The following is a 72,089-nucleotide window of genomic DNA, read 5'->3' as shown; positions in this document are numbered from 1 at the left end:
GGTATATCACTGGTATTGAGTTTTAAAATGCAACATAGCTTCTAGTGTTTCACATACTAGGCAATAAAAAAAGAGGGCTTCTCTTCCTAGTTCTCCAAGTGATGATTACCTCTTAATTGCCCCCTCTTTGTAGTGTGTTGTTCAATGCTGGGAGAAATTTGGGATCAAATGGACATAGCACAGGAAGTCATATTGGTTAGGTACCCAAAATGGTCCTTTCCTTGGTATCCAGCTGTCTCTCCTGTTGCATCCCAGCTGCATCCCTGCCTCTATGCCCAGTTTCCCTTCCAGCAACAGGACAGAAACAAGACTGGTAGTGAGCCCTTTTCTTCTCCCTTCATACAGATACAGCACTATCAAGGTTAAAGGTTTATTAGCAAATATCTGCCTAGGCCGCTTTTAAGTATTTTGCATGTTTTGTATCTTATTCTACCCCAAGCCCATTCAGTGATCCCAAGGTCTCTGCATGCACCAGAGCACTGCACTACCTGCAGACAGTGCTACCAGACTGAAAATGTCTTCCAGAACTGACCTCCAATCTGTAGGTTCTAAGTATTGAAGAAGCATAAAAGCTCTCCCCCATGTTTCCTTAATTAAGGAGATTGCTAAGGAAGGCTGTTTCTTTGTGCAATGGGGCAGTTCAGATGAGAACAAAACACTGACTTGTCAACCTTGTGGTTAAATATAGATTATTTAGAAGATTTTTTAAAGATACATTGGATAAAATCTGTCATCAAGCATTCATAACATAATTTCAAAAGCTAAAGGATGTGAGAATAGGATTGATCTAAGTAATATTTTTATAAAATTAGTCCAGAAATTAAAATATCCCCATACACAGAGTTAAAGATTCTGCAATCAAACACCAGAGGACATAACTTCTATTTAGTTTTATGTAGCATAATTACTATGGTATGCCCATGATGTGCAGGGTGAAGCAAGGATATTAAAGATAGATTCATAATTAGATCTGAGGTACTTTGGTAATTAACAAAATGGATAGACAAAATCTGTATTTCATTAGGGTGAGCACAGTTTCCTCCTGTGCTTCTACATGTTTGATATATTATACTGCAGTGAGCTATTTCCAGTGGATCGTGTTGGGATGTTGTGATAAGTCACATGCCAAGCAACATTATAAAATAATTTATGATCAACCAGACTGGAAATATCAGTTGGGGGATTCTTTGTATTTAATGCTTTGCCACATGACTTCATCACACTGCTCTCAGCCTTTGAAGCTGATGTTTTTTCTGATATTATTTGGACGGTCTTCCTTCTCTCTCTCTCTCAGAAAATGAAAGAACAAAAGTTCCTAAGTGCATGTATGCACCTGGTAGAGTCCTATCCTCTCACACTGAATGTCTTCTATATTTTAGGTCTTATAAAGCTCATTAGGACTTATATTTTAGGACTTATTAAGCTTCTTCAACTAAGAGCTTGGTGCATATACCTGCCAATGAAAAGTGATCAGGTGTATACAGGTAAATAGAGAGCTAATTCTCACTCCCTGTTTATACTGTAAAATGTAAAGACAAAAAATGCACCTGGAGAATCACAAAAGCATGAATCAATTTTAAAAAGCAATATGAATTTTTCCCATCATTTTCTTACTGTTCTCTAAAAATATTTTTAAAAACAAACCCAGTGCTTTCCTATAGCCAACCCTGCACACAGAAGAAAACTTTCCCTGTTACTAAGCCCAGGGTTATATCTACCAAATGATTTTCAATGTGTGCGTATACACCTCTGTATATTTAATATTTATTTTTATATATATGTATGATGCTGTGTTTCCCTTTGCACATGTTCTCTCTGCTTCTTTCTATAAGGTAATTCTGCTTGTATTCTGCTTCCAGTAATAACACCACTGGATCTTTATGTCTAACCTGTATACTCCATCTATTTTCTATACAGGTCTTACCTGAAACTTGCTATCAGTAATGTTTTTGAAAAAGAAAACAAATCTGTTTAACTACAGTAAAAGACAAACTAACATCTTAAACAACCATGTGAAATACCTTTTTCTTGTCCCTCTTCCTCACACCAACTCAAGAGAACTCTAACACTGACAGCATCAATATTATTATTATTATTATTATTATCATCATCATCATCATCACAAGCTAGAGTGATGTTGAATGCTTGCTTTCTTCACAGGTAGTTTATATGTTTGTTGTATTGACACACTAAAGAATATCCAGAATTCCTCACATGTGGGTGTATTTTTTTTATTTAGTCTTTCAAAGGAATAAATGGATCTCTGTGTGTTTTCAGAAGTCCCTGTTCCATCTGTCCTAAATGATACAAATAATAATGTTCCTAGGAGTAAGGATAACATAAACCATGACCTACATGTGAAGTGAAGACTGAAATAACTGAAGCAGTTAAACTGCTTGATAAAACCTTTGCTGTTTGGGTATGGCAGTAAAACAAAATGAGGTAGTAAAATCACTTACCTCCATCTATACAAAGCTTACCTGATAAATTCAATAGAAACATAAAGAGAGTTGTTTTTCTTAACAGTGAATAGTTATGATTTAGCGTATTGTTTAGATCTCTGAGATCTAGTCCAACCTATGACTGAACACCACCATGTCAACCAGACCATGGCACTAAGTACCTTAAACATCTCCAGGGACAGTGCCTCCATGGCCTCCCTGGTCAACATATGACAATATATAATCACCCTTTCTGTGAAGAATTTTTTTCTAATGTCTAACCTAAACCTCTTCTCATGCAGTTTAGAACTATGTCCTTTCACCCTGTGCATGGTTGTGTGGCAGGAGGGGCCAATCCCCACCTGGCTACAACCTCCTTTCAGGGAGCTGTAGAGAGTGATAAGGTCACCCTTGAGCCTCCTCTTCTCCAGGGTAAACACCCCCAGCTCCCTCAGTTGCTCCTCACAGGTCCTTGTGCTTCAGATCCTTCACCAGCTTTGTGGTTCTTTGAACAAGTTATACTATCCTTCAGCAGTCCAAAAGCACACAGTGTTATCAAGGTTACAGCTGTTTCCAGTCATTAAATACTTCATTTAAAATGAATTTTTCATTATTCATACCATTGTATCTTGTAAGTATTGAATCTTGTCTTAGTAGTCTGCTGCCTCCTCCAAGATTTCAACCTTTGAAATACTATAGATTTGTTCATAGACAATCTATGCCTCACATTTTCTTCATCACAGGTTTTACAGACTTATGTTTGAATGGCAGCTTCGCAGCTTTGGAAAAAAAATGTGATTTCCAGCTCCGGTGCATCTGATGTTTGGCAACTTTTAGTAATATGGCATACTGACATGATAATTTTGGCTAAATCACTAAAAAATGAGACTAGGGTTCAGCTATTTAAAAGCAGTTAGAAGTCTAACTTCCCTTGAAACCAATTTTTTTTCTCCAATGCAATGCTTTTGTTATTAAAACCTTTTCTAAGGACATTACAATTGCCCAAATAATACAATCAATGAATATTGGACTGTTTTGGATGGTGTTGTGAACTCACGTTAAAGTAATTGATAACAACTGCTCTTGTCTGCCCAACAGACAGAAGTATTGCCACCCTCCAACGAGTTAGAAGAATGACATTCTGATTTGTAGGACGTGCTTCATTATTATTTTTAATCTTTCACACAAGTACTTAAGCTCAGATAGTATCTGAAATGCTTGAAAATCTTCAGCTGAAGAATTACAGTATTAGCTTGTAGGAGGTACATGTAACACTGATGTTAGTAATTAAAATGACATCTGCAGAGAAAATATGCAAAAGCAGCTGTCATTTGATTTGGGCCATTCTAGATTACTAAAATCCATCAGACTGCTTGAAAAACTAATAAAAACCAACTTATTCACTTACCATATTAGTTGCTAAAATGCATCTGGGGATTTGGATTTGCAGCCTACATATCCCTTCCAGACTGCATAGAAGGGATGCCATGGAGGCCAATTAACCTAGGAATAGCTGTTAATCCCTTTTAGGTCATCTAGAGGAACAAGTACAGATAAATACATGGGACAAAAGCACTCTTGATTTTACTAGGCTGCTCTTTAAAACAGTTCTTAGGCAGTCAAACTAGTAACACTGTAGCACTTCACGTCTCCCCTGTTCTATACAAACAGCTAATTAGGTCTCAGAGTCAGTCATTGTTCTCCAGATCTTACAGGCAGGAAAACTGAGGCACAGAGCTGGGAGGTATCCAAGACCAAACACAGTGCCAGTAACCAAGTCAGGATTACAGTTCTGGAACAGCTACAATCAAGACTCTGACTTGATTCACCCCATGCAAAACAACATTTCCATTCAAAAGAAGTGCTATGTTTAGAGAACAAATTTTCAAGATCATGCACTTTTGAAAGCTGGTTATAGACCCTGACAGGCTCACCCTAGGTGATAAACATCCAGGCTCTGATCTAAGGCATTACTTAACCACCTATACTAAAGAAACAAATGAACGAACAAACAATATTTTTAAAGTGTTTTAAATCGGCCTCAAACAAATACACCTGAGAATTCTTTTTATTGTAGTTTGTCATCCCAGCAGGATTAGTAGCCTTGGCTGACATCTTTTACCATGAGTAGCTCTTTGCAATTATTATGGTCACTTATGTCTACTGCCTAACATAAAGACAGTGAATAAAGCCAAGCAACTGCCTTTTACCCCACTCTGGTTTTTTGGGTTTTTTTTTCACAGGCTAGATAATCTCATGCTGCCTTGCAGACAGGCAGGTCATGATAAAAACCATTTTACACCATCAGAGTCTCTCTGAAAAAAAAGTCAGAACTGAGAACTTAGGCATAGCAGGTAAAACATAAAGTTGAATATTCTTGGTTGCTTCTGTTTAGATTCAAATAGCTACGATGTATGCTTACTCTACAGTATATAAAAAAAACCAAAAACAAAACCCCCAAACCCCCATATACTGTGACATTCAATATTTCCTCCCATACCTGGATTCAAATTTATGTCCAAAAGATTATTTTTCCATACAGAGAAGTGACAGAATATTGTATTTGTGTTTACTTTATTTGGTGTGCTTGCTTAAAAAAGCAGCTGGCCCAGAAGTTGTGATGATCAAGGATCAGCAACTCCATAGGCAGGGTCTGTCTTTTACAATTATAGAACTCATGTAAGTCTCTTGCAACAGAGCTTTCTAAATGGTAACAGGGTTTTTTTTCATTTTCACACACAAAAAATTATTGTTAAAATTTCTTTTCCTCCTCTATAGCAGTCTAATGGAGAAGGAATACTAAATCTCATTTGAAAACACTGAGCCCTGGATAATAATTGCATTAAATCTGCAGTCAGCAATGAGAATAAGAGATCCAAAGTACATATCTCTGACTTGTGTACATCAAGCAGCCCACAATAAACCAATGACTCTTTTTAATCCCAATGTATATGATATATTCAATTTTAGATATTGGGATTCTATTTATGGGAGCCTGTTGATAACATATATTATAATGACCAGTATTTCTTTGCTAGTTCACTCCCCCTCCCCCAGTTCAAGCTCCAATTTCATATTTTTAAATTGGTTCCTCTTATTTTCAAAAAGCCAGGGATCAGTTTATACAAGTTCAAATTTTACTAGAAGTTTTTTTGAAAATCAAATATCCTGGGTTTTTCCTTCTCCATAACACTATTTCAAATAGATATGCTAATTCCTTCAATCCATTCAGTATTCCCAGTGTTGAATTTAAGTTTATTGAAAATCTAGTGTCGAAGAAAATGCACTATATTAAATCAACTTTCATAACAAAGAGAGAAAAATTATTTTGATATGATAAGTTTAGCCAAGGAAAATATATGCACAGAATTTTTAAACACTATTGAATAATGAGCTGCAGTAGAACGATTTCATCATTGTCCTAACAAATAGAAATACTGAGCTAATATCTAATTTCTTCCCTCAATTGTAACCACTGTAACCTCACTGACTTCAATTTATAATTGCTGTAAAATTTACATTTGGATAAAGATGTATTCACAAAGACCAGTTTTGCTGTTCTTACATGTAAACCTCTCTCCTTCTTCAGACCAAAAAAGCCACTTAGGGAATCAGAGATCTCACCTCCTCCCATGTTGTGCGTGCAAGCTCTCCATGATTCCAGACACACTTGTTTGTCCCTAGAAGAGTTGGTGTTTTTTCAGGGGATTGTTTTGGTTTGCAGCAAGCTGTCTCTGCAGCTGAAAAGACAAATTCACATCTGGAATTTTTTATTGTCTTTTTGACTCTGTTTCTCTGAGAAATACCTGTCTTTATTCACGCTCAAATATATTTATAAGATTACCATCTTTTGTTCCTCCTATTGAAAACCCAAATTAATTTGTATTTACACATCCTTACATCCTAAGTGATTGAGGGAGTGAAGGAAAAAGTAAGATGCCTATCTATAACTACAAATATCTGTTCTCAGGAACCTTCTCTACATCTTTGTCACTTCTATAGAGAGCAAACTGTTTCTGTTCTCTTACACATTGCAGCAGGATAATGATCAAAGAGAGTAAGATAAAATTAGGAGTGAGCACCCATTGGAAAGACTGTTTATTCTAAGTTTATGGACTGCTAACCTCATGTTTGAGTGCATATCTATGGCCACAAATTTTTCTATGTCTTGTCAGAAGATGCAAATAATTTTTTTTATGGGAATCGGTTCTGTCAAGTGGATCTTTCTCTCCTTTGCTTCTCAGCCACTAAGATTTCAGTATTTCTGACATCAGGTCTTATTTAGAAACTTTGCCTCTTCTTTTCTGAGCCATTAATTTATTTTGTACTTTCATAAACAATCTACAAGTTGTAGTTGAGGTTTGCTTCTTATTAAGTTACTGTGTGGAGGGTTTATTACTTTTTTTGTCTCAGGATGTGAAGTTACTATGGATTTGTCTAGAAATCTTTCTTCTAGAGAATTTTGGGGTATTTTTCAAAAAAGAAAGATTGACAGAGAAGCCCTACTGACTAAAGTTTCTGACTTTTAAATTTTCCTCTCCTTTGAATGAGGAGGCAATATCTGCAGAGATCCTAAACAGAAATTTCCTTGCTACTCTGAAGTTTTTTTTAGATTATTCTAAAATACTTAAGAGAAGGAAAGGGAGAAGGAATGAAGGAAACATCCTTTATATGAAATGTCTCACACAGTTCAAGGTAGTGTTTCCTACATAAATTTTGACAAATTGTCCTTTTATTTACTTCAAAGTCTGATCTAACACATCTTATCTAGCATGTTTTCAGACAACTAATGTATGTTTTCAGGTAGATCACAGAAATCATCAAGCTGGTTGCCAATTCTAGAGTAGTCTTTCAGTTGGAAATTGCCTGGGGGGGATTTGACTAAATATTCTCACCAGGAAAAAAATACACTGAACTGAAAAACTCACTATTCCTATTCTCATAGCAGTCTGACAGGACACTTCCCTTCCTAACCTCAAATCTTGCAGCTCTGCCAGGCTCTGAGCTGTGAGTAACAGCTACCAAAGCACTTAGAAGATGTTTTCCATCATGTCCCAGATCTGCCCCAGTCATTGTCTCATCTTTATTATTTCAGAAGAAAGAACTTGCAGGGGTCCAGGAAGGAGTAGATAATCAAAACAGAATTGGAACATATTCATCTAGTTGTGCTTTAGGGAAAGTATTGCTGAATTTGGGTGGCTGAAATGCTGGGGCATGACATCTGATTGATGTTGTTATCCCAGTGTAGATCTGCACATCCTGTGAAACGCTGTTAGTGCTGGCATGAAGAGAGGAGATGAACACAGGGGAGAAAAAAATCGCACAAGCAAGAAGTAAACCATAATGTTTAAATTATCTCTTATAGAGGCTATTTAGCAGCTCCAGAAGAATCAGACTGAAAACTTCTTTAAAGGAAATCTTGCATCTTAAAAAAGTCATTCCAAATTATGCTGACTTCAGCGTTACTCCATGTAAGTTGCTTTAATATCCCTCTTTCAAATTCATGGACAAAGATCTCACCTCAAGCTGCTGAAATACAGCCGGCTATTAAACATGTGAATGAAAAGCAGATAACTTAGAGAATAATTAACCAGTAATTAAAGACTAATTAAACTCTGGAAAAAAAATGAAAACAGTTAACTCATGAGACAAAATGCTATCTTTCTGTTTCAAACAGTATCAAGAAAAAAAGTTTTATGTAAAATTTCAATATCTGTAAAGTATACAGTTACATAAGAATCAATCATTACTGCATAATCTTTAATTAGTTATTACTGCAATTTGCAGCATTCAGGGAGTGGTTAAAAAGAAAATTTAGAGAGGTCAGAAGTACAGATAGGCTATGAAGGCCATGTATTTAAGAAAACCTGGAAGCTGATCTTAAAGTGCTGCAAATTAGTTGTCCTCCAGGGCCAGGAACAAGAGAAGAGTATTTGTTGCTTCTTAGAAATATTTCTGAGGGCTAGTAACTTCTTTACAGGGAGCAAAATAAAACATTAGAGCTCAATCCCTAAGTGTGAGTCTTGTATTGCATTAACTTAAAAGGAGAGCAAACACGTAAATAGTTCAGAGGGAAGAATGGATCATTGCTGTACAGAATCAGACTGGCTGAGGTGGGAAGGGACCTCTGCGTGTCAACTCCCCTGACCTCCATGCTCAGCATGTTGCTCAGGGCCATGCCTAGATGGCTTTTGAGTATCACCAAAATGGAAGATTAATCTGCTTTTCTGGGCAACTTCTGCCAGTACTTGGTCACCGTAAGGAAGTCCTTCCTGAAGGTCATGAGGAATCTTCTCTATTGCAGTTTGGGGTCTCACCAGTGCTGAGTGGAGGGAAAGGGTCACCTCTATCTTTCATCCCATAAGTTGTGACACAACTTAATTGATCATTTTGAACATATTAAGTAATTTTTAAACATCTTTAGCTGAAAATAGGTTCTTATTTTCCTGAATCTCTAGTATGAAATGTTTGCTAAATGCTGATCAATGAATCAGCGATTTTTGTACAACTGTTTTTTAAAACCCATATTTGGTTTCAACTGAGCTTATAGACAATAGTTTTTCTACTTGTTTGGGTTTTTTAATAATTGCTTGTTTCTTTTAGGGGAGCTGCTTTGTTTTGTGTTGTTTTGCTTTGTTTTAATTAATAAATACACCTGGAAAAAAGGCAGAGTACTGTTGCTGAATGCTTTGAAAAAGGTGACTCTTTCTCAGCTGGTTACATGCAAGCCCATCTCTTTCAAGAAAATGTCCCTGGTCCCACACATACCTGAAGTTCCCAAAGCAAACTGATTGGCAGGCTTAGGCAGCTAAATGCAATAATTCATGGCAGCGAATCCCCAGATTTCCCACTTAAAATCCCAGTTAGTGGCTGCAATTCTTTACGTGAAAAAAAAAAAAAAGAAAACCCCAAACTAAGCAAACCAAAACCAATCAACCAAAACCAACCACGGTTTAAGTACCCTGGCTTAGATTTTTTTATAACTCATTGGCATAGAAACTTCTAAAAAATCAGTACCAAGCTGTTTGTGATTCCTGCCTGGTTGCCTCTGTTTTTGTTTTTTTTTTTTTGGTTTGGGTTGGGTTTTTGTTTGTTTGGGCTTGGTTTGGGGTTTTTGTTTATCTGATGGTTGTTGTCATTGTGGTTTTTCCCCTCAATTGATTTATTTCAGCCAAATTTAGGAGAAGTAGGTCTGATTCTTCTATTTCATGTAGACTGTATATACGTTCTTATGATACCAGAACCTTGGTGGGGAGAAGAAGCCAAATTAAGGGCTCTCATCAAAGTAAAACCATAGTTTAAAGACAGTAGCTATTTGATCTTCTTGACCTGGTGAGTATTCCATCAGAATATGTGTGCAAGTTACCCAATCATCTTTGATTTAACTATGGTAAGGGTTACGTATTGCATTGTCAGTTCCTGGAAAAAACGGAAGGGACCTAACTGAACTTTGCAGATGTAAAAACTAGAAAAGTAAGGATATTCTGGCAGAATAATCTCATGAGAAAGGAATAGGCATTTAGAATCCGATCCATGGAAACTTAAGTACAACTACTGTTTCATCTTACTTTCTTTTAAATTTTATGTATTTAAATTCCAAGTACTGAAAAATTTATGTGTGGTAACACTCTTTCCTATCCAATTGGCATAAGAGATACTACAATAAATCTCTAATTTTGTTTATATTCAGAAAGTAGCCAATATTTTCTGTGGAAAAATACACATGATCTAGTTTGCCATGCAAAATACGTTAAGATTGTGAACTATGAAACTACTAACTATCATTCAATAATTACCAGTAAGATTTAATGGGAATCAATACTACTTAGAGGCTATGAAAAAAAATTTACCAGGTTCCAGTTCTGCACTTCGTTATGAGCTACTGGCATCAAATTTTAAAGGCAAAATTTTTAAACAAAGTCTATCTTTAATGTATACAAAAGGGAACTATTTAATGTCAATCATTTCCGCCACTTATTAGCCCCGTGTTTCTCCTATCTGTAAGAAGCTCTCTCTGGTATTCCATTAGTGCTTTTTCTGAATATAGTTGAAGGCATGGATATTTACATAGAAGTATTGAAAGAACGCTCCATCACCAGCACAGGATTTTTCTTGTAACATTTCTGCATCACTCTCATTAAGAGTAGTTGCAGTTACAAGAGAGGATAAGTCCCAGTGTTATCCAAATGCAGTCCAGCTGACATTAGAAAATTCCATTCAATTGCTAAGTTTTTACTGTACCTCTTGAGTGTTTTAAATAGTGACATTTTAAACTTGAGGAAAAAAAAAAAAACAGAGAAAAAACCAGACAGCCAAGGAAGACATTAAATTCCTTTTACACTTTGGCTATTATTAATTCTTTGCACCTAAAACACAGGTAATCAGTTTCAGCATGGGTATTCAGTGGTCTGCTCTCTAAGCTCACTAAGGCTTGTCTTACATATGTCTTAACTTCAACAAAAACTGAGGATTTTGCAGAATATGGTTGTCTATCACAGTGGGTTCCCACAATGTAATGTTACTAAAAATATTTATTTCACAGGCATAAGCCAAGTGGGTAGAAGGATACAAATATCTTGCCATCTTCCCATGTTAATGCTAGATGAAATGATGTATTTTTAACATGGAGGGATTTGTCAGTGTTTTTGAGATTCCATACGAACAGAATAATTTTGTAAAGCTAAAACAACGAACTATATATGCTTTTCCTATGTTTTGTGTCATGTATGTGGCTGTGCTTTACAGTATTCCCACTACAAATTCTATGCCAAGCCCTGAGCTTATTAAGAGTAGATAATATAGTCCTGAACTGACAGGATGATTGCTGCCTCATTAGTCTGCAGTCCCACATGAACTCACACACATGTAGACCCTAAGACTCAGCAGGCAACTCCAGAAAAACCACTGAAGTTGTTCTCAGAGCATAAAGATAAACAGATGGGTGAATATTTGTAAAACAGGGTCCTTAGAAGTCATTCCATTTCTGGATGACATGACAAGGTGATATCCTTTTTGTGCAGTCCCATGGAGAAAGTGTCAGAGACTGTGGGCTTTCTGTAACATTAACTGATTCTGATGTTATAATATGTTTGATACTCTTTAAGAACATAAGGGTACTGCAGAGATGAATAAAAGCTGAGTTTGTACATTAAAAAGAAAAGGTTCCACTCTCATTATCAGCAAGAGTACTGTCTCTGTTACCTGTCAGTTCACATTTCCCTCCAGGGAGTTACCAATATGTACTTAATACTTTAGGAAGCAGAAGGTATGTTTTTTTGAGTTGATAACAGAGGAGATAACTGTAGATGAGACTGAATTACTGGTAGGCCTATTTAGGAACAAAAAGAACTAAAAAGTTTTTCCTACCAGAGTTTCCAGGTAACAGCAGAAAGTGGAAGGAATTGATCCCTATCAGATGGCATGCTGGAAGAATTATCCAGAGAATTTGTCAGGACAGAACAGGTTGGCAAATGAAAAAAAATAAAACTATATACTACATGTGTAAGTGTCCTTGTGCAATCCCCGACAAGCTTCTAAATAACACAAGGGAATAGATGTCCTTATTCTTCAGAACTCAAACCAGTCATTGAATTGTTTGTTGTTAAGCTTTTTTCTGGACCAAGGCAAAAACTTCACATGGGCTTCTAGAAAGAGGAAAGACAGATTAATGTCATCTTCATTATCTAATATAGTGATACTACTGACAAAATTAGTGTATGACAATATCTTGTGCCAGGAAATTAACAGCATGGCATGGAAAAATTATTTTTAAACCAACTTCCATATTGTTTCTAACAGGAGAGAGGGTTAAGAAAAACAAAAAAAGGATCTTTAACTTATTTGGTTTTCAGACAGAATTTTCATCGAACAAATTTTTCACAGATTTTGAAACATTTAATAAACTGAAAGTTACTTCTTCCCCTTCCCTTCACATTGTCACTAGTCACTCATACTGGTGGCTCTTGGGAACCTGTGCAAAATAAACAAATTTTAGTTGAAAATTAAATTCAATTGAAAAGTTTGAGTGGTCAAAGATAAAACAATTCAGGAAGGAAATGGTGGATTGCATTATGTTGCCTCAAATTGTTTGGAAAATGAACAAAATATTCTAAGCTGCTGCATAGAAATGCTCTTTTTCATTTCATTATCAGAACAATTTCTTTTAACATTAAAATCCAAAGGCATTCTGGAAAAAAAAAAACCTTAATCCCAACAAAGATTTGTTTCAGTTCAGTTTGCTTTCATTGCTCCTTTTTTTTCTAGATTTGGTTAAGGACAGGAAATAATGTAAACCTCCAGATAATTCATCAAATCAAAAGCATTAATTCCTGCCCAGTTCTTCTTACTCCAGCCTACGCTTTTTTTAGCCTGTGGTACAAACATTGCCACTAACTTGTTCCAAAAAATCCTGAGGCAATCATATTTCAGACAAAAAAAAAAAAAACAACAAAAAAAACCCACTAATATTTACTCTCCAGTGGTGTAAACAAGCTTATCTTCCTGTATTTGCAAAGAACTGTATTTCTACAACTGAAGATACACACAAACACTTTCCATCTGACTGGTGTTTAAAATCTTCCCCGAGCTGCAGCTATGTTTCTGAATTCAGAATTTGCCCCAAAAAGCACGTGGTATTCCCTGTGTGGATTTCTATAATGTTTATTATTCACAACGTGTACAATAGCATAGTATGTGTCATATTATCCAATGTTTGGGATCTAACCCACATCACACATGAAAGTGAATCTTGCTGCTAGGAAATACTGTAGCTCTCAGAGGTGCATGTCGTCTTTCTTCTTCACTTCAAAAGTAAATAATGAGGCAGGCGAAAGGCTGAGTGTTTCAGAGGCCATTCAGTCATCTACATATTGAAGGGAGATCAGCTTAGGACCCATTTCCTTACGTTGTTCACTACAAAGTGAAAGTCTGACATGACAACTGAATTCTGACTCAGAACAGCATGTCCTATTAGGTAAGCTCTGAAACCAGTGAATTCTATTTCTTTCTTTTTTCTTTTTTTTTTTTTAGGGGCTGGGAGAAGCTAATTATGGTCTAATTTTAGGCATAATTTAGCACTAAGAATATTTTATGTTCATTAGACAGGAACCTCTCATGAAAACAGCAACGAAAAGCAAAATAACAGTGGGAAATTCTGAAATGCACCATGCTGTTGTTAGTCATCAGGTAAGCTACCCTCATCTGGTAATCTGAAGAGTTCAAGTGAACTCAAACTAACCTACAGAAACAGCTCCATGAGCCCCAGCTTACAGGAAAGAAAGGTTGTGTGGGGAAGCCTCCTGTAATACTTCCATTATCCAAAACATATGTGACTCTTGTTTTAACACCTTTTTAAAACAATGCCTCTTTTAGGTGTCATGCTCAATAAAACACTTGTTCTCCAAAACTCAGAATGAATTAGAGAAAGAAGGAGAAATAAAAGACACACTTTTATCATTACATTTTTATTGAAATTTAAACACTCAAGTGAAAGAGATTTACATAAAAGAATTTGACCTACAGGATATACCATACATGACTGAAAATTGCTTTGCCATTTTTTATAAAGTTTCAGCTTGACTGGCAGATAGAATGTAAAAGCAATATATAAGCTCTGCTTTTGTTTAAATTTGCACTCCTACGTGTCAAATAGTACTATATATTTTTGCTTAATATTTTGCAACAGCAAGGACATTAATTCAGCATCCCTCTAAGGAATAACTCAACATGTGCCAAAACAGGCAGAATTTTGGATTCTTTATTTAACCTTTTGTGTAGTCATGCTTTCAGAGACTTAAACAGAAGTCAATGGGGATACTTTTGCTGAAAATCAAGGAGACTTGGATCATAACTTTAAATAGGGTTTTATTTATTTAAGGAAACTTTTAAAGTATCTGTAAACTTCAAGGGAGTTAGGCATCTAATTTCCCCAAGTAAATTTTGGAAACACATTTTTCTACTTTATGAAGAGTATGATTTATGGGACTTTATTGCATATTTATCTTTCTGTTGCTTTCAATGCAATAAACAAAAAACAAATAAAAATTGCAAACTGGCCTCAGATTTAAAGCATCATAATCGTTCTTTTAAGTAAAATAGATCCATTTCCTTCAAAAAATGAATTCACAATAGGCTCAATTAATTTGGAATTTTTGTACAAATGATAAAACTAGAAAGAAGTGCAGTTTCCAAAGTTTGCCTTCAAAATATCCAGGCTAACAACAGTTTCAGTCCACTTTCTACATGTGTTAAAGATGCTTACCAGGGTAAAGCTGAACTACACTGTTCCAAGATTTCCAACTAACTAGCAACAGGATAAAAATACAGGAAGGAATGACCCAAGGTCTTTGTTGGAACTCTTTGTAGATCTGGATATATCCAGAAGCTGGAATGACAGATAAACAGGTAAAACTGGAATAAAATAAGAAGCATATTGAAAGTGGTTGCAATGAATGAAGTACAGCATAAAGCTTTACTTGATATCATAGACAATTATAAAAGAATCCAAAATTCTGTGGGAATTTTGTGCAAAAGTCTTACATCTTTGATGGTTTAGTCCACAACTCTTTTATCCATTTCTGGGTTCATAAGCTGACTACTGAAAGCAGTGAAGAGATCCTTCTGAAGGGCAGTCAGTAAAACCAAAAACTATTTCTAAAACAGGGGGAGAGAAATTTGTATCTGAATAGTGGTGAGTGAAAACCCTCCAATAAGAGTAGCAAGAAGCAACCTCATTAAATTCTGAGAAACAAAAAAAAAGAGATATTAGGAGAACTCTGATGTAATGAAATTATCCCAGGGGTAGCAGGAATACTTCAGTAAGAAAAGCAGTGATGAGCCACAAAAGTACTAATAACCATTTCTAAGGATGGGGCTGGAGAGTGTGAGGATGGGGCTGAATCAAAGGTACAAGTGTGAGCACACAGGACAGAGACCTACTCGTAAGTTGTCAAGCTTCATGAGTAATGAAGATGGTTGGAAGTGAAACAGGAACAGAGGGCAGCAGAACTTACTGCAAGGAGCCTTTGAGAGTTGAGACACCTCAAGCATAGTCTTGGAAATAAAGCTGAATATGGACATTTTGTGAGAGAGCAGAGAGAAAAAGAAAGGCACTGGTGGACAATAAAGAAAAAGAAGCATAGCAAAATGTGGTGTATTTCTGAAGTATCAAGGTTGAATCACCATGTTTTGATTGGTGCTTTGATTTTGAAGGCATGAATATTTTAAATGATACAGTTTTGCATCTCCAATCTGATAAAAGAATATATTTATATATTAAGTTCATCAGGACACTGCAGAAATTTTAACACAGGAAGAAATGGAGTTTAAATATTTTAAAAACCTAACATCAGAACAAAAATGCATATCTCCATGAACATGAAATAATAATCCCTAAATACTTGAAATTACTAAAAAGATAGAATTCTAATTTGCTTTAACATTTTTGAATCCACTCAGTGTAAAAAAACCTAATTTGACCAAATATTCTAGTGAGAGTAAGACTGCATTTTTTATTGCATATTTATTTTCATTGCATGTTTTCAATCCCATTAGTAATGTCTTTCCTTAAAGTGGTGTTCACTTAGGAGGTCAAATAGGGATTTAAATATATAATCATGCATTATGTAGCTCAGCATTTAAAGTCAAGGTTATAAGAACACTCTGCTAAAAGAGTGGAGATGCTGAATCTCATGAATCCTGAAATATTTCATTTTCCCATTATTTCAAAGTTTCAGGTTTACAGTTCATAAATGGCCCCTTTGAATTGCCTGTTGGTTTGGTTTTTTAAGCAGGGGTAACAACAATTTAGAGTCTACTGAAAAATAAATTCCTCCATTCAGCACTAAGAAAAGCGGTCAAGAGATGCCTCCTTGAGTGCATCCACCTAAGTATATTGTTGTTTTTCTGTGGTGGCCACAGCTACTATGCTGAAGCGATGCACACAAAGGTTAGAGTCAGCCTTCACATGGTCCTTTCTAACTAAGTCTGAGACAGGAAAGTTTGACTGGGCTCTGTCTCTTTCCTGGGTGTTTCATCAGTGAATCTTTCCTTTCAAACTGCCAAGTCTTTTTCTGTTTGTTCCCTTACTCTTTATAGTCATTGTTCAGAGTATTTGTGTGGGTCTTTCTGTGTGAAACATTGTAGGATATTGGGAAAGCTTGTGTTAAAAAAAAAAAAAAAGTATTATGCCTAGTGTTATCTTTTAGACAGTGAGTGCCTGTGTCTGTCCATCATAGCCAAGCCCCTATAATCCCTAACTCTTTATATGTGTATCTTTTCTCCTAGCCGTTTTTTTTTTCGTTAGTTGCTGTGCTCCAAAGGATCAAAGCTGTCTTGATGGATCACATATACAAAGCCATACCTAGGTAAAAAAAGTTATAAAAAGCTACATGATGCAGGTCGAACCCACTTGTTAGTATGCCTCACAGGTTCTTCTGTGAGCCATATCCCCAGAGGCTATCAGCTTCTCATGGTCTCAGCTGAAAAGCTTGGGATCAAATTGCTGAGATTTAGGCATTTAGCTTGTTAGATTCTCTGGTTTGTTTCCCAACCTGTCAGCAAATATTGTAGCCTTCACATAAAAGGAAGGGATCTGCATTTGAATTACTGTGCCACTCACATGCTTGGATCTGGCTTCTTTTGATTTTGGGAAATAATTAAATCATTGTTTAATGTACTATAATCAGAGAGCGTATCTTATACGTTGTTTGTATCTTCACATATACCCTCATGAAACTCAGTGCATGCTTTATAACAGTTTTCCCACAATCTCTAGTACATTTTCCAAAAAGGTGTCTAACATTTCAGAAGATCAATAGCTTAGTGAGAGTGAGTTTTGCAGATTCCAGTGGGGTAGTTGGTAAGGTTTGACCTTGGTGCACCGCTACAAGAAGACTGTCCGCTGCAAGTGCCTCTCTGCTATTCCTGTACTTTCGTTACTATTTCTACACTTCTATATCATTACTGTTACTACCTATACTTTTTCTTTCAGTACAGAAAAATAGAAAATATTAGGAACCAAATATTACATTTTCCCTGGAGTTTACTTTTTAGTAATTTTTCAGCCATTTTTGAAGCGGCACATAATGAGAAAATACCTGGAGACATCTGCTGAAATAACTGTTTTTCTTCTGAGGATTTATCAGAACTTTACATCATTTGATACCTATAGAGAAGGTGAGATAGAAGATTTACCAGAGGGAATCAGAGGGTTAATTTTTATTTTCTCTCCTTGTCCTCTCCTAGTAACACCTGCGTGTTTCTTTCCCATGTCATTTCTGCTGCCTGCAACCACATCATTGTGTAACTCCCTCCTTTTAGGTCAAGGACTTGTCTGCCTTGATATAAATATTAATAATTTCATTTTTTTACAAAGAATGATGTATATGTTAGTTTTTTAAAAGTCCAACTCCTCAAAAACTGCTGATCCTAAGTGACAGAGCATTGTCTAGTAAAAGGAGTGGAAACTGGAATAGATGACTTCTAAGCTTTGCCATTGAATTCTTCTTTGACACAGAAGCAATTTAATTCCTGTGATGCAGGCTACCCACTTGTAGAATTAGCCTAATAATAATTACCCAGGCTCACAGCTTGTTCCAAGACTTCATTAGTGTTTCTAGGGCACTTTGTTTGTCAGGTTTGAGTTCTTTGCCTCAAAATTCTACATAGTGGAAAAGCAAACAGTGAAACTATTAATAAATACCAACTAACTGATCAAGTAAAGCAGAGTTCTTCATTCACAGTGATAGTGTTTCTCTGTTTATCTTTTCATGTATAAATGTGCTGCATTCTATCAGACCCTGAATTTAAAAAAAAAAACATTCAAAACCTTCATCCTGAAAAAGTAGAGCTGAAATTATCTCAGAGACCTCAGTTTTGGGATGAAAGGAAGACAGAGAAGGGAAATGTGGAAGGAAACTTTTCTTATAGAGAAGAAAGGAATTTACTCACTAAATTTGTTCACCAAAATTACTCTCATTCTTTTGATCAGAACACCAGGATGATAATGTAACACAACGTTCTGACATCATCTATATCTTCTCCGGAGCTTTCCTGGCACTGCTTAATTTCTTTGGGGCACCTATTTATTATCTCGGTGAACGCTCCAATCTGAACTACACCAAATATTTACAGCACCACAGGTCCTCCAGCCTTTTTTTCCACAGTTGTAATCTCTGTTTCAGGGAGCAAATAAGCCAGGGGTTTTCCATACATACATTCTCAGTGGATTCTTACACTTAGCTGATAAAAAAATTTGCCCTTTAAAAGCTACATACCACAGTCTCATGTGCCTCATTGTTCTCTTATTATATATTTTTATTTAAGAATATCCTGGTTTGTTACACTTCTAGAATCAAGCTGCCTTTCTGGAGGTGACATGACATCAAGAGACAGTAAAAAAAAGCAATTCAGAAAACAAATACAATGAACAAGGACAAAAACGGAAGACAGACTATTTAAAAGACCCGTATTTGTTCTCAATTTGTTCTCAATTTGTTCTCAATTTGTTCTCAGTTTGTAGGAAAAAATTTTGCTAAGGGACTTTGGACCAGCAGATATTCTGTAAAATACACTGAAAATCCATTGGGATATCTTTAGCAAGGTAAGGATTCTCCCTGCTCATGTTAGTGGGATAGCTACAGTGATATATATTTTTTACTGTAATTTTAATTCCTGGGATTCCAATTCTACCCCCATTTTATTTGAACTGTGAAAATTATAAGTATTTTGGGCGAATATTTTGATTTTGATTCATACTGTTAGAGGATTTCAGGGAAACAAGTGGGAAAAGATAGTTAAATATTAATATTCAAAAAACAAGTAGAATGAAAAAACTTTCGAAAGTTATATACATATATATGTATATATAGATTATGTATAAAAAGGGAAGAGATAGTGTTCATAACCATCCACATGTTGAAATGCCATGAGTCTTGCAAGTCTTTCTGGAAATACATCAGTGCTGCCATGCACAACAAGTAGAATGACAGTGGTCTGAAAGGATTTTTGCAGTGATTCTCCTTATGCATAGACAGTTTGTCAGCTGCTCAGGTTTTTCAGAATATGTATGTAATCTCAGATGGGGACAAGACTTTGAGTTAGGTAATGTCTTTACAGGGGTAAAAACCCAAACAACTGTCTTGTAAATGTACTGGTAATATAAATGTAATTCAAAGAGATGTATAATACATGCATATGTAGGTAGCTATGTAGGTGAAAGGCAAGTAAATCCATTTGGACCTAATACTTATCTGATTTTGGCAGGAGTTTCCTGGCTTTTTCCAGTGTCTCATCTACTACAATTTCCAGCTGTCTCTCAGTTTTGATATGTTTCCTGTAAGTAACATAACCATTTTTCAAGTCCTAAACTCACAGCTTCTGATTATACTTGCAAATAGTCAGCTAAAGTACATCTGTTCTTTACAGACAAATATGGGTTTACCTCTTGTTTTTCTCCATAGCATTGGCTGTGGCATACAAAAATATATATCAAATAGTCTTAAAATAAAATGTTATTGTACTTTAAATACACTATATTCTAGTAAGAAAGCACATACACATAGATATGCATCAAATTTAGTCACTAAAATATTCTGCTAAATAGAAAAAGAATTGGGAAATAAGTGTATGATGCTTTTATATTACATAAGGCTACTTGTTTTAAACCATGTCGGTATGCAACTGGCATTGATGGAAAACCTTGGAGGATGTTTTTTGCTCACTAAGCACAGATTTGCATGTTGGCAAACAGTTTCTCCATTACTGCGGACATTAAGGGGCGGTATTCATCTACTTGACAATTTTGTTTCCTCCCTGCCCCCTTCCCTGTTTTTCAATGTAGCTTGCTGGACTGGAGAGTAAAGATCCTTCATTTAACTGTTATCCAGGCCCTGTGTTTTAGTCTGACACTCCAAGTTAATTTAAAAGGATAAGATTATTGCAATGCAAAATAATTCTTAGTATCTGAACTTAAGGTATGCAAAATGTACTGCAATTTTAATGGCTCGGTTGTTCACATTTTTCTTCAGTTGCTGCAGAACACACTTCAAAACATATGTTTTAAATTACATAAAAATATATTTTATTATGGTGCACTGAAAGCAAGGCAATCTGGAGAACAAAATTTCCCAAAGCAACAAATCTGGTTTGGTGTAATTATAACATTCTTATATTCTGAATTTTAGTTTTTTGGTTTGTTTTGCATTTGTATATTTGTTTTTGCAGTGGGCAGAGATAAAAAGGGAATACTTTCTATTAAAATAATGTGTGAGACAAATTCAGGAGTAAATCAGAATGAAAAATGAAATATTCTTTATTTTTACCATCCAAAAAAAAAAGTGGAAAGTGCTAATACAGAAAACATTAAATTCATAATACCCACTAGATTTAGTAGCTTTCTCTGTTTATACAACTCTGGCACTGTTAAAGGCTTTACCAATCAGTATATATGGAATTATGAATGAATGCACTGAAAATACTCTGATATTTAATATGTCTGTGCATCCTTGCAGTAGAAATTTACCTGTAGTTCTGCTGGACTATTTATTACGTCACTACACAAACCCAAAGGTTTTCAGAGCTATCCATCCTAACCTTTAGTTTCATGTGTTTGTGCTGAGCTTAACAACCTAGGAGCTACTCATTTCCTGGAGAGAAGACATCCAAGGGGAGCTTAAAAACCATGTCAGAAGATGGGAGATGAGCCATGTTCCTTTGTTATTTTGAGAGGAAAGCCTACTGTCACCCACAGAGGTTTTATTTGCCGTCAGCATCCAGCAAGATGTTCAGTGGTAAGAAAACTTCAATGACAAGAGCAACTGAATCAGAGGACTCTAGTAAGCAGACTTCTGCAGTCATAAATGGCCCAGCAGAGCCCTGCTGTGCTTAGAGGAATTTGCCTCTATTCCAGTTTAACAATGAGTCAGAAAGGAGACATTTGAAGCAATAAAGTGAGGAACAGATGGGTAAGCCAAAGGTTAGTGTCAATGTGATCCTCTGAAAATTAGCTGGATGGTCATCATTACCACAGACAGACACAACAAGAAATGTCATTGGAAGAAACAGAGGAAAGAAGCACAAGCACAGAGGGATAAATCCCCACACACCCCCATATCCTCTACGAATGTGTACATATTAATTCATTAAAAGAATTTCGTGCACCTCAAGATCTACTAATTGGTCATGTAGGTGGTCTCCAAAGTTATAGATAACAGAGACATCTTTAGTGAGGACACCCTAATTGGAATTCCCTTCAAGTTAGACTTGCTAAAACAGACTCATAGGTTTCAGAGGATATTAGTTGCCTTAGGTAGAAATGCATTTTGTTAGACAGCTCTCCCTGAGAATGCTTTCCCCAGCTCATGTGCTTTGCCTCAGGGTTGTGATGTGCATTATCATAGACAAGCACAGTTGTCTCACCAATTCATAGATTGTAGTGGGGGCATGATCCATTATCCTAATCACCATCTTGAAAGAAATATTCAAGAAAAATATAAAAAGATGCCTTTTTAAGCTTCATCCACAGAAATCCATGTCTAGCCAAGTGAATTAATGCACTGATGTTTTCTGGGAACCTCATATTATACTCACTGGAACAGATTATAATTCCAGTGAAGTCTGTGGAAAGATGCCAAATTATAATAGGTGCAAAAAACTAGATCTAGCTGCATGTTTTAGACTCTTTTTTTTTTTCTGCCACTTGAACTAACATATCATTAAATAAATACACCAGCCCTATAATATAAATAGCAGTCCTCTTTTTTAAAAAAAATTTTTAATAAATTACTAAAAACATTGGTTCTTGGCAAATAGTATGAGGGATGAAATATAAATCCATACAAATCTCCAGAATGCAACATATTTTCACAATGAGAGAATCAAGTATTTATTATCAAATGTCTTTCAAGATCACTAAACTTTGATAGCCAACAGATCACAGGCCCTGTTAAGGGCATGTTGTGCCTTAAAATAAAAAGAACTGGTGTAGTACTGGAACCACAGTCTAGGAAGTAAGAAAAATACTTAGTTTCACCTAAGAAAAGTAAAAAAAGAAAAAGAAGGAAGTGCAAAATTACAAAGTCCACCTTAAAAAAGAAAGGACACAGAAGGGTAGCTAGCCACGAACAGAAACAAACCTTTGAAACTATATCCTTCCTTAATTTTTACTCACTGCATCTTAAAAAGAAATTGGCTTGAAACCTTCTATAACTCTCAACTCAGCCTTGGTCTAAACTGGCTTGTAATCTTTGAGCAATCATAAAAATGCTTGTAGGTTTACAGCATTTACAAATATTATCCAAAAATATTATGCCAGTTGGCCACCCAGTATCTTATTTAAAAAGTAATGCATATTTCTCGGTCGACTATCTGACATAATAAAGACCATTTTTTCACTGTCTAAAAGAGAAGAGAAGGAGGCAGGAGTGTCTCCATTTTCTAATGCAGTTTCTATAGTCTATGAACAATTATTACCTTAATTGCCACCCACACACACGACTCACAATCTGCTCAATCGTTTATAATACACAGAGACAAAGAGAAGAAACTATGTACATTGTTAATATGGCTTTCACAGAGAGAGAGAAAGAACATTTTTCTAACTTTCCTGCTAATTTATCAAACAATCCAAATCTAGATGGCAGTGAAATTATTTTCCTCACAGCATCGAGATATTAAAGGAACTGTATCTAGGGAAAAATAGACAAAACTATGTAAGTCTTTATAGTTTCCAATCATGTTCTTATTTATTTTAACTTTATGATATAAACTTTTTCTCTTGAATAAGTCAGAAGCAATTATTTCCTATAATTCTGCAAGAGTAAGAGGCATATCAGCCTCTATAAGCTTACACAACATAACCCCAGCATACTGTAACACAGTCAAGTGCTGAGAAGTGACTCTTTTCTTACACTCAGGATTCAGGATCCAGAAGAATTTGGGGCAAATAAAAGACCTCTTCCATTAGATTCTTTTCCGTGGGAAAGACATGGTCACCCCTTCTGTTAGGTTATATGGGTCCTTTTATTCCACAAAGTGAAGGTGACTAGAAGATCTAAAACATAAACGCACACAAAAACGTGCCTTTCAGAACACATTCGTTCCCAAGTGGTCTCTCACTCTCTGTGGCAACATCTATACACCGGATACAATTTCCTCAATGTGCCTGTTCTTTTGGATGACTTCAACACTCACACGTACATATGAAATACAGCCCACTGAGCATTTGTCAGCTGAGATGAATGTTTTGTGTCCCCCTTCAACTCCTGCCACTGAGATCTAGCAAGGTATTTCACCAAAATATTCACCAGTTGTTAAATTTTTTTGGAGAGTGAAAAGGACTCCATTCAAAATTATAAAAACATATCAGCAGTATTCTGTGTTCACTCCAAAATCCTTCAAAGTCCTCTTGAACTTCTGAAGATATTAAAAAAAAACCAATCAATCCATCAAACAAACAAAATTTGTCTGCATTGGTTTAAAGGTTCCTTATAAAACTGTTTTGCATTTTTGGGAAGGTAATTTTTCACAAATACACATCATGAGCATACAATTAAACCATTTAAAATTTCTGATGGCAATTTGTGTAAGAAGAGCCAAACCTGGTTACTTTATAATACTTTCATCTAGCATGGTTAATCTAGCACAGGTAGTGGAGTTTCTCTCTCCGCAAGTGAGAAATCTGGGAAATGGGAGGAAATGGTTAATCTCTTTTCAGAAGAACTGAGGCTGACCTTGCTTATAGACTATACATTGACCTGAATGTTCATGAAGTTAAATCTGTGTTATGAAATCTCATATATATCCTCAGATCAAATAATTTCTTTAGTCAAATAGCACTGACTTTTGGGAAAGTTCCTGGGGCATTTAATAAACTAGAAAATTCATGTCAGTCTATGTAAACCATGCTTTCCAGTGCTTGAATCCTATTTAGAGAGTAGCACAGATGCAGTAAGTCTTGATGAAAGGGAAAAAGCCAGACAGTTTCTTCAGCCAAGACCCAGTACTGTTTTCTCCCTTGCCATTTTCAGCTTGGCTTGTCTAGTCTCTGGACTTCAGTGCAGTTGTACTCGTGGTATCCATGACAGCTTTACTACTAAGTCTGTCTCTGGAAGCAGCCAACACAACTTACTGTGAATCAAATCTCACATGCTTGCACTTTATTATTTTATTTTATTCCTTTACTTTTATTCCTCTACCTTTATTCCTCTATGGCTCTGGTAATTTCTGAACAAGAAGTATGTGGAAAACAAATTATGTATGCAAGCATGTGTGTTTTATAGACATGGATAAATAAATACAATCATGTACTCCTTTTTAAAGCAGGTGATATGTTACAGTAAAGATGCATCACTGTTTCATAGCATTTTCAGTGAGGGAGAAACATATAAGAAAGCTGCCAAAATTATGGCATCTGTTTTCTGGAGATATTAGCATGTTCTGTTTAATTGCACTGCTTTAGAAACAGTTTTAACTCTGGGCTGTGACCATAGAGAATGATACACACATTTAAACCACAGAATAGAGAGGGAAGATAAACAGTGCCTTTCCATCCTAGTAGAAACTAAAAGGAGCTCAATTTCAGACTTGTAGGAGTTGGGAAAATTGTTTCATCAAGTGTTTTCTAAGACCATCTGTAAAGAGACTAAGGCAAAAGTAAGAACTCTCAAAGTGAGAAAAAATAAAGCACATTTAAGTTTCAGGGTTTTTTTTCTCATAGCCCAAATTAAAGGCATGAATAATAATAATAATTATTGTAATTTTTAAAAAGGTCTGGAAAAAAAGAAAGGCTTATAAATATGTTATTGTTTTATTTGGTGTGCTCCCCACACCTCCTCCTTTCCCCATAATTATTTCTGTGACTGGCTGAAAATGCCTAAAATTACCCTGATAAAAAATGTGCTCCTAGAGGCCAGTCTAGCCAAGTCCTTTCTCCTTTGTGTGCGAAGCGAGGATGGAACCTTAACAATAACTCCCTACTTAGCATGCACTTTAAAAACATGAGATGAGCAACAATGTTTACAACCTAACACTGGTGGTTCTGGAAAGGATCGCTCAGGGCACTTCAAAGCTATGTTATTGCTGCTCTGCAATATCCCTGTATTTTATGAAGACTTGTGTATCAGGACAAAGATTAATGATGTTAATTATTTAGTACCTACACCTTGCACTATGCTGTTTTATTTTCAGTTTTATATGTATACTACCTGTGCAGTCTAATACACGCAAAAGTTTGAATATGATACACGCAGTTGCTTTTGCTCTTTGGAGATTTATAAGACAAGAAAGTAAAATATCTAACCGAAGACTATCCACTGCAAGCATGAAGCAAAAATGAGGCAATTCTTTCTTACAAAGCTCCTTTGAACGTAATTCTCCAACTAAGCATGCAAAGAAATATGAGCACTTGTCTGTGTAGCAGTCAGGTGTAGTGATCCAGATTAAGTTTTGGCCTGTATGAATATGGAAAAAAAATGTTGTGGCAAGAATATTAATGAGCCCTAATGAACAAAACAAGTTTCTTCCAAACACTTTTTGGTCATTGTAGGAAAGATCCTGTTCCCGAATCTTAATTATACTGCCATTTATATCTTCTCCCCATATCCCTCCCGCTCTCTTTCAAGTTAAAGGAATAGTTTAACTTGAAGCTGAGGGGTAATTCTGTTATATTTCACGATTTTCAGGTTTAATTAAACTAAAGAGCCAGAGGAATGGAAGATCACTTTGAATTGGACTTTGCCTGATTTTAAGAGAAGGATGTGGCAAAAGGAGGAATAACCTGTAAGAATATGTTTTTTCTAACCTATTTTAGGATGTGCCTAAAATCATTTTCCTCTGATTTAGTCAAACTTCCTCCCCCTCAAATCCATTTCCTTTTAATTTCTTTAAATTTCCTGGTCAAACCAATATTTTCAGTACAAGATACACTCTTCTAAGCTCAATTCATACTTAGAGTGAGTAAAAAATTACCATTCAGAACCACTGCATATCAACTTTAATTTATGAATTCCTTTGAATCAATAAAAGTTAATTGAAACCAGCATTTTTTGCCAAAAGATAATGTACTGAAAGTAAAAGCAATCACCTTTCTTTTTAAATAAATGTTTGTTGTTATCATTGCAGTCAAAATAGTGAGTTATATTACGATTTGAGAAATCACTGCACATGGAAGTTGTTATTTTGTTTCGTTGCTTTTTAAATTTATTACCCATGAATTGTGTAGAAATAGACAATCAGCAGAAGAACATTCTTAACTGTCAGAGTATAGGTATGGTTTTAATTCAAAGCATGGTTTTATGTCCTATTTCTTCAGCCTTAGAAGAGAAGTTGTAGTAGCCTCAAGGCTAGAATACAACCAGTAGCTCATTTTTATGTTCAAATAGATTAAGACATCTCCTTATCATATCTGGACAGTGCTCAGAAATGCATTTTTATGTGTCCAAGACCTTTAAAGGAAGAAGTAGAGCAATGTTAGAGTATGACACTGGAGGGAATAGTAGCAGCATGAAAACTGGCCGTGGAATAACTGGCTCTGGCACTGGATAGTCTCTTCATACAGCAAAAGGTAGGTGGTTTGTAGCTAACTTTGTTATCCTATGTGCATTGCTTTGACACTCCTAGGCAACTTTCAGTTCCTCTACTGAAAGCTGATCCTTTACCATATGTTTTTGTTTGCTAGATTTTTAGACACTACATCTAGCAATAGTTAAGGCTTGCTCACACATTAATATTTGCCATTTCTTAACATCATGCAGCAAATGTCTCTATGCAGTGGACTGAGTACAGTAGAGCTATTAAGGCTTAAGGAGTTGCTATGAATCCTGCCACTGAAATCTGGCATAATACAAGGGATTTGAAACCTAGGATTTTAGTTTGGATCCTGATATTGGACATCCAGAATGAGCAGATCTACATCTCCTCTAAGAAATGGTAGGTTCTGGTATGTTCTCTAGGCCTTGTCTTAAAATACTAACTGTCCGAAAGTTAGCAAAACATCTACTGTTAAACAAGAGTGTCCTTCACTTGTGAATTTCATTGCAGACTGCACTGGAAGCTTGCAATACTTCAGTCTTTATAGTTCAGACACTTCTAGGTAGCCTGTATTTCCAAGAATTAATAACAAGGCATCAAATTAAATGAATGGTTAGGTACGTATGTGGTGAGCTGGACACACATGTGCCCAAAACATTTTTAATTTAAACTCCTTTTAACTGTATATATACTAGTAAGTTCTAAATATATGCACTTTCACCCAAACTAATATAACTTAATACCAATGCATATTTATTGTTATTAGACTTTTATAGCATTTTTCCGGTATGGCACCTCATAGGCGTTAAGTTAGCTGGATTCTCTAAAATTCAGGCTGTTTAGAGAACAATAGTTCCATTCATAAGCAACGTTAACCGCTTAGCAATTTATAGCTCTTATTTACACTTACCTTGTGCAATATAGGTAGCATAAATCTTCATTGAAACCAAAAAATTAATGTATTTGGATATAATGAAACAAGAAAATATCTGAGATGGCTTTATTGTGTTTCATAAAAATGGTCTTTAGGGTTGGGTGTAGGCAAAAATATCCATATTGAATATAAAATGCCATTTCTGAAAATAGTTTTCCATGATAATGTTTCATTTACCCTTTTGTTCTCTGTGCTCCTCTCCTCCCCCCCCCCCCCCAATTACTTCATTTAACAGTGAAAGTGTCCAATAAAGATGAGCAAGGAACAGAAGAAGAAAATCAACTTATTTTGTTGGAGCACTGACTCTGACAGTGTTATAAATGATGGCAAGGCTCCAATTTTTAAAATTGTTTCATTTAAAACCTAAACATTGAATCCCTGTACAGTGTTTAGAGGCTTTTCAGCCTTCTCTGATTCAATTTAGAGGAAACATTTATGGGGTCTAAATTGTTCCTGGCACTTCTGAGCTCAGTTGCATTTTAAACAAATATAATTTATACAAAGCTGTGCCACATATAGTCCCAAGAAATCTAAAATATCAATCAAATTTCATTTCCAAACCAGTTTTACTAATAGTCAGTGGTTCAATTGCTCTTCCCTCTTGGAATAAAGGGTAGTTTAAAACTGATAACTGTGAAATACACATTTCCAAGAGCACTCTTTCTCATATGAAATGACTAAAAGACTTCTACCTCCAAATCAAATAAACCCTTCAAAACAGCATGTAGATTTCTTGTTCAGTTATTATACATCAATCCAATACATTAAACAAACATAAATTCAGCATGTCAGTGTTTGGATACTAAAACCCTTGGTTTTCTTGTTTATTAAAAATAAAAACACATACAGAAATTCAATAGCTGTGTCCTTCTGATTTTTGAGATGTTATAATCAAATGCCAGGTAAGCTTGTCTCAGTGTGTCAGCTATTCATTTTTTCTAAGATTTTTCTCTCCTCTTGGCTGTTGCTGTACTATTCTATACATGCCTATAGTTGAACACGCCTGTGGTGAGTTCATCTGATTTATCCTTCTTTTTGCGAGCTTTATAAAACAGCATAGATCTGTTCTAAATCAAGATATAAAATGTATACTTGTATACACAGATTAAAGGAACACCTAAAGACTGAATACAAAGTAACATGGCTCTATTCTCAATGCTTCACTGACAAGTCCTACACTCATGTCGATTCTAATTATGTAGTATGTCAACAGGTTTTTAAGTCTTCACTTATTTTACCTTTTTAGTACTTTGTTTGTCCTTTCTAAAATTTCTTTCTCTTTTCTGAAACTTGACTGCCTGGTCAATTTTTTCTTTTTAGTGAACTAATTATTATAAAATCCAACTTTAATTCTATCTTGTCTTTCCTGCCTCACTTTTACAATTTTTTTTCCTTGCTTCCTTCTACTTTGAATTCTCAAACCTGGAAAGTCTGATAAGTAACCTTTCTCTGTTGGGTTTTTTGGTGGTTTTTTTGTCCCTTTTCTTCCTTTTTATTTTTTTCATTTAGACAGTATAATTGCCTGTTACTTTATGTGAGCCCACTCAAAGTGCAGATTGTCACATTTGTTAGTTAGTTGCAGCCTAATTTTCAAAGCTGATAGATTCTTGCAAAATCCACTAACTCCAGTCAGGCTGAATATTGCAGTGCCTTTCTGGAAATCAAGTTCAGAGTTCAGTTTTCATCTTAATTTACATTTTCTGCTAAGCAAAACTGTTTAAAATATTCACCTTCCACCTTTCTCATTGCGTGAGAACTTAGCAATTCTTTCAGCTCAAACTCTACCACTGAAATGGCTGGCAGCACCTTCAATTAGCGTAGCTTCAACTAGGTGAACAGTTACAATTTTTTTAACTTCATAAACTGATTAAAGTTAAACCAGTACATCATTCCTCTTTCTATAAATCTAAAAGAGTTACACCAACTGTTTAGAGAAAGCACATTTTTGCTTGCAGCTGTCAAAACAGCCTGTCAGTTCAATTATCTGGAATGCCTATTAGTCAATTTTTAATAAAGCTTCAACTACTTTTCTCTGCTGTTTAATGAATAAGGTCCTTCTGCACACCTTTTAAATATGTGTTTCATGGCCCCTATGGAATTCAGAAATTATAAAGAAAAGGTGATTTGATTTACTCATAAGATGCATTATAATTTCACGTGTTGCATGAAACTCCTATTATTTCTGCTTATGAGACCTCCTGCACTCTTGACATTATTAGGCCTTCTGCTGGAAAAAGCATCTTGTGTTGGTAACAGCACTTTTAAAAATAAAGCACTGCTAAGATGTTTTGTTTCAACATTTTCCCATGCTCACTAAGCAAAAGAAAGAGAGTTAAACTGAGGGCTTGCTTACATAGTAATTATATGAAAGGGTTGTGACATTTATTTTTCTGTAAAAATTATGATTATTATTAAAAATAATTATTACTAGTAGAGCAGCAGAGGACAAAATGAGGAGGGATAGAGTACTAGACACAGCTCCGGTTTCTGTTCATTGGATTTCTTTCATCTGCCCCCAAAATGTGTCAGGCCTCCTGCCAGAGGACTAGGCAAATTAGATGTTTGTTTTCCTGTGGATAAATGTAAGGAGAAGTCTCTTTACTGATACCTGTCCTGGATGTTCAGAGTGATGTTCGAGGGAGTACAGAACCCTTTCTTCCTTGAGTGAAATATTATCACAGTCTCATTGCCAGAAATCACGTCCTTTGCTGTTCAGCTGTGGTATAAATGAGGCTGCGAATTTGCCTGGGTGGTTGCTCTATGATGATGGTCCTTTCACTTAGCATTAGCAGCCCCCAGGTTTCCTTCCTAGCAGGGTCAAAGGGAATTCAGATACAAAGTTGTAATTTTAAGCAGCTGAAATGACCATTGCTTACTTGGTCTTACCTTTCCTGGCAGTCTCTTTCTTGACACAGGTTTCCATGGGATATTTTCTTTCAGGCTGTCTTCTGTTCAATCAATAGGATAATATTTTACTTACATTTCTAATGGGAATGAATTTTGTCTCTGTTCTACTTTACACAGCTAATCCTCTACATGAAATAACACTGATGAGGTCACTGATGACAGTGGACATTGTTGCCTTGATTAAGTGGATAATTCAGGTGTTCGGTTATTAATTTTTTATTGTTTTGTTTTGCTTTGCTTTGTTTTGCTTGGTGTTGAGAGGGCAAGGTGGGAGGTGGCACTGTTTTCCCCAGTGTGAAAACTCAAGTCATTTAAGTACCCCTGAAGTCTGATGATAGGCTTTCTCATCTAGTTTTATTGGAACCTTTGAGATGCAGCAAGTCTAAAACCTTCCTGTCAGTGAATATCTACAAATGTTTTAAAATAATAAAGAGTTACTGAGTGATACTTGTTTAAAAATGAAAAAGAGTTTGAATAAGAAACGTGTCTGACAGTGAATGTGAGATTTGAAATTAAATTACATGAACTTTTTATTTAAAGTGAACATAGCATCATCAGGACTTCCAAACTAAAAGTTAAGTTTCTTTCCAGCATTATAATTAACAGAAAAACCTCAATCTTCCCCTTAGGGAAAAAAAAAAATCTCCTTCTCCCTCCCACATATAGTGTCTTCTAATTGCAGTCCTGATCTTTGTCCAGAAACTTTTAGCTGTTTCTCTGCTTCCAGCGGCCTCTCCTCCTTCCCTGTCCAAAGAAAAATCTTTTTTTTTCTCTTATAGCCTCTGGGAGGCCTGGCTGTGTGCCTGCTCACTTATCCTCTCTGGGGCTGCCCAGCCTCTTCCTGCTGTGGACCCTCTGCTTGTTCTGTGTCCTTCACACTCTGCTGCTCACACTCTACTCTCTAGAAGCTTCTCCCAGCTGAGCAAGGTCAGCTGCTGTCAGGGAAAACAGCACCTCCCCTTCTTCCAGAGGATTTCTCCTGACCCAGGCTTGAGCTGTGTTAACAATACAAATCAAAGGGTTTTCCTGTCTGCTGCTCATCTAAGTCCCTAAAATGAAACATAATAAAAAAAAAAAAAAAAAATCATAACTGCAAATGGAACGGACATACATCCATTTTAATGTAATGTAAAGCCTAACTCTACCTGCAGGCTCTAATTTTAAATGTTTGGAAGCCAGAGAACTTGAAAAGAGATGCTGGTTTTAAAATTACAGCCCACATCAGACATAAACAGGGTCATTGGAACAGGAGATTAATGCAACCTGCTAAGGGTGAAACAAGTCATAAGGACTAAAATGTGTCTCTAATACTGTGCAACACTTTAAGTGGTATTACGTCATATCATTTTCATCTAACTTCCTAGATACTACTATTATCATCACATTAACTCTGTATATCAATTTCACCCTCATAATAACTGCCTACTACTGAGAGAAATTATTGATGGTATACTTGGAGAAGTTGTAACACTGAAACACCAGGGATGAGATCTGGTACTGTGTGTAGGCCTCTAAAGTAACCTTTATTGCAATTTTGGTCCTTAAAGTAAATCTGTGATCAAAATTAATCTTCTGTGGTGTTTAGCCACAGGAATAATGCTCTAGAGGTGCCTAAATTTCAAAGACTTCCTAGTTTTTAAATTGTAGGATTGTACGTAGGGATCTGAGCTACTGAAGCACAGATTGGTTCAAATTTGGGTCCCGTCTGAGAGTTTAGGTAGGATGCCCAAACCCTAAGTTAGCCTGTTGCAAGGTTTTATGCAACAGCAACTTGACAGCTGAAATGCAAAGACAGGTTAAGTTTTCTTTAAAAAGGAAAGGAGACTGCTGGTACCATTTGCTGGCATTGTTTCCCCTTTCTTGTTTAGTAGGAGATTAAACATTTCCCTAGGGTGTAAAAGTGGGTTAATTCCATTCTCTGTCTCTTGGAATTTAAATATACTGTTTTCCAGATAAGTGCCCTCATCACCAAGACCATGTTTCACCCACAGCTCTCATGAGCTTCTCTCTCTGCACAGTGACTTTGATGGAAGGGCTAAGCAGCCTTTTTCCCTGGAGAGCTGAGCAACCAATCCACTTACATAAAAATCCTTTTAAAGGGAGCTTTAAATTCATGTCTTTCTAGAGATTGCTCTAACCTACAACATTCTGCAAAGGCTGCATTGTGGAAACACCACAATCAATGCAGTCACTACTGCAATTTGTGAACATTTTGTTTGGTGTCAAGGCATAACTAGAACATCCTTATTTGATCAAACTCCTCACAACTGAAGGCATGGTGCCACCTAGTTTCTGGCTATCAAGAGACTTATGTAGAGGTGCAGAATATTAAAACTCCATGAGTGGTCATGGAATCCCCAGGATGAATGAGGAGGCACCTAGAGACATGTAAGTGGCTGATTAGTGGCTGCTGAGATCATAGTTTTTGACTATGTGCCTGACATCTAAATTTGATATTCATATTTTCTTTTTGATGAGGTTGTAAATTTGGAGCTTTAATTCTTTATTTTAGCAGTCCCAAAATCTTAATTTACTGCATTAAATTTTAAATGTGGGACACAAGACTTTTCCAGAACGTATATGGCACATAATTAAAAACAATGACATTCAAAATATATGCAGAAAAGACACACAGTTGTCTACTGAATTTAATATTGCCATATCTTGACCTTTGATTCCCTAACTGGTGAATTTTTTGAATGGAATATGCTTCTCCACTCCTTCTGTAACATCTGAGCCTGACATTCCTAGGGCCTCAACTAACTATAACCTCCTTTCAAGTGAAGACAAAAATGATTGCTAAGGATGCAAGACAATAACTTATTCTGGTTATTTATTGCTTTACTTATGGTTTAGCATTTATTGAGAAAAAACAGCACAGTGGAAACAGGATTCCTTATTCACAGTCCTCACACCTTGTGCTTTTTATTGTTTGTAAAATAATGCTGTCGTTTCCATCTATAAAAGATGTGACACTGGGGGAAAAAAGTGATTGTTCATTTAAGTAGAATGCTCACAGGACAGAATAAGGATCTATATCCATTGGTTACCAGGTAAATTGAGATAATTCTAGTTCAAACAGAACCTGTTCCTGCTTATTCTAAATTTGCATTACAAACCTATGAAAGAATCCTTCAGGGAGAACAGGGAGAGTTCTAAGGGAACAATTTTTGGACAGCTGAAGGAAAAGATGGGCACCTGCTGTTCAGCAAGTTGAGGGAATTGTTGCATATTGCAAATTTTCTGTGTGTTACCAGGACAAGCAGATGGCCAGAGACAGCATTTTCTCCTTATGTGTAGTTTATCTCCTTACATCTTCTAATGGCCTATATTAATTGTTTTCCAGCATTACATTCAGTTCAATTTAAAACAGTTAATATATGTTTAAGCAGTACCAGTTGCTGTCAAAATTGCCTACTTGGAATAGATGACTCTTTCAAATACTTTAGCAAGGATGGCAGTAAAAGGGCAGCACTGTTTGGATGTTATTTCGGGTGCTAACTCAGACCACTGGGAATAAAACTTCTGCCTCACTCAACATTAGTCACTTGTGTTTTCCAAAAAATTGCTTTGCCTTGCTGAGCCTTCACATGGGAAAGGATATAACAGCATTTGTCTCCTGAGAATTGTTGTGAGGTTTAATTTGTGCTGTCATTATGCAGACCTGGCCAGTGCTGGTTTTTCTTTAATGTTACACCACCTTTTCTTTTTTCAAAATGTTCTTTTGTTCATAAAGTTACATTGTTACGTATCTTGTGGAGAACATATCCGGCCCTTTACCAGTATTTACCAGTATTTACTAGTTTGCTGTTAAATACTACTGAATGTTATTGACATTTATATTTAAATTATTAAAGTACAGTAAAAAGCAGTGGATGCTCTTAAGCAGAGAAAACAGGAGGAAGTATGGGTGGTCAGTTGAGTTCAGTAGTATCTGAGTATATTTATCAGGATACAGGAAAAGCTGGGATTGCTTTTTTTCTGATACTTTTCCCGGCTTGGACTGCCTCCTTTTCAACAACAGATAAAATTAAATAAACCAAAAATAATCTCTGAAAATACAGGCTGGGTCCCAGAACTTATTTCTGTTTCTTATTTTTACTTTCCTTTTGTGTTTTCTTGAATTCTATATTCTTGTCTGTAACACAGTTTAAACAGCACAAGGTTTAAGTTTGGTGGTCTCCAAACTGGTGAAGTTTCTGTTTCAGTGTAAGACTGAAAAAATCTAGCATCTGTGTTGGACAGCTGTGTCCCTGTTTGGAAGTGACATTTACCATGCAGCTGCAACCGCAACCACAAATGGGACAAAAGATTCCATTATTTTCACTTCAGGGGGATCCCATACACAAAATATTTGCTGTTCCAGTTTTCCCAGTACACATTCAAGTTTTTAGTTTTAATTACCCTTTTCTATCTGTTAGTTTTTTATCATCATTTATAGTGAGATCTGTTACCCAGACCAGATCAAATGACTGGAGAATACAAGAGAAAATCTCTGAGAAATAGAAATATATTTCACTTTTTTTTTTACTTAAAGGTAGTGTCAACTGCTCAAGGCAAGATGATTCCTGAGGCAATGTTCTGTCAGAAACCTTCTGGAAAAAGACTAAGAACTGGAGCATTACAAACTTTGTTGAATCAGCTTTGACTAAGCGACTTTTATTTCCAGAGAGAATCCTGCTAAATGTAGAACAAAGATGTGAGTTATAATCAAATGTAAGTATGATTTATAATTAAGAGAATCTTCATGAGAAAATGGGATTTTCATTTTTTTTTTTTATCTCTAGCTCTCCGGTTCTGCAAAACCCTAAAAAACCTTTAACTTTTTATTTTCAATTTAGTTGCCGCAAAACTGAAAAAGAAATAATTTCCAGTTCTAAAACAGAACTTCAAGGAACACTTGTATATGATATGCAAAAGTGCCACCTCTGCAGCATTGAGTGCAATGACATTTTTATCCCAACTGACTGTTTCAGGGACTGGTTATAGAACAGTTACAGTTATTATAAATGAGTTTAATTTGAAAAAAAAAATCATGCTGTAAGTCACTGGAAATGGTTTTCGTTTAAGCATCTCTCCAAAAATGAACACATGACATATGCTCAGAGTTGTGACTACATACAATTAAGACAACCGTGTAAGCAAATACTCATTGAGTTGATTCCTCCCTTACACCAAGAAGGTGGAAATTTCAGGTGTGGAAACTGAAGTGCATGCACTTCTAGATAAAACAGAAGATGTTACAGAATTGTACGATGCTACTGATGCCAGCCTGAGCCACAGAAAACCTGACACATTACAGTGCTTGTGATGGAATAACAAACCAAAACAAATCTCCACAAAAACAAACCAACTTCTAAATTGTTATGTGGATACAAATTCCACTGAAATGTTCTTCTGTGACGACACAGGATTTTACTGGCTTTGGCTCACTCCCTCATTTTAGTGTATGCAGGAATAACAGTCACACTTTAAAAGATTAGTTGGCTTGGTTTTGATAAGCATCCAGAAATCCTGCTGCTCATTTAAATTTTTATGCTACAAAATTGCTTTCATTGCATTCTGTCATTTAACATTGATTTTATGTTTCAGGGTTGTGGGGTTTTTTCTTTGGAGAAGGTCTGAGAATATCCTTGTTATCAGAAGGGTCCAAAGGACAGTAAAATATGCTGAAAATGTCAAAATGCGAAAGTGAGATAGCTTTTTAATGACATAGAATTGAATTCTACACAAACTTCAGCAAATAGACTGTGTTTTACAGTATCTTCATTTCTGCAAGGCAAAGTACAGGAATATTTTTATTAATCGTTTTGTTTCATTGCTAAATGATTTTTAACAGAAATGTTGAGTTTCTGATAAATAATTATTTCTATCACTTGAACTTCAGTGATTATTTTTAAGATGTACAGAGGTCCAAGGTGTCGTGCAGCTGACACACTGGAGGGAAGGGATGCCGTCCAAAGGGACCTTGACAGGCTTAAGAATCGGATCCGTGTGAACCTCCTGAAGTTCAACAAGGCCAAGTGCAAGGTCCTGCACTTGGGCTGCAGCAATTCCAAGCACAAATACAGGTTGGACAGTGAATGAATGAAGAGCAGCTCTGGGGAGAAAGATTTGGGTGTGTTAGTGAATTAGATGATCAATGTAACAGCAATTTGTGCTTGTAATCCAGAAAACCCACCATATCCTGGGCTGCACCAAAAGGAGCATGACCAGCAGGTCAAGGGAGATGATTCTGCCCCTCTACTCCACTCTGGTGAGACCTCATCTGGAGGGCTTTGTTCATCTCTGGGGTGCACAAAATAAGAAGGACATGGACCTGTTGGAGTGATCCCAGAGCAGGCCCACAAAGATTGTCAGAAGGCTGCAGCACCTCTTCCGTGAAGCCAGGCTGAGAGAGCTGGCCTGGAGAAAAGAAGGCCTCAGGAAGACCTTATAGCAGACTTCCAGTACCTGAAGGGAGTGTACAAGAAAGATGGAGAGGGACTATTTACAAAGTAGTGACATGTGGGACTGGATTCAAACTGAAAGAAAGTAGGTTTAGTTTAGATATTAGGAAGAAATTCTTTACTCTGAGGGTGATGAGGCACTGAAACACATTGCCCAGAAAAGTTGTGGGTGCCCCCCCTTCCACGGAGGTGTTCAAGGTCAGGCTGGAGAGGGCTTTCAGCAACCTGGTCTAGTGGAAAGTGTCCCTGTCCATGGCAGGGGAGTTGGAATTAGATGACCTATAATGTCCCTTCCAACCTAAAGCCATTCTATCAACCTATGATTGTATAATGTGTTAGGTGTAGGATTGCATTTCTCAATCCCAAACTCTGGCAACGAGAATGTCAGTGCAGTGCCATGTTTCCTTTTGCATGTTTATTCCAGGTACAGCATCCCTGAAGCTGTACCTCATGCCTCATTCCTCTCTGCACCCTAACCCTGACCCTAATGGCAGCTTGGGGGTGAGGCTGAAGTCCTCAGCATCACAGGTGGCCCAGATCAGAAATTCTTCAAGCAGAGATGTTTGAGCAGTGCTGTTCCTCTTTGGAATGCTTTTTTCCATCCCCCTTGTCCCCAAAGATGTAACCTTTTTTGCTGTCTGAAGGCCAACCCTAACCTTGACTCTAAGCATAATTTATCCTTGGGACACAGGTAGACCATCTTAGAAAGCTGTGAAGGCAAAGATGTGGTGCAGTGCTGTTCTTCCCTTGGTCTGCCTCTTCCACCCGCTGTGTCCCTGGAGGAGTAGGCACTGTTGGTCTCTGAATCCTTACTCCAACCTTAATGACAGCTTGGGGCCCTCTACCATGGACAGCCCAGATTAGAAACGTGTGCAGGCAGCAATGTTGGTGCAGTGCTGTACTTCCATTGGCATGTCTTTTCCCTGCTCACTGTCTCTGGACCTGTAGGCTTTGTGGCTCTCTAGAACCTACCCCTAACCATAAGTGCAGTGTGGGCCTGCAGCTGAAACCCCCAGCGTCTTTGGTGGTCCAATTTAGAAATCTCTGGAAGAAGGAGTACTGTGCTTCTTTGGTGTGCCCGTTCCACGTACAGCACCTCCGGAGCTGTAGGCCTTCTCAACCCTAACCTAAAGGCATCTTGGGGCTGCTGTCTCTCTGTGTGTTTATCCAGCCTAACCCTGAGTCAAAAAAATTTCCTTTGCATAGATCCAACTGACAATCTCCTTAGCAATATATCCCCTACCACCTAAGTCCAGGGAGGGGAATCAAGCCATAGTATTGTCTGGCTTGCAGTCCTAAAACATCACAAAAAATATCTATGGGTTTGGCCTGCATTTATCTAGGGGATGAACAATACCCGTATGTTCACCAGATGACTACAGAGCAGGATTGTTTGAGTCAAAATTCAAGGCCACAACAAAGGATAAACTGTTTCTTCAGGACTGTCTTTGATTAGATTCCTGTTTACAAAGAAATTTTTTAAAAAGGAATATAACAAAATAAATGGGAGGATCATTGTTCCTTGTTATCTCTTTATTTTTCAGTTATGTTCTATTAAACACAACTGTTTTATGGTCTATTTTCATTAAGCATTTATTTCCATCACAGTGACTCACAGTTGGAATTACAGCATATGTAGTTCTCTCAGTTCAGAAGCCATAAAACTGTAAATTAATTCTGAATATAAATATCAGGGAATGTGTATGCTCACTCTCATAGTCACTTCGTACACATATATGGCTACACATGCATACAGGGGCATAAAGTAAAAAAAAAAAAATTAATTAATGCACACATGAACATACACACATATATCTCTACATACATATTTAGTGTCCATATTTACATAGTGATGTTCACAGGTATTGTAGTGATATTTAAATATATAAGGATTTGTGTATATATGTGTGTGTGTATGTCTGTATGCATGCAAAATTTCAATTTCTTATTCTTCATCCACTGAGTTACTTAAATTTGGAAAGGAGATGGCAGAAGAATCTGAATGTGTTCTGCATCATAATATCCTTAAGCAAAACGTTAACATTCTCTTATGTTCCAAAGTCTTTCTCTAAAACAGCTGTAGCACAAACATTAACAATTTTTCCTTGACTAATGTGTGCTTTGTACATCCTAGAAATAGTAGTGATCTGGACTCTGAACATAATTCTTTTATGTTTATGTAAATTGAAATAATGCAAATATAAATCTCCTTTATTCTTTTGTGCAGGGGCTATTTACACCTTGAATTTAATGGTGTTATGTTGTGCCTTGAATAGGCAAGGAAAGACTAGAGGTAGGCAGGGAATGTGTCCAAAATTTTTGCTGTTTATCTGCAGATTATTACAGGCTGAGAAATATCTTTTCCCACTGAGACAGAAGGATGCAGCGTAGAATCCTCTGTTTCTATGTATCAAATGCCTTCTGAGGGCTGCACCTGGAGTGACATGCTGAAGGAAAAATCTTTCCCAAAAAGAATAATAAAATTGCAGAAACTGGAAGAAAGCCTTTCTGCAACCTAAATGCACACATTGGTAAGTTTGCTTTACCATTACCAAAGGTTTAATTAAGTAATTAAGTTTTTCTTTGGAGTAGAATAATTTAATTGGTTAAAATAATGATTATTTAATTAAAAATGAAAATTTAACCCATTATATAATGCAAATAATCTAAAAAGCTGGCAAGAAAGGGGGTAAGAAAGCCTTCGAAGTTTGAGAAAGACAGTGGTAAGGCTCACATAATACTCAGACATTTTTACAAGGTCACAACATGTTGCCAGGTGCGTAGATGTCTGAGTGATGAAGGGAACAAAGTATTTGCCATTTGCAAAGTTGTATTTTTGTATCTCTGTTGATATGAGAGCGACATATTCCAATTTATTGGAGACACAAATATCACGGTGCATGATTTTCTAACATTACAACAGAAAAACCCTGTACAAAATAGTGTAGAATAAAAGCAACAAAATCCTAGTAACATAAAAATCATTACTTCTTGGAATGTGGGAAATTTACTTGCATATTATGAATTTTTTTGTTCTTATTGTTTTTATTTTTTAACCATGAGAGCAGTAAAATCCTGTAGCAAGCTGCCCAAAGGGGTAGGGGGACCTCTGTTTTGGGAGGTGTTCTGCAACTTGCTTGGATTAGACCTGCTTTGAGTAGGGAGTTGGACCAGGTGACCTCTGGATACCCCTTCCAGCCTGACAATCTGTGACTCTTTTATTGCATCATTTTGATGAACCATCAGGATATTTTAAAACCATACTAAAATAATGAATTCATAATCTTACCTCTCTTGTATTGTTCAGGCTATCATTTAGTGGCAGTTTTAATATTTTTATTCACGACAGTGCCATAGGCTTTGTTGCCTCCCCTAGTTAGCTGCACCCCTCTGCTGTGTTTGGATATCACCACATTGGAGCCATGTATCTTTTTGTCCTCTGGGATCTCAGTCAACTCTTGATTTTAAGTCTATTCATCAGTACAGGATTTGTCAGCTATTGCTTCATGAACATAAGACCCAACATTGAACATTCCTGAAATATGTTGACTTTGTAGTAAATAAATAGTTCTATCTGCCATAGGACATGCCGGATTTTCTACAATTCTTTATATATATTGCAAACAATATTTGAATACCAACAGTTACTTGAAGTAACTTGAAATACCTTGAAAGATTAACTAATGTTATCTTCTAAACAGGGAAAGTAAATAAAAATTATAAATAGGTTTAGAGTCCCTGCAAAAGAGAATAAAAAAATAATAAATGAAGTTGGAAAATTTGGAAAAGAAGTTTGCTTGGTCTCATGTGAAAGAGCACAGACACTGCAGTGAAATACCACTCCCAATAATTCTCAGTATCAACTTTAAGAAACATGTAGAGCTGTGCATTTATGAGATATATATCTGTATATACATACACACAGAAATGCATGGGTAAACATTGAGCTTTATCACTATACCAGTTCTTTTGAGATGGTTGGGAGTGTATAAACGACCAAATATCAAACAAATTATCAGTAAGATTCACTAGCAGTTCTTTTTCCTACACATGGTTTGCCTTTTCTCTCACTCGATGGAAAAAAGATCCTTAATCTTAAGTGCACTGCAACCTTTCAAGTTTATCAGATTTGAAATAGTGTTTCACTGCTACTTGAAAAAAATCATTGGGAAGAAAAGCTATCATCAGGATCATAAGAGGAAACTACGATAAAAAAAAAGCCAACAGAAACTTATTTTGAAGATAAGTCCTACTATTCACAAAACGCCCAAACAATGAGATGCATGTGATACCTATCAGCCTGCCTAAGATATATCATTCATTGAATTTCTTTGACCTAATTATACAAATTTTGCATCATTCAATGTTTTGGGTATTGGAAGTTTTGTCCGATGAAGGAGCTGAAGTCCAACCTTGCATCAGGAATTTCCATGTAATAGATTTATCATGTTACATCAGACTCCTACCATTTTTGTTTTTGGAGTGGGGTATATGAAAAGTATCAGCTGAATGATAATGGGGAAATTAAAATTATGGAATTGCATTAGCCAATATTTGTCTATCTATACAGGTAAAAAAATTATTATATCCTTTAAGAGACTGAAAATTGAGTATTTACTGAGTCAGTTAAAATTTGATTTGAACCAGTCTTCATTTAAATGTACATAAAATACATGAAAAAAAATTTTAGCATGTTTTGACCTTCTGCGACTCCAAGTAAAATATTTCTAAGGTGCCCAAGAACATGAGAAACCACCTAAATCTTGTGCAACTGTACAGACACACACAAAAAAATGAACTCTTGCTGGTATGAATCACAGAATATGCCGAGTTGGAAGGGACACACAAGGATCATTGACTCCAGTTCCTGGCCCTGCACAGCACTACCCTCACGAATCACACCATGTGCCTGAGCATTGTCCAAATGCTATTTGAACTCTGTCAGGCTGGTGCTGTGACCACTGCCCTGAGGAGCCTGTTCCAGTGCCCAACCACCCTCTGGGCAAAGAACCTTTTTCTAATATCCAACCTAAACCTCCCCTGACACAACTTCAGGCCATTACCTAGGGTCCTGTCACTGGGCACCACAGAGAAGAGATCAGTGCCTGTCCCTCCTCTTCCTCTCACAAGGAAGTTGTAACTGCAATGAAGTCTCCCCTCAGTCTCCTCCTCTCCAGGTTGAACAGACCAAGGGACCTCAGCCGCTCCTCCTATGGCTTCTCCTCCAGACCCTTCACCATCTTCGTTGCTGTCCTTTGAATTCTCTCTTGTAGCTGAATCTCTTTTTATATTGTGGCACCCAAAACTGCCCCCAGCACTCGAGGTGAGGCCGCCCCAGTGCAGAGCAGACTGGGACAATCCCCTCCCTTGCCTGGCTGGTGATGCTGTGCCTGATGCACCCCAGGACAGGGCTGGCCCTCCTGGCTGCCAGGGCACTGCTGACTCATCGTCAACTTGCCATCGACCAGGACTCCCAGGTCCCTTTCCACAGCGCTGCTCTCCAGCCCCTCATTCCCCAGTCTGTCCATACACTCAGGGTTGGCCCATCCCATGTGCAGAATCCAGCACTTTCCCTTTTTGATCTTCATATGATGGGTGATTGCCCAGCCCTCTTAATATGTTGAGGTCTCTCTGCCTTTGAGGGAGTCAACAGCTCCTCCCAGTTTTGTATCATCTGTGAACTTGCTTAGTATCCTTTCCATCCTACATCCAAGTGATTTATGAAGATGTTGACAGTGGCATCATATGATTACTACAATTTGTTTTATCAAATAGTGATAGAATTTTTAGAAAAATACTTTAGATTTTTGATAGTAAATGTGATTTTATTTTCTGTTTCATTATTTGCCATTAAAATGCAGCAGTGAGTTTAAATCAAAGAAAACTATACATGATTTGAAAACCGTTGACGTAGATATTTCCTTTAACCAGTTTATTTATTTCTTTTTCTTCTCTGAAACAAAAAATTCCAGCTCTCTGAACACAATTTCCAGTTTCCTGCTTTAAATGAAGGTTGCTTTCATCAAAACATTTTCAATATGCAAATTGATAAACCCAGAATTTAAACTCATATCTGAAGGTCATATAAAGGAAATACTTCTTATTTCATGCCATACATTTGAAGTATCACACTTTTTCAGGAAGTAATCACACAATTCTTCCCTTATAGTTGGTGAATCATGTCATCCAAATGAGTGAGACTCTTTCCATTTAATACTTTAGAGAAACAGTTTCAGGAATGTTAGTTTAAGCCTAAGCTGGAGATGGGTATCACCTTACCTAATAGGAGTACTGCAGTGTACATTTATACTTCATATGACCTCCTTATAGCTGATGGAGGGAAGTAAACAGGTCCATCATACTTCAGCATGGGAAATAAATTGCCCTGCCTTTAGCTGAAGTCCCTGTAAACAATGGCAAGTAGAAACTTCAAAATCCAACCACCTGCATTGCAATTCCAAGAAAATAAATATATAAAGCAAGCTTAAGATAAAAATAGAATACAAAGACATTTTGCAATAATACCTTTCTTTCTTTACATTCTACTTAATTAATATGAATGACATATCTGACTTATCAAAAGCTTGAAATTGTTTCCACAGTCTACTTTCAATTCTTATGTTAAACCTACATGTCTACTTAGCTTCAGTGTATGTTTTATAGTTGAAACATACTTTTTGTATTTTTTTATTATTAAAGTTATATTTATGAGCATATATTATTATAATAGGAATAGAAGTTTGAGAGACAATTCTGTCAATCTGATTGTCTAACACTTAAGGCAATAATTTTTCAGACCTGTTCTGTACATACCAGTTAAATTCTATAGTTAAAAAATAAAAAAGCATATGCATATTTTATTTTATTTTTCCAGTTTTCAGTTCTTAATGACCTCAGGACAGGTTATTTTTAAGGAATTAATGATCTGCCAGAAGATGTTCATTGCCCAAGGTATAGAGATTTGGGCTAGTCATTAATACTGGGGAAATATTTTGTACTTCGATCATTGCTGTCAAGTTTCTTAATGTATTCAGACTTTAAATAAGCTCTTAAAGACTGTGATAATGCAAATTTCAAACTTGAAGCATCTGACAAGACTCACATTGAAACAACCTCTTAAGAAAAAAGTCTTCAGAATATCTCTTTCTAGCCCCTTATCTATTTTTTTTCTTTTCTATCTGACCTACTTTTCTCCTGCACTTGTCCTCTGAAGTCCTTCAGTAATCAGGCTGTACATCTATCTAAAGCCCATGAGCAAAGTTTTTGGCCTTTGGCTGAGAAACTTTAAATAGCAGTACTGTCATACAGCCCACGAAAAGACAAATAGGCATTATGTGAACTGAACAAGTTTCTTCAGAGCCAGATATACGTATACACACACACACACACATTGGTATACCTAAGTGCATGAACATACACAAGCACACACATCTGCCTTTTTGCTGAGGCTGCTGAAAAAAACATAAAATATTCAGACTAAGACTCTATTAAGGGTAATGATCAGAAAATCCTAACTTCATAGCTCTGATTTCCATTAATCTGTCTGTGATAACTTCACACGGAAATGTGAATTGAATGAAAAAAAAGGTTTTTTCACTAAAGCTTTATTTGTTATGCTAAGTAAATCAAATGGAGTATAACAAGAATTTACTATTTAATTTACTTCTTACTTTGAAAGTATCCAAAATACTTGAGTATTTTTTAATCTGACTATATTTGGATCTTTTTATTCACATAACAGCAAGTTTCTTGCTTCTGTCTATTTGGTTTACTTGGTTTTTGAAGGCAGGCTCATATTTTTACACATGCTGTTGTGGGAACACCTCTTTTGGATGGAATACACTCCAATTCAAGGCAATACCTGAATTGCCACCCTCATTCTTGAATTTCTGCAGCAGAAAGTGATACAGTGATACTTTAGAGATACTTTATAGATAGTACGCCACCAAAGTCCAGATGGTGGAGTAGACTCTGATTCAGATCAGCCCTGGGTTATCCTGATATAGTCTCTACCCTCTTCACTTTATATTCTGTCCCAATGCCTTTCAGGACTTCAGTCTCACCTCTCATAAAGTGAAAAAAGCAGGAAGACATCATAGCATCCTGGCTTAATAGTTTGCTCAAGTCTATGGCACAGGCAGCTTATACTCAATTCATTTCTCCTGGCTGATATCAAAATTGCTCATATGCATTTTAGATCAACTACATGGGATGCTTTTCATGTTAGGATCTAGTCAGATTAAACCTAGTGCTTTTCCAGACTCTTTCAGACCATCCCCAAAGGTACCAAATTTAGTCTGGATGTGTGATCATGAGAACAGAAGCATTAAGGTCATAATCATAATATGTTGAGTGAGAACTTACCAGTTGGCTTGAAGTATGTTAGTGGCCACCCTTCTGATTCAATTATCTTGATGCCTTGAGAGGCCTCCTAGAAACAGAGACTAGACAGGACTAAAGGATTAAAAGGGGCATTTATTTGAAAGGCCTTCAAAGGTACACCCTGGGGAGCCTGAAGCTATTCTCAAAATGGACCCCAAGATGGACCCCAGGTCATGACTTCTTCACCCTTTTATAGGTTTGGTTCATTTTCATAGCAGGGTTAATTCCCCAATTGAAGCTTCAGTTTTCCCCTCAGTTTACCCCCCACTTAGTGGCTCTTTGGTTTATACTTTTGAGCCTAGGACAGCCTAAGTGTCCTTGAAGAGCAGATCCAGAGAAGCTTTGTTATGTCTACCTAGCACAAGAGCAGAAATTAACAGGCTACAAGAAACTTCAGAGTCACACACCAAGCAGTACAGAATTTGAAAAATATAAAGGTTAAAACTTTAAACCCAAGGCATCAATCTAATTCAGGAAGACGAGTAAGAAAGAAAAAGTGGATCAGAGTCTGGGATTTAAGTGCTTTATTAATTTAATGAACTTGCTTTGTCAGCTTTATTAAAGCTTTTATGATCTTGCAAGCATATGTGGTTTAACTATATACAGCCTACGATAAACTTATACTATTGTTACCAGAGTTTGGCAGTTTTAAAATATTTACCTAACTGCTAACTTGAAATTTGTCCTCTAGTTAAATATATCTGTGTGTGGCTTCGTATTTGTGTCTTGGAGCCTACCCGGATGTGCTGAGCTCACAAGTAGGAATCTGTTTTTTTTTCAAATTAAATTATTGTAATTCATCTTGAAATGAAGGCAAGCTGAGTTGAGTCTTTCCTTGTCGTCATCATCATAAGTACCACATTTTCTCCTGGTCACCTTCTACCCTCCACAGAATCACAGAATGAGTAAGGCTGGAAAGAATCACAGGGGTTATCTGGTCCAACCTCCTTGCTCAAGCAGGGTCTCCTAGAGTGTGCTACTCCAGATTGTGTCCAGAGGGCTTTTGAATATCTCCAGTGAGGGAAATGTCACAACCTCTCTAGGCAACGTGTTCCAATGCTCAATAACCCTCAGATACACTCCAACATCTTCATATCGTGCTTTCAAATTACCTTTGAAATCACCTTTAATGTACTTAGAAAATAATACTTGGTGATTCAAGTCATGACTTTTGAGTCAGATTGTCTGTCTTGAATCGTGTCAAGTGTAGAGTACTAACAAGGTTAAAAAAAATCTTGTTTGCTTTTAGCAGAAGCAGGTATCTACAATATTAAATACACATCAGGAGCACATCTGTTTTTAAAAATACTACATATACATCTGTCAGAGAGCTTGCTCATGTAGATAAGCCATAAAAACTACTCTGGAATAGAAAAAGCAGTAATTCCCCATAGAGCAAGAGTGGTATGTATTCGGATACAGGCTCCGCACTTAAGAGCAGGAGGACCGATTTACATGTGAGTCATATGTATCTTGTTGGGCCATGATTAGCAGTCTGAGATAATCACAGCAAGTCAGGTTAATTAAAGTAATAGCCCATGTACCACTTAACACATCTTAGCCTTAAGGCTGAGAAAGTGTTAATATTCATATGTAAGGCTTTTGTTGGAAGCTTAGAGTTTGCTTAAGCTTACAATTCTAATATCAGCTATTCAAGAATTAAAAAAAAAGAAAAAAGAAGAAGAAAAAATTCTGCATCTGCCTATAAAGTCAAGGATCCTATACAGACATTTAATGTGGGATTTGGTTTATCTAATTTTCAAAAAGATGCTGCTTAATAGAGGCATGTTGTCCAAATTACCCAGTAGTATTTGTCAAGGTCCGGCCTGGCTGTGCCAGATAATGAAGTGCTGTGACCTTCCTAAAAGCATCTCCAAGGCGAAGCCGCTTGGCAGGACCATCACACACCCATACACATGCACACACACATGTAATAAATGGTTAAAAGGTTTTTTTTGGTTGAGAAGAAGTTAAAAGTTGTTTGTTAAAAGATTGGGGATATATAGTTAATGAGTTAATCAGTATGCGACTGTACGGGTGTAATGTTGCTATGTGCCCACTAGATGGTGACACCAATGGGGGAAAGTAATGGGTCTATAGAAAAGAGGAGAATGTTCTAGAATGTTCTTAAGATGACTTAATAATTATGATGTAAACATTTTGAGGAATTATTGGTTAGGGGGCAAACCAATCACTCGACGCCCCAGAGACTGATGGAACTGAACACCAATGAGGACCCTAGCAACGAGCCATCAGAGGGAGGATCTGAGCTGCACCAATCACAACATCAGAGAGACTAGAAAAACTGCCCCGGGGCTCAGCCCCCGGGGGTCTTCCAGAGGAACTTGAGTCTGAGGGAATGCCCTGTGCGCCACACTGTTGTTTTTTTTCTGGGTTGTCGAGTGGGACTTGGGCTTACCTCGAGTCTCTGCTCCTGGTTTTTCTTTTTAATAAATGAGCAGACTTTTACTCCACCCAAAAAGTCCAAGCTTCCCTTATAACACACATAGATAGCTCCAGAAAATGGGTCAACAACAAAGAGATGGGAAGAGTCTTCATATGGGGTTCCATGGGAAGAGTTCCTAGACCAAAGACGAGGAAGATGGCGGGGCACTCCAGGTTTATATACAGGAGAAGAAGGAGCATCAGAGACCAATGATCTGAGGGCACGGGGCCAGTACAGAGGCGGGACTAGGGGATGGGAGCCAATAGGGAGCTCTGAGGGAGTGGCAATGGGGCAAGGGCCAATGGGGGAACAGGGAGTGGAGAACCTTCTAGGGCAGGGACATATAAGGTAACAAAGGGCGGGGAGGTCAACGGCCAAGTAGGGAAGCAGAACTGGGGTACATTAACGTACCAAAGCAAAGCAGCCTGGGGGAAGCCTTTTCTGTCTCCCTAACCTGGGGAGGATCTCTGATACTAGGGACTGTCCCACCAATGGATTCTCTTCATCCCTTGTACCACTGGCCTCCATAGTAATTAAAGAAGAAAGCCAAAAATCTTGAGAACAGTTCACCCTCAGTGGACAAAATAGGTGAGGATATATAGTTCACTGGAAGGGTTCAACTTTTGCTATGGACCGAATGCTATAATAGGTTAGACTGGAAGCCACAGAAAATTTTAGATTGGAAAGAGACCTTTTTTTAACCTGAAATCTGAGGATAACTGTCTTCTTTCCAAGTGAAACTGGTGTACCCAGCTGATATGCAAATGAAATTAGGAGAATTCAGAAAACTATGCGCTTACCATATAATAATAATGATGATTTCAAACCAAACAGAAAGGGGTTTTTTTTGGTTTTTTGTCTCAAATAGATTTTGAGAGACAGTTGCTTTTCTCTTCTTTATATGTAATTTTATATTCAGATATTATTTACAGAGTGAATTTGTACAGTCTCTTTAAATGCAAGATAGAGACTTTATTCCAATACGGGCTTTTTTCATGTTCAATACTGTGGCTTCTTTGATGTTTTCATCTCCTTTTTTTGTGGTTAAATGGGTAGTTTGATTTGAGAGGCACCTCACTGGGCAACATGCTCAAACCCTGACTTAATTTACCAACACATGAAAATGGTGAGTCAGTCTCTTTCACAGAGGACCAAGTAAAGGCAAATACTTCTCAATATAATGGTGAATGAATGCTGTCTGATCTGATGATTAACCAGAAAATCTTCCACCTGTTTTCTGTGATTATGTATTCCAGTGAGCATTGTTTCCTGTATTACAAAGGTGTTTTGCTGCTCCTGTTTCATGTGTCTGTGTTGGTCATGCTTCATTCTAACTAAAGTGGATGTTAACATAGCAAACATATCTGATGCCTGCCAGTCACCATCAGAGAACAGGATGATCAAGTAACTGTAATGGAAGAAACAGCAGATGTTAGTGAACCCAATATCCCTCACTTTTTGATCCTGTTTTAAATATTCTCAGCTGTGTGAATTTGATGGAAATATGCAACTTGGACCAGAATTTGGTTTCGCTGCCAGAGTCCCTGCTTAGTGGTTGTGGTGGTAGTGATGATGATAGCAGGCCCAGAAGCGATGTTTTGAATATGTATGCCCCCTTCTCATCACAGAATCAAAGGAAGGTCTGTGTGCTGTGAGTGAAAGATATGTAGTTGATTTAGTTCCTTGCAAGACTATTCGTTTCTCTGAAGGCATTCCTTGCTTTGATCAGTAAGTTACCATAAATAAAAAACATAGCAGTTGCATAAAAGAGTCTTTTTCTTGGGAAAGAATAATGTATCCTCAAAAGTCGACAAGCCCATAATGTCTACAATGTGGTATGGCTCCAGTTCAAGCACAATCCTCTCTGTTATTTCCTGGTGTATAGATAGCGTGGTTGGATGATTTGTGAGATGTTTTGTCTTTTTCTGGGAACAGCCTGTATAGCAAAGGTTTTGTTGGTGTTTGGGTTTTTTTCCTCCAACTAAGTGTAACTTCTTGCTTTGGCATAATAATGACAGTTCAAAGTCAATTATTTAATATTGGATAAATAAAACGTTGCATTCAAGGCAGAAAAAAAAAATCCTGATTTATATAAAAGGAATTTAAAGGACCTGTCCAAGAACTTCTCAAAATAAATGAGAAGTCCAGATTGTTAGTGTTTGGAACTGTACAAAATGGGAAGTAGAAATCACTTCCCTCCTCAGTAGTGCCCTGAGAAAGAAACACAGATAGATAAGAAACTGCTTCACAGAACTTGGAATTATGCAGAAGTATATTTTTCCACCATTCTCCATACTATCTTTTCTTTACTGGAAAGAGTGAAATTTTCTCTCATGGATTATAATCCTTTCATGCACACAGCACAGCTCGTGTGAGTGCAGCAAGTTGAAAAATGCAAAACGGTGTAACTATTTTATTTTTTTGGGCTGTATTGGTTGATCAATCAATTGATTGATTGATTGGTAAGAGACTGAATTATTTTTAACAGTTTTATGTGATAATATGTCTCAGAGCAGCATGTCTCTGGTCATCTTACAGAAGAACAACACCACTTTTCTCTCTCTCAGCCTCCGTTAAGATGCTCACTTCCTAGGAGATGCTTGTGTTCTCTCTGTATCCTGAATGGATCTCTTGCACCCTCTTGGAGTCAAGAAAATAAATCTGCTCCTGTATTCCTTAGGAAAGAAGCTCCTTAAGGTGCTGAATGAGAGAGTTCAAACAAGTATTAAAAGTTGCACACTGGATTGCAATTTTCATTGTTCTTTGGCATTTTAAGAAAACTATTAAGGACATCCCCTATAATTTATAGAATGAAGAGAACATCAATTAAAATGCATATAGCTATAGTTTGGGTTGGCTTGCAGCAGAACAGGACTTACATAAGCACAAATAAAATAAGTTAGAAGGAAAAGAATAATTCATGTTTTACATAGCAGCAACCATATTCTCCCACGGCACTAAGTAGTTCCACAGGAGGTGATCCATTATGCAGAGTTAAAATTTAATTTCACCTTTCAAGACAGGTCCACCCAAAGAGATAAACTCATTCAACCACATTTTCTGTACACGGGAAAGTGCCAAAAAAATTTGCTCAGCCAAACCACGGAGGACACCATGCTACATCCTTTAGATGTGAGATTTGCAATTACATAACATATATGAAACATCTGGAAAATATTATACAATACTTTGATTCTATTTATGAACTGTTTTTTCATGGATGATGCAAATATTATGTAGCAGTAATAAATCTTCTTATTTCTTGCATTATTTCTAAATAAGCACAGTACATGAGATAAAAGTTTGCTTTACTACAACAAGATCTTTGACATGAGACTCTCCAGTTACAGTGAACCAAAGGCACTTCTCTCTTAGACTACTCTCACCTGAAGCAAATGAACAAATAAGAAACAAATGTAAAATTTTTTATGGGTGAGAAAAGATCATGTATCTTTCAATATGAAATACAGAATATCCTAAACAGTTTGGGATTAAATTATGTTGCTGCTTATGGTTCTTTGATAGGCCTTGCTGTAGTCTTCCACAAGTTTTAGTCATAACTCCATTGAGATATATTATTCCCCCCACTTCATTTCATAATTCCTGAAGATTGGAAACAACTTGTTTAAATATAATTAAATTCCTTCAACATATTCTGTCAGTAGTTAGCCCTTGCAAACTAACATAATCACACTCTTGAAGAGACCAGCACCTTGATTAAAGATACAGATTTTTCTTGAAATGCCACTTGAATTATGTTAAAGAAAGGTACTTACAATAGTGCTTAACTCTGATTTTCTTACACAAAAGATTAAATTCCTGAAAGAGATGACCAATTAGAACAGTAGGCTATTCAAATGAGACAAAAAATTACAACAAATATAAACTTATTCTTGAAAATAATTTGGATATTGATTATTCCATCACACTCCAGAAACATTAATTTTTCAGAGTTTAATTAAAAGTCTGAATTTGTGAGGTTTGTTTAACTCCATAAAGCGTAGCAGCACACAAGTACACAGACCATGGTTCTCATAACCAGTTAGTTTAATCTGTCAGCTTCCTGAAAATAAATGACAAGCAGGAATTACTTGCAGCAACTTGGTCAGGACACCCGCTTAAAAAAATTCTGTAAAGGAATTCTGTGGTCTTTTTTCTTGTTCTTTGTAAAGAAGGAAAATTTTCTACACTCATGCTAAAGTACATGGGACTTTCTAATTTGTAGGATCTTCCTGAAATGATTTCGGTCTCCTTTGTCAAGAATCAAAAAGCAGGAAGCTATTTTCTGGAACATTATTTGAAATAACCAATCCATTCTGAAAGGAAATACTAAACTTCTGTGGGTGCCCACCCAAGCAACTGTATCACTCCCCTCCTCAGATGGACAAGGCAGAGAAAATGTAACAAAAGGTCTGTGGGCTGAAATAAGAACAGGGAGAGATCATTCAACAGTTGCCATCACATTAAAACCAGAGTCGACTTGGGAAAATCAGCTTAATTTATTAACAAACGAATCAGAGTAAGACAATGAGAAATAAACCCAAATCTCAAAGATACTTTGCTATCACCTTTTGCTGCTTCCCAGGCTTAAATTCACTCCTGAATTCTCTACCTCCTCCCCTTCAGTAGCAGAGTGGAATGGAATGAGAAGTTGGAATGAGAGTTGCAGTCAGTTCATCCACTGCCCATCCTCTCACAAGAGGCAGTCCTTCGCATATTACTCATGTACATCCTTCCCACAGGCTGCAGTTCTTCAGGAACTGCTCCAGGGTGGGCCTTTTCCATGGTGTGCATCCCTTCAGGAAGAGGTAGCTCCAGTGTGGGTCCCCTGTGGGGTCACATGTTCTGCCAGCAAACCTGCTCCTTGTGGGCTCTTCTCTGCACAGGTCACAGATCCTGCCAGGAGCCTGCTCCAGCATGGCTTCCCTTGGGATCACAGCCTCCTTTGGGTGCATCCACCTGCTCTGGCATGGGGTGGATCCCTGCATTCCTGTGGTCCTCCATGGGCTGCAGGGCCACACTTCCCTCACCGTGGTCTGCACCAGGGGCTGCAGGGGCATCTCTGCTCCAGTGCCTGGAGCACCACCACCCCATCCTTTTGCAATGATCTTGTTTCTCTCACATTCTCACTCCTCTCTTGGGCTGCAGTTGCACAGGTCTTTGACCGTCCTTCTTAAATCTGTTATCCCAGATCTGCTACCACCATCACCGATGGGCTTGGCCTTGGCCAGAGACAGGTCCATCTTGGAGCAGCTGGCGTTGGCTTAGGTGGACACGAGGAAAGTTTCTAGCAACTTCTCATAGAAGCTACTTCTATAACCCCCCACTCACCACCATGACTGTCCCACCCACAGCTAAAAAACCTGCCCATGCAAACCAAATAAAACTTCCATCATTTCTCTTTTCAGAATGAAAATTTTACAGATAGGTAAAGAACTGTTGGCTGCAACAGAACTGTCTTGTGAAGCAAAGATCTAGAAACAAGCATCTGAGGACACAAAACTATTTGAAAAAAACCCAATCTGTAAAACCAAACAACACTCCAAAAAGAATAAACAGTTGATGAATGCAGGGATTTGATCATGCTTATTTTCAGTGAAACAATCAACTTTTAACAATATCCCATTCCCCTCCAAGCAACACTCAAAATAATATTTCACTTTTTCTTTGGACAATTATTTCCTCAGTTTTTCAACAAAGTAGTTGCAGTGGGAGATCTACCATCCATGGAGAATTTCAAAGTGATTCACCCAGCTGAATAGAAGCTATTATTTTACACTTGGTAATGACCTTGCTTAATTACAGCTGAAAGCACAACCTGATTTCACAGAGAAAGATGGTAAAAAAGCAGAATATCAGCTGTCTACCACACCACCTGGTATCCTCAATCCTTCTAAGGCAGTTCTTTAATCTGGGGAATAGTAAAGAGTCAGTTCTTGCTGCTTTAGCTTCTAACTTCCTTCTATCCAGAAACAGCCAAGTGTGTCATTTCTTATAATACCAAATTTCCCTGTGGTACTTGGTGCAGCAAAACAACTAGCGCTGCTGTCCTGCCTTCCAGAGATGACAAGGACAAATTAACATGCCCTTCCAGTCAAGCTGAACTCCTTGGCTATCTAGCTGTTGCCAAGGAAATGTCCCCTCATAGCTAGTACCTGCACATCTGGAGGACAATGGGGCTCAGTTGCACTTCCAACCTGGGCCAAAGCCATGGGAAGCTGATGGGGGGAATGGCTAATGCCAGCAGGGTAGACTGAGCGTTGTGCAGCAGCTCTGTTAAGCGTAAATAGCACCATCTTGTGTTCTCGGCCGCACCATTTGTAAGACTGCCCTACTGTAAATCATTCCTGTACACTCCTTTCTGTAGTAATTAAAACAACGCTCTTTGCTATGCCTCTGGGTTAATACAATTTGTTTTATTCACAGCCTAAGTCATTTGCCTCCCTGCAGCACACTGCTACATTATGTCTATCCAGCAGTGTTGAGGGAGCAAGTAGAGTACATTTCAAGGTGTACATAAATCCAGTTCAGGTTATTTCAAATGAAATAATAAGGTAAGTGCTATGTGCTTGTCTCCCATAGGGAAAACTCATAGGATGATAAAGAAAGATTCAGGAAAATCAAAGCTTTGCCTCAGGTTCCTTCACTTAAAAATATGAGAAGAGGGAGAAATACAAAGATGAAGATAAAGAACTGGGCACTCTGGAAATGTCATAAAGGACAGGGCTAGGGCCACCAGGGGAATTCCAGTCTCTGTTTTGAAGTGGGTACCAGTATCATATCCTTCTTTCCAAGATGACTGAAGTCACAAAATCCATTTATCAATATTGACACTTAGGAAAATCAGAGGAAATCTATAAGGAACTCTAAAAGGACCTGTCTTAGAAACCAAATATTACAGAAAAAGCCACAAGCCAACTAGTCCAGTTCATCTAGAGAAGGAAAAGAATAGAACAAGTATATATAATAGTAATATCCTCCCAGCCTCTGACAAATTTCCATTTAGAGATTTTCCTATGTCTTTTATGGTTTAAATATAGACACAACAGATCTTACAAGTATTTCTAGTAGATTACACATCTTCCTGTTGAAATTAATTCCATCTCTAAGATTTGGACTTGGCTTTCAGTGCTGTAATTTGATGGTCACTTGCTCTTTTAGTGAAAGAGGCAGAAAGCAGTCACTCCCTCTCATGCTTCTTCATGCCACTGATGATTTCCATAGAATTTCTGGTGACCTTTTTCTCAAGCTGAAAATTCCCAGTCTATTTGATTGTCCACTATCAAGAAACTGTCATGAAAGACCTTTGACCTTGATTTTGCTGATCATTAATTTATACAGCTGCATTGTAATCTTCTCTGGTTCGTTCTCTATTCCTTTCCTAATAATTTGTAACATTTGATTTGAATTTTGAATGCTGCCAAGAACTGAACTATTTTCATGCAGTCGTTTGTCATGACTCCAAACACTTTGTGTTTGTCAGCATAGAGTTCATTATTCTATATAAGAAAATAGGACTGTTTCTCCCCACACCTGTAACTTTACATTTACACTGAATGCCATCTGCCATTGACAAGTCATTTAGTCTGCCTCGGTCCTTCTGAAATATTTTACAGGTGTCTCTCAATCTTAGTACATTGAGAAACCATGTTTATTCTGATTTGAGTAAAATAAGGTAAGTTTCTGTGTGAACTCTTAAACAATGGAGTTTGGAATGGACACTGAAGTCAGGAGGGAAGACAAGAACCAAATACAGATGGCGTCTGTAGTAGTCATAAGCCACTGAAAATAGTGCAAACAACAGTCTTGGGAACTGAGACGGTACAACTTATCCCTTTTGTTTGATTCACTTTATGTTCCACCAAATTGTACTCTGCAGTCAATGAGATACTTAACTGGTGCTCTGTATCCTGGGAATGACTTGTTAGACTTCAGTCTGAATAGTGACAAGAGCTTAGTGACAGCACTGCAATGGACTCATATGTTTTGTCTCAGTAAAATCAAAAACCTTTTGTTGACAAGAATAAAAAGTATCTGTAACATGAGAGCCATTCTGAGAAAAATAAAAAAAGGTAATAATTTGTTGAAGGCTGTATTCTGCATATTGCTCAAATTCTCCCAGGGGTTCTATCTGAGCTATTTTGGGATGAAATACTGCCCCATATGAATACATCCATGTAGAATGCCATGATTACAAGTATTGGAAGAGGTCTCTGGATCATTCAATTTCATCTATCATTTTTGCAATACTGAACTGTTTCATTTTTGTACTTCCAGCCTGTGAATAGTCTTTGTAACCCTGGGCATTTGTGAGCAGGATAATGCTGGTTATAAAATAACTTACTTTATGATGAACTAGTATATTCCCTGTTGTTTGTTTATGAAGAATAAAACATCTAAGGAAGTAATTAAACAGGTGTTTATTGACACGAGTTTTAACACTTTGGAGGAATGTGTATAATGAGGTTTAACTCAGAAGGGTATTCACTATAGCAGTAGAAAGTTACAAATCTGGATCAATAGGGACCTAGAAGCTTTAAGAGCAAGTGTTTCATTGTGCATACATCATCTGCATTTATTTAGTGAAAATATTTTTGTGCTAAAGGGACAGCATCACCTTACTGCCTTGAAAAAATGATGGAAAACAACCATAACTAACATCAAGAAGGCATTTCTTCCCAGGCAGCACAGGGAGAATTACCTGTCACCTATGACTCATCATTTACTATATCTTTTCAAACAGATCCTCTTTGTTATTGACTAATTGGAAGAACAATAGAGGGCATGCAAAATATTCTGAGAAAGATAATGAAAACCCTGGATTCTTATTGTTCTATTAAAAATATAGCAATTCATCACTTAGCATCATTAGTGGCTGATAACTGAAACTGTGTCTATAATACTCATTCAATGCTTTTATTGTGCTTCAGTCAACATAAAGCATAGGTTAACTGTAATAGCTGTCTGTATTAAAATTTAGACACTGCCTGTTGAAAATGGATAGTAATTTGGTGATTATTCATATTTTTAAACATTCTGCATTACACTAATTTATTATGCAAAATTAAATTAGAGTGCATAGAGCATATGGATTTTTTCCATTTTTTACGCTTACTTGTGGCAGTGATGAATGGCAGATAATTTATAACACTGAAGTTTAATAATTAAAATTACTTTTATTATTCTGTTTACTAGTTTCTTCTTTCTACAGTCTCTTGTAATTTTGCCACATGATTAGCAACAAATTTTGCGCAGCAGCACCTTCTAATAGAACACAGCATGGACAATTTTCCATGCAGATTCAATCTCCATCTATATTCCACTAATCCCTTGATTGTTCCTGGGGAAAATAATCAGATCCCTGTTGTGTTCCTGATGCACTGAACATTTGTAAAGATAATAACAAGATTCAGTGCATCAAAGGACTCAGAATATGCATCTATACTTTGGCCTAACTGAAAAGGGCCACACAAGGAGCCTGGTCGATTATTCACTGAAGATTAATTAATACAGCTTCATTTGGAGGCTGTATCTACTTGTAGTGGAAATATGGTGTTGTGGTGGGTTAATCTTGCCTGGCTCACAGGTGCCCACCAAGCTGCTCTCACACTCCATCCTCAGAATAAGAGGGGGACAGAATAAGATGAAAAATCTGTTGGGTTGAGATAAGGGCAGAGAGATCACTCAGCAATTGCCATCGTGGGCAAAACAGTCTTGACTTGGGGAAGATTAGTTTAATTTACTGTTTATTAGTAACGAATTAAGATAGTGAGAAATGAAAACAAAACTAACTATACATCATCTTTTCCCAGGCTCAACTTCAATCTTTATCTTTCTACCTCCTCCACTCCAAGTGGTGCAGGGGGAGAGGGAATGGGGGTTGTGCTCAGTTCATAATGATTAGTCTCTGTTGCTCCTTTCTCCTTCTGCTGCTCCCCTGGTCCAGCATGGTTCATTCCCACAGGCTGCAGTTCCTTGAACTGCTTCAGCATGAGTCCTTCTCACAGGGTGCAGTCCTTTAGGAATGGTTTTCTCCAGCGGGGGTTCTCCACGGGCTGCAGTTCCTGCCAGAAAGTCTGTTCCCTCATGCGCCCTCCAAAGGCTGAAACTTTCTTCAGGTTACATACACCTGTTCCAGCATGGAATCCTCCATGAGATGAGGTATGGGAATCTGTTCTACTATGATCTTCCATGGGCTGTACAGGGTCACCTGCTTCACCATGGTCTTCTGCATGGGCTGCAGGAGAATCTCTGCTCCCACTCCTTCTTACCTGACCTTGTGTGCCGAGTCCTGCACTTTGGCCACAGCAACCCCCTGCAGCACTACAGGCTGGGGACAGGGGGGCTGACAAGTGCACAGGCGGAAAGGGCCCTGGGAGTGCTGGTTGACAGCCAACTGAACATGAGCCAGCAGTGTGTCCAGGTGGCCAAGAAGGCCAGTGGCATCCTGGCTTGTATCAGCAATAGTGTGGCCAGCAGGATCAGGGAAGTCGTTCTTCCCCTGTACTCTGCACTGGTGAGGCCGTACCTTGAGTGCTGTGTCCAGTTCTGGGCCCTTCAATTTAGGAAGGACGTTGAGATGCTAGAATGCATCCAGAGGAAGGCAACAAGGCTGGTAAAGGTTTTGGAACACAAGCCCTGTTAAGAATGGCTGAGGGAGCTGGGGATTTTTAGCCTGGAAAAAAGGAGTCTCAGGGGTGACTTTTTCACTCTCTACAACTCCCTGAAAGGTGGTCGTAGTCAGGTGGTGGTCAGTCTCTTCTCCCAGGCAACGACTGGCAGAACAAGAGGACACAGTCTTAAGCTGCACCAGGGGTAGTTTAGGTTAGACATCAGAAAAAAATTCTTCAATGAAAGAGTGATAGGGCACTGAATTGTCTGCACAGGGAGGTGGAGGAATCACCATCACTGGATGTGTTTAAAAAAAGACTGGACGTGGCACTCAGTGCCATGGTTTGATGAGGAAGTATTAGGTCAGAGGTTGGACTTGATGATCTCAAATGTCTTTTCCAACCTAGTTCATTCTGGGATTCTGAGATTCTGGGATTGATGTCCTCAGGGCACATTTTTTCAGTTGATCCTAAGAGTTGTTACGCAAAATTTACTCTTTCTTAAATAAGTTATCGCAGAGACACCACTGGTGTTACTGACTGGTTCAGCTTTGAGCAATGGTGCATTTCTTTTGGAGCCATCTGTAACTATCTCTGTTCAGTATGGGGGAAGCTCCTGGTCTCTTCTCAGAGAAGCCATCCGTGCAGCCCTCTGCTGCCAAAATATTGCCATGTAAACCCAATGCAGGTGTCAAATGAGCCAGCTGGCCAGGAGACATTTCTGTTGAAAAGAAACAAATGCCTTTTCACAGAATGCTCATGTGACATTCACTGGGACCCAGCTGACCTCTCAGCAGATACAGCTTAAATAATATCCAAATAAAGAGCTGGAGCAATGAGTTCTAATCAAGTCTAGATGATCTAGTACAGTTCAAGTTTGTTGTTATCTACAGCTGCCATAATAGAAAACAAGCACTTGACTAGGCATCGCCCATCTGGTTTGATGGCTGAGTCAAACATGATTGTCGGAATTTATCTGTTCAGCTGGGTGCAGGAGGAAGTCCACAACAAGGTGAGTGCTCCGTGGTCTTGCCCTGATACAAAATACCTAAACTGTCCTGTCTTTGTGTCTGCTGGAGATGAGCATAGGCTTAAATTTAAATGTATACTTTCAGACTCTTCTGAACTGAATTTTTCAGAGCAGCAATTTCAGATCGTTGTGACCTAAAATTATGGAGTTCCCATGGAACACAGTTTCATTTACCTTAAGCTTTCCTTTTTACTGTGCAATCTACATGGTGATATAGAAGGAGAATGGAATTAAAAAACCTTGTAAATTATATTTGTACATGCTTAAGTTCTTTTGCTTTGCTAGTGTCTTGGGGTGACTTTATGATGTGTATCCCCTATCTCTGCTCTATGCCCAGAAATTAATTTTGTGCCTTTCTGTGCCTTTAAACTGAGCCTGAGAGGGGGGAGAGGAAAAAAACCCAGCAAAACTTTCAAAGCACTTAACTGTTTGTTTTCTAGGACACAGATACACAGACTTCTCCTGCGGCAGCGAGAGCGGAGGGAAGCGCCCTGCTTGCTTTTCAGCCAGCTTTTGGCTATTTTTCTCTGGAGGGAGACAGAGAGTTGAACTTTGTTTTCCTGGGACTTCGATTTTTTCTTTTTCTTTTTTTGGACTGTTTCAACATCGGAATACATCGGGAGGACTTTCCACCAAGGCCTTGGCCCTGGAGGTGGGGCCATGACGCAGCTCCAAGGAGGGGGAGAGAGATCTACAGAAGGACTCTAAAATTTTCCCAGGTTTTCTCTCCACAGCAAGAGATTTTTTATTATTTAGCATTATTATCCTTTTCCTGTATTTGTTAATAAATAGCTTTTATCTCTTTCACTTTCCTCTGAGGAGAAATTTATTTTTTCCTGAACCTGGTGGGGGAGGGCTGGTTGTAACCTGCCTTCTATCAAAGGATATTTTTCTTCCAAATTTGTTCAAACCGGCACAGCTAGCCTCATAGAAAGAGACCTGATTCTGCTTTACTGTGTTTTTCATCTTACATAGGAAAATAGCTACAGAGCAGGTTTTCAAATGCTTTTAGGAATAGATTCTTTCTGCTCATACTGATGGTAGAACTTCTGTTGGGGTCCCTCCCCTGCAACAAACTTCCACTGACATCAATAAAAAACAGAGTGGGCCAGTGCAGAAAAGCTTTGAAATTGCCTTCTAAGTTCTAAAATTTGCAATTTTGCATTTAGTTAGACAAACATGTCCCTTGAAATGCTCACATTTGGAATCTAGCTTCCCTCGGGGGAAAAGGAAAAAAAAATACGATTGCATGTTTTCCATGGTCAGAGTACAGCAGAAACATGGATCAAATGAAGAATTAAAAAATAATAATTGAGTTTTTATGCAGGTGACATATATATTAATGTCAGAAAGCATTTATGCTAGAGAATAAAATGGACATCTATAGTCTCCTTCAAGACCACTTTAAATTATTACAGATATTTAGGCAGTTGCAGAAAGTATTAATGAGACCAACTACAAATCTAAACTTTATATATCTGACTCTTCCTTCCTGACATGACTGCTTATATTCAATATTTTGGGAGGTACGGGGGCTAAGTAATTTGGCTCCTAATCTTAAATATCAGCTAAACCTTATACGGCTGTCCTCTACTGCATGTCCACTCTGAAGTGTATAATTAGGAGTAGATGTAATATTTCTTTTGCAATGCAGCACCACAGTGTCTCTCTTAGTCCGTAACCAGTACCATGTTCTCAACAATTCAAAAGAGTTCACAGAAGAATTGAAAGCACTAAATTTTAGATACTGTTTAACCTTGGGCTTGTTTTCTTCTCCATCCCAGGACCCTGTACTCAAGGGACCCCATTAGTCAGCATCTTCCCTGGCACCAGTATAGCAGTATAACTTTAATTGTGTTGTGGTTTAACCCCAGCCAGCAGACAAGCCCCACATAGCTGCTCCCTCACTCCCCCACCAGTGAGATTGGAGAGAGAATCAGAAGGGTAAAAGGTAGAAAACTCGTCGGCTGAGACAGACAGTTAAATAGGGAAAGCAAAAGCTGCTCACACAAGCAAAATGAAGCAAGGAATGAATTCACTGCTTCTCATGGGCAGGCAGGTGTTCAGCCATCTCCAGGAGAGCAGGGCCCCCATCATGTGGAACAGTGACTTGGGAAGACAAATGCCATCACTCCAAATGTCCTCCGCTTCCTCCTTCTTCCTCTTACTTTGTATGCTGAGCATGATGTTTTATGGTCTGGAATGTCCCTTTGGTCAGTTTGAGTCACCTGTCTCAGCTGTGTCTCCTCCCAGCCTCCCAAGCACCCCCAGCCCCCTCCCCAGCATGACAGCACAAAAATCAGAAAAGGCCTTGGCTCTGTGTAAGCCCTGCTCAGCAATAACAAAAACATCTCTATATCATCAACCCTGTGTTCAGCACAAATCCAAAACACAGCCCCATGCCAGCCATTGTGAAGAAAACTAACCCCACACCAGCTGAAACCAGCACATTGTGGTAACCCCACAAACCAGAAAAAGCCCTTGATACCTTATCCTATGCCATTATCTTCACGAAAAATAAAGCATTCTGACATTATCCCTCTTTACTATCTGTCCATAGCATAAAAAGAGAAATATCCCTAAGGAAATGCTCTATCTGCCATGAGCCACTTCAGTCTGAATGTTTCACTTCGGCCATCTAAAATTAGTTAGAAACAAAAAATATGTTTTATTTTACTGTCTTCAAAAATTAATAGCTTCCTTTTTCTCTTTTGAGTGATGAAAATGGTACAAAGGTACAAAAGATTGATGTAGTACAGATTTGCATGATTCTGCTAAAGATATTTTACATATATGTACTTGTTAAATTAAAAGTAAATTGCACAATGTTGAAATATAGGATTTTCTTTTACAGTATAATTAAACCCAGATATCAAACATTTGTAAGGTGGATATTAGAAACACAAGTAGAAGTTGAAATGTGTATCATTCCCTATAAAATACCTTACCAAAATGTGCTTTGCAAACTATCAGTATTTTAAATAACTGCAAATAAAGTAGTCATTTTGTTATCTGGAAAATTAGGTATTGTCCTGACAATGTTGAAAAAAATTTGAAAATTCCAACTGAACATACAGGAAAGGCAAATCACAAATAAATTTATATTTTCCAAAGAAAGGTAAAATGATGATATATTTCTGTACTCTGATAAGGGGTTTTTTTATGAATCAAGATGCTAAATCACAATGACTAAAAAAAAGAAAGGATATTTTAAAAATTGTTTTGCTGATTCTTTAAGTACACGAGTTATACATGATATTGATTTAAAATATAAATTTAGATTTTTTTTCTTTATATTTGCATCTTACCTGGAGAAAGGTACTTAAAGTCTGAAATTTAAAATGTCTTGTTACATATCCTCAGGAAAACCTTCCTTGATTTGGAATGATCTGTGTTGGTATGTCAGCTTCATTTCAGTACTGTGTGAAAAAGCAGCATGTTAAATGTACACTTGGAGCAACACTGTTAAGTCAGCACTTTGGTTTTCTTACAAATAGCAGTTCAGTAATACCAGTACTACCACTTAGAAGTTGAAGGTGTTTTGTAAACAGCTTTTTGTAACATGGAATTTTCATGAAAACTCTGACATTATCAAGTGAAAGAAAGGTGACCTTGCATGCTATCTCTTGCCTAAACTACAATATCAATTATCTCTACTTTTCTTAGTTGAGGATTCACTAAGAGTGTATATTACATTAAGATTTGTTCACAAAATTTATTTCTTAATTCTCCTTGCCCCAACATTCATGCTTTTAGTATATTAAAATAACACCAGTAGAAAGAAGGAAGCCATGGTGCTCTTTAAAAACAATATGCTGAATTTAAAATCTTTGTGACAATTATAATAAATATATGATATTGATTTAGGACTTTCAAATATACATTAAAATGGAAAAATCTCACAGCGTTTAGAGATCTGCTTCTCTTCTAATTTGGTATGGTGAACTCAACTAGTGCTGCTATAATGAATCTATATCAAGGTGGGCTGAAACATATAGTACATACAGAAAATATTGAAGATATTGAAACAGATATTCTGTTTCCAAAAATTATGAGTGTACATAATACTGGAGAAAATGAAAGCTCTGAGTGAAAATCTGGGATCAAAATATAACCATCTTCCAGAGACATAACTCATTACCATACTGAGAGTTTTGCACACTATATGCTGCAGTGGCCACACATTCTGCATTTTCCTCAATACAGTTTACCATGGAAAACAAAATGTTTATCACCTCTTAAAATTTTTTTTTACTTGTTCAAAGAAGCAGAGACTAAAACTGGCACGTTTCTGGTTTCTCACAAAAGTATGTGTCTAGTTGTCTGCACGTGAAAAGAAAAAACACAAGAACATGTTGAGGGTTTAACCCACATACACAGATGAGTATTTTCTAGCTTTTGACAGTCAGTCAGGAAACAGCATCCTGGGGTAATATACCACATGTGTTAACACAGATGTTTTACTCTTAAAACACTGCTCTGAATTAAGAGCATAAACGCATTAGGAAGTGGCAAACAGAGTATACATCTATTTTACACTATTTTGACAAGATTCTGAAAACAACAATTATGAAATATTTTATTATACAATGACATGAATTAGAGTATAAAATATACAAATATTAATAAATAATACAGAAACTGGATGATATATGGTAGTGATAACATTGAGATCTGTGAGACAGCTTAAAATACCTTTCTAGTATTTTATACTGCAAGGCCACACGCAGAAAACATTTTCTTGTGTGAGAGATGAACAATTTTCTGTTGAAATATACAATATTTTGACATTAGATAGTCCCAGAACACCCATAAGGAAAAGGAATGTTGTTTCCTTCTTCTAAAAAAAAAAAAAAGGCACTAGGAAAAGAAAAAAGAAGCAAAGTGAAATGTAAATTATGGTATCTTGGTAGAGGAAAATGGGAATTGTACAACAGCAGTTTTCCATCAGTGCAAAACCAGAATTCTATTTCTGTTCACACTATGCCTTTGGGCTTAATTTTTAAAATCTTGGTTGAGAACCACATTTTAAACACCATATTGAGATTTTTTTTTTCCAGATATGCAGCACTGAAGAATTCCTAAAATGCATAGTACAACATTGGGAAGTAAAAGCAGAGAAGGGTAAGTACAAGAATTGTCTAAGGAAATAATGACATGCTATATGAACATTCTAGCTCTGCAGTAGCCTAAGGACCAGCTATAGAGTACAGGAAGCATTATATTGTACATATGGCAATGAGGCAGGCAGCCATTCATTAGATATGTGGCATATTCAATCTTGACTCCAAAGAGGGTTGTTCTTCAGACCCTACATGTGGCTGTTTGTTAAATAAAATGGTTGAACTTGCATGGGATGTGGCATATGAGCTTTTAACTCATAAACCTCTCATTTCGTAGCATGAGGAAAATATGTCTAGCTGAGAAAAGTAGACATTGTTCAGAAGCAACAGTCACTATTGAAGAGGAAATAAACATAGGGGGGTTGTTTCCTGATGGATGGGGTGTCCACTGTATTTGTAAAACGGCATTTTTGCTATTGCCTAATGTGTCCATGAGGTTCTGTGATAAATTATAGTGTCATATACTTAAGAAAAGAATGTTAACAAATACTAAGAAATTATCTTTGTTCATTGATGTCGCAAATCAAGTAAAGGATCGCTCACACTGTTTAAGTGCCACAGTACCTCCAGCGCAAATATCCAGCCCCCACTGGACCATTCAGTTTGAGTGTATTAGGTGTCTAGGATCATTTTACAACAAATAGTTATAAAATAACAGTGTGTACATGACAAGTGAAGAATTAAAGGTCATAGTACAAGAATAAATATTACTTTCATTTCTATCTAGAACTTTGCTGTGTGATTCTAGGCTGTATATTAAAGTATGACTGCTCTTTTAATTTTCGGAATTGGAGTTTTTTTGTTGTTCTAGCTGTTGTTCCTTTCCTGAATATAGTATTTAATTGTGCAGCAATTGTTCTTGAAAGACTGAGAGAAACAGGCTGCCCACAAAGTGAGAAATTTAAATTCCTAAACCCTTTTTTGCCTGAGTTTACAGTTTTCATACTCTGCTAAAAGATCCTAAACATATTAGCCAAGGCAGGTTTGCTTTTGTTGTGCAAATAAGATAGATAGAATAAGATCACACTTTTTCTAATGCTTAAAAAATCAGAGAAGACAGACAGTGGCTGTGTTTACACTGAAAATATTATTACCTTCTTTTCTACTGAAAATAGACCATTGTGAAATCAAGAAAAAAGGAGGCAGGAGGCCAGTCAGACAACAAACATCTAAGCAGGCATTCAGGGAGAAGACTAGAGAAGTCTCTTACTATTTTTATCCAAGGACAGTCTAATAAACAGGTATTGCATTGCACAAGCCATGTTTCCAAATCCTGTGATTTTTGCTTGCACCCAGTATCTGCTAATTTAGGGACATTAGAAAAGCTGAAGACAACTATCACATAACAGAATAGGTCATCAGTTTCTTAGGTACATAAGACTTTGGGCAGCCACACAGTGATTTAGAGACAATTTAGAAGACTGTGCTGTATATATTAAGCAAATAATTTGCCAGACAGGAGTAGATATTTTCTTTTGCATACTTCAGCTATAAAGCAGCTCTATTTATATCATCCCCCCTCTGCTGCTCAACCCCAAATAAAAATTGAATGATGCCAGACGATAACATCTATTTCTGGAAACTTCAGAGAAGATCTGTAATATTTTGCACCTACTCAGAAAACGAGATGAAATCAGGTGTCAAGTGCAGTCAGTGCATAACATCAGAACAGTGCTAATTCCTACCTCCCCTGCCTTCTTAGGGAAAGCAGTTTTGTGTAATCATGTTCAGTGTAAGGTTTTGTCTGCCTGTCAGTTCTCCCCTAGTGACATTTTAGCCTGCTTGTTTAAGAGAAAGAGGAGATGTAGAGATAGTAACATCCTACAGGAAACCAACAAAGCGTGTTTCCTGGGAATTAAATCCTGTGTTTGGTCTTCCAGGCACGAGGACAGGTTCTGCTTGTCTCACACAGTGGCAAGAAGACGCAACCAGGCACTAAGCAGTTCATGCATGTTTGCCAACCACTCAAAGTCTGTATTTCCAAACCAACCAACCCATGCCCAGATAAACATCCAGCAGAGTTTCAAAATTGTTGAAGGAAAAAACAAAAGAGTTGAAAATATCACAGTGAAGGTTCTTGTGGTAGATATATAATTTTAAGGTCATGTCAGTTATATGATGATAGGGAAAAACAAGTATATTGCTCTTTTACTGCAGGCAAAAATCCAAAGAAAGTGTATTCTGCTATTTACAGAAGTATTGAACAATTTAACGGTAGTGACAAATACTAGATTTGCACACCTCTCCCGACAGCATGATCACAAAATATTCATAAGACGCAGCTTTGCACAATGACTCACCTACAGATCTCAGTCTTGAGTCTGCAAGAGGATACTTTACTCTTAACTCCTCCCCAAAGAATTCCCCAAAATTCTGACTCAGAAACAGCGCTAAAGGAAGGACATGCCAGAGTAAGGCTACATCACACTTCAGAGAGGGTATGTTGTACTGTGGCTCACAGGCCATTCCTGTAGAGGTCCAAAATTACTCCACATGCCTCTTCAATTTTAGGGTGATACAGAACCAGCAGAGTTTAATGTTACCTCTTCTTGATATCTTCTGACTTCTGCAAATTTTGTGCTGTGCATACCACAAAAATTCAGCCCCTGCACTAGGATTTATCAAAACTTTTTATTTGCAAGTTGAGAGTTAGGACCCTGTTCTAAATTATTCAAGTACAATAGTGATACTCAAGGTTATTTAAAATGTTGGGTGCTGACTTTTTTCTTTTAGGATTAGCACAAAAACATCCTACAACAGTATGCAAATTGAGTTTGAGTACTTTGCAGGTAGATATCATATTCAGAGAATCTCACTTTTCAACAAAATGAAGGGAAATTTTGCTGTTCAGAGCCCCTCCTCTCTCATTCCCCCACAACAGAGGGAGTGATACCAGAAAGGACAGAAGAGACAGAGGCTTGAAAATAGACAGATGGGTATCAGCCTGACATAAGGCCTGGAATATGCAAGTATTGTTCAGGCAGTCCCAGGGGATTTACAATGGCACATTTTTTGACATTGAGGAAGTTACAGTGAGCTCAGTGACTTATTTTAAATCTTCATTGCATACATCCCTCTGCTATGCCATATTCATATTGTAATTTGAACCAGATCACAGCCTTTGGTAAGACAAAGGGAAAAACAAAAACAAAAAAACATGGAACAGGGATAAGAGGATTTTGCTCACACTGTATATGTAGCCTTGCTATGTGGTACAAGTTTATGAGCAGATGTTTGTATGAGGAGAAGCAAATCAGGAAGATCAAAATAGTTACAGCATGGCTGAGAGGCTGAATTTAAATCTCTTTCATATAATAAAAGATCATTGGCTGTCAAAGAAAAATGAGAGCTTATACAAAACATATGAATATATGAGCAAGAAAAATAGCATATGGGAATTTTGAATCAGGATAGACAAAGCTTTCAGAATTTATTCCCTGGTCAAATCTTAAAAAAATGTGTTACAATTTGTTGTAAGTTTAAAGATTGATAGAAAAGGGTTTGTTGAGGTTCAGATTGGGAAAATGCAGCAAACTTGCAGCTCAAGGGATATGCAATATCCATAGGTTTCAAACCTGTGAGAATAGTTGGAAATATTATTGCACCTTTTCAAGTTCTGCTTCCAAATCCAAAAAAACTTTTCAATAACAAAACATTTAGAGATGCTTCAAATTTTTTTTCGTGAATATATTTCTGCATTTAACTCCAAGTGTAGTTAGCTTCTGATTGCATTAACAAAGACATAAATCCAAAGCTCCATTGAAGTCAGTGGAAATAAGTTAAGGTGGTATTGGTTATTAGGCAGATTGAGGCTCACACTATGAAATGCTGCTTAAAATTTTGTGCCGTCTGCATATGTCAAGATAGCATGAGGCCTGTTGTGTTTCCTCCTTCTTGTTCTTACTGTGCAGAGAGCAGCAAAATCTGTATGTTCTTTTCAGGTGACATTCCATATTAAGGACCAGGTCATGCCATCAATTTTTAAACACAACTACCCACTGAGGTCAATGCAGAGTGATACTTGAAGCTTGACTGTAGGGTGTGACCCTATAATACCAAGAAATACCTCTTTACTTGTCTAAAAGCCTGGTTCTAGTCACAACAGCAGTCTATCAGCATTAAATACTGCATTTGTAGCATTCCAGCACTTATGTGGTATATCCTACTGTGTTTTCAAATGTGATCATTGCTTATACTTTTCAGCTATCTAAACTTCATTCTAGTTCCTGTTATTAATAATAATAGTAAAAAACACACAAGTGCAGCAACACCACAATTTGAAAATTGGATAAAGAACTACTGAGGGTGTAGATCCAGACCAAAAAATGCATTATGCACACAGAGGTCCTTGTGCTCTGCAAGGTTTTATTGGTCTCTCTAGAACCACCAAAATAGGGGGTAAGTAGAGTCATAGAACCACAGAACGGCTTGAGTTGGAAGGGACCTTAAAATCATCTAGTTCCAACCCCTCTGCCATGTGCAGGGATGCCATTCATCAGACCAGGTTGTTCAGGGCCCCATCCAGCCTGACCTTGAGCACTTCCAGGAATGGGGCATCCACGACTTCTCTGGGCAACCTCCTTCCAGAGTCTCACCACTCCCACAGTGAAGAATTTCTTCCTATTACCTGATCTCAACCTGCCCAAGATGTGATTGGCCCTGCGGGCTGCGAGCACACAGATTTTGTGTCCTGTGCTTTAATCAAAACTACAGACCCTTATCCTACAGGATTTTCTCACATCTGTAGCCACACAGCAAATAGTGTAGTGTTGCAGTGGGGATCCTGCAACACGCATATATCAAACCAGGAGTCCCGTGGTAAGGAAATATATATGGACAGACGGGTTCTTGCTAGATGTTTCAGAGATGTTTATTTCTCCAGCCGCATGGCCGGGGCTCTGCCCAGGAACTGTTCCAGTCACGGGACCAAGGGTCCTTCTGCCCGCGCAGGGAACACAAACCAACCCATGGGAACGAGGCTGAGCAGGGACAGGGAAGCCCCGTGTCTGTGCCCTCAGGGCCCCTCTCCCAGGGCTACACGGCGGGGGAGGGACCCCAACAGTGTAGCAAGGGCAAAGAGGGATATTCAGAACTCAGAGCATGATGCAAATGGATAAGTTCTTTGCAGGACTGAAGTCACCCATTTGTTTTCCAATTTTTACTCTCTTCTTTGCACCTGTCATGCACCCTGCAAAAACACTGATAGTTTATTAATGGGAATAGTCTCCCTCATCTTCCAGCATAAGTGATTTCAGGTGAGGTGAATATTAGAGAGATATCATGCAAAAAATGTAAAATGTTATAGCTGCAAATGTTGCTAGATCATTACAGATAAGCTAGGCAAATCTATCATGCCAGTAATTCTATTCATCCTCTGCATTTTGCAAACTCATTTTGGTTTCAGCAAGCCACTCAAAAGCACTAATGATCTAAAAGTCATTCCACCCCTCTGCCTTGTCCTCATGTATTCATTTCCACACATACACCTTACCGTGTACAGGTAAAAAAGGTTTTGATTCATTTTCCTGGTACAAGCATGTCATTGCCTTTCCATGAAAGAACAGAAAAAAAAGTTTGCTAGGTATATTGCTTTAACATGGAGGGAAAGAGCGAGGGAATAAACTCCAAGCAGACATTGAAAGCTTTGGACTCCCATAATTTAGAAGTACCCTTACAACTGTGACATTTTCAAAAAGGATTTTAAACCAGCTTTTCCAAGGGGCTTAAAGATTGCATTAAGTACAAGATGTGATTTTCAAAAGGGCAAAAACAGATGACATGTAACTTCCAAGTTGCTTTCAAAGTAAGGCTGAATTATTAAATGCTAAAGTCACCTCTAAAATGTGATTTGGGCTGTTAAATCAGGTAATGGCTTTTGAAAAATTTACCTGCCATTAATACAAGGATAGGGCTCTCTGTGAAAGAGGTAAGTTTTTGACACCATTTCATGAGTCTCAACACTTTTTGATGTAAGAAGTCTTGGTCAGGCAACTATAATTTTCTGGGAATTAGTAATAGTTTTTTGAATCTTCTTGTAAAATTCAGCATTGGGATCTTCTTCCACCAAAGAGTGAGTGAAGTCTCACAGAGTTTAGAAAGTCCCCTACTTTTACTGAGTGTAAATCTTATGCTGTGAAACACAGGATTAGGGATTTGGGGTCTGCATTATTGTTTTTTGCCAGGATTGTTAAATATTTTCATTTTGATTCAGAGGGAAGTTTGACAGTCAGAATAAAAGCTAAATTCTTCTGGTAGCTAACCTTCAGACTTGGTTTACTATTGCTTTTTAATACCTGAAGTACAGTTTTTGCTAGAAAATAATGACTTCTCTATCAGATCTAAAATATGTCTGTTCCAAGAAGCACAACATCACTGTAAAAATCCCTTCCTCCTGTGATTACACTGCAGCAAAGAACCTCGTTCCCATTGTAAAAAGCATTATGTGTAGTCACAGGAAAATATGATATCTGTTCCAACTACCCTAAGCAACTTTCATTAAGCCAAGTTCAAACTGCTTCTTTTGCCTATTGCCTTTGACCTCTGATGATAATGACCCCTCATAGTAAAAATATTTACAATACAAAGATGGTTGGGGGTTTTTTGTGTATAAAAGACTACAAAATTTATGCCTTGGATCATGGTATTTCTGTAGCAAGCTCGTTCAGGGAAAAAAAAAATAATTATTTTCACACCAGAGCTCAGACCTGCCCTGATTTCCCTGGATACAAAATACATGTTTTTTACAAAGTATCACAAGTGTTGCTGTCTTTAATGTGACATAAAGTGAGCTGTAGATACAGGAATAGTTGTAGAATTCGTTCAGCTTCTGCTGCATGTTTTTGACGTTCCATTTATAACCCCAAAAATGACAAACATACCAACAGAAGGATATAAATAATGTGGTGGTACAAGTTTGTGGAAGGCATTACGCCTGCCGACTTTCCACAAAACGCTTTCCACAAAACACTTTACTTTTTAGTAGGTAGCAGAACTCCAGTTTGTAAAAGTATCAAAGAGATTGTATCGCCTCTGTTGCCTGTGACACTACTAAATACTTCCATCAGCTACCGTTAATGCATTGAAAGTTACTTGAATTACATATCAAGGTCGGTGCTCCCCAGTACCACCTAGCACACAACACCGTTGCATAGTTTGGCTTTTAAAGCCGCACATGTTGCAGGACCCAGACACTCGTAATTTACTGTGACATGGAATTAGACGAGGTGCAATCTGACACCATGC

The 72,089-nt window shown here is 37.4% G+C and overlaps 1 long non-coding RNA gene across 1 annotated transcript; it reads right to left on the bottom strand.

Annotated features, from left to right (window-relative positions):
* Window positions 1-42,362: 42,362 nt before the first annotated feature.
* On the bottom strand, window positions 42,363-62,801 carry LOC116441786. Its single transcript, XR_004239238.1, has 3 exons — window positions 62,791-62,801; window positions 61,306-61,307; window positions 42,363-42,496 (listed from the first exon to the last, which is right to left on the bottom strand). It is a non-coding gene; the product is annotated as an uncharacterized LOC116441786 (long non-coding RNA).
* Between the last annotated feature and the right edge of the window lie 9,288 nt (window positions 62,802-72,089).

Source organism: Corvus moneduloides, chromosome 3, assembly GCF_009650955.1.
Source record: "Corvus moneduloides isolate bCorMon1 chromosome 3, bCorMon1.pri, whole genome shotgun sequence".
In the NCBI taxonomy this organism is placed as follows: Eukaryota; Metazoa; Chordata; class Aves; order Passeriformes; family Corvidae; genus Corvus; species Corvus moneduloides.
Note: the sequence above shows the minus strand (reverse complement) of the source record. Positions and strands in the feature narration are given on the sequence as shown.